General features: G+C 37.4%; 2 protein-coding genes across 11 annotated transcripts; one reads left to right on the forward strand and one right to left on the reverse strand.

The window, feature by feature from the left end:
- Positions 1 to 23,064: 23,064 nt before the first annotated feature.
- On the reverse strand, positions 23,065 to 42,986 carry top2a (DNA topoisomerase II alpha). The gene is made up of 35 exons (XM_052570295.1): positions 42,683 to 42,986; positions 41,474 to 41,620; positions 41,082 to 41,172; positions 40,285 to 40,348; positions 40,057 to 40,202; positions 39,873 to 39,970; positions 39,180 to 39,392; positions 38,905 to 39,078; positions 36,086 to 36,187; positions 35,853 to 35,990; positions 35,478 to 35,616; positions 35,243 to 35,400; positions 32,844 to 32,969; positions 32,658 to 32,768; positions 32,463 to 32,568; positions 32,133 to 32,242; positions 31,924 to 32,016; positions 31,686 to 31,800; positions 31,372 to 31,493; positions 30,991 to 31,139; positions 30,670 to 30,901; positions 30,421 to 30,555; positions 29,857 to 30,057; positions 29,535 to 29,730; positions 26,929 to 27,020; positions 26,686 to 26,829; positions 26,515 to 26,598; positions 26,150 to 26,347; positions 25,832 to 25,958; positions 25,219 to 25,362; positions 24,783 to 24,951; positions 24,589 to 24,656; positions 24,371 to 24,481; positions 23,844 to 24,085; positions 23,065 to 23,527 (listed from the first exon to the last, which is right to left on the reverse strand). Exons 1-35 carry the CDS (start codon positions 42,707 to 42,709, stop codon positions 23,390 to 23,392), a joined length of 4,710 nt encoding a protein of 1,569 aa, XP_052426255.1. The 5' UTR covers positions 42,710 to 42,986; the 3' UTR covers positions 23,065 to 23,389.
- A 783-nt stretch (positions 42,987 to 43,769) lies between these two features.
- LOC127968897 (sterile alpha motif domain-containing protein 14-like) lies at positions 43,770 to 56,798 on the forward strand. 10 transcript variants are annotated; one of them, XM_052570301.1, is made up of 11 exons: positions 43,770 to 43,793; positions 43,885 to 43,988; positions 44,071 to 44,113; positions 46,758 to 46,807; positions 48,682 to 48,839; positions 49,755 to 50,112; positions 51,239 to 51,326; positions 53,229 to 53,297; positions 53,417 to 53,552; positions 55,399 to 55,512; positions 56,514 to 56,798. In XM_052570301.1, the coding sequence occupies exons 4-11, from the start codon at positions 46,765 to 46,767 to the stop codon at positions 56,673 to 56,675; spliced, it is 1,128 nt and encodes a 375-aa protein (XP_052426261.1). In that variant the 5' UTR covers positions 43,770 to 43,793; positions 43,885 to 43,988; positions 44,071 to 44,113; positions 46,758 to 46,764; the 3' UTR covers positions 56,676 to 56,798. The 10 variants fall into 10 exon arrangements, with proteins under 10 accessions (XP_052426261.1, XP_052426269.1, XP_052426270.1 ...); XM_052570307.1 differs by adding an exon at positions 44,630 to 44,689 and having other exon boundaries at positions 43,776 to 43,988; XM_052570303.1 differs by having other exon boundaries at positions 43,776 to 43,988; positions 44,071 to 44,689.
- Positions 56,799 to 57,769: the final 971 nt, after the last annotated feature.

The following is a 57,769-nucleotide window of genomic DNA, read 5'->3' on the forward strand; positions in this document are numbered from 1 at the left end:
TAGTGCAGTTATCAAATCAAAGGATCGAAGAGCAGCACTGTGTTTATTTACACATGTGGTTTACCAAATTTTCAGCATCTCACCACCTCTGTTCACGGAAAATGCTGCTTTTTTCTGTGTATGTGCAGTGGGTTCATTGCGCATTTTAGGAACACAGTGTGCACTAGGTTTGCTTTATTTACAGGTTTGCATAATTTCCAACATTTACGTGGATAAACGTTCTCAGCATTTTATCAGTATTCAAACAAAATAAAAGCTTGAGTATTTGTATATTTCAAAGTGAAGTATTTAAGAATATTAGTATTGTCCTTGTAAAATAAAAGAATTATTATAATTATTAAATATACATTTTAGCCTAGTTTTTTCTAGTTTTTAGTTTCTGGGCTAAAACATCTTTAAATGTTTGCATTTGGTTCAACTAGAGACTGTTTACACAATATGATTCATTATATTTTATTGATGGTTTTCTCCAAAATCATACAGAATGACATTTTTTGAAAAGGTTGTGAGGGGTAGGTATAGTGGAAAGGGTATAGAAAATTATGTCTGTGCAGTATAAAAACCATTACATATATGAAGGGGATACCAACATTCTTTAAAAGATCTTCTGTCATGAACATCTACAGGAAATGCAAGTTTGTAACGATATGAAGATGAGTAAATGATAACAGAATTTTAAAAATTTTTAGTGAACTAACTTGTGTCGATAATAGGGTCAATTAATGCAAACATAAACTAAATCTACCAATGTAAAATCAGTGACTTGAAACAAAACCAGCTGAGAACCACCAATCTAATACATGCCTTCATAGTTCTAATATGTCAATATTTACAGATGACCTCAACTGATAGTCATAAAATCCTGACATCAGCATGATGTCATGGATCCAGCCCTTCCTGAGGTCTCAGGAGCAGAATATGGAATGCTTGGATTGATGTTGGGAGACATGGATCAGAGTGCTGATCTGCCTAAGTGAGTCAGTCAGGATGAAGAGATGTGAGGGTGAAGAGGATGAAACAGATGTGATGAGATGTTAGGAACCAACCAGGACTGCAAGGGACCTGGGGGAAGACCAACTGAGCTTTACCACCCACATTTCAACAATGGTCCAGTGGTCAAGTTTGGTATATTCATCTTTAAAAAGTGCCAGAGCATAAGGTAATCATCAAATGTGATCCAGTATCTCTTGTCTTTAGTAACCTATAACGTGAGTTGTTTTTTTTTTTTTTTTTTACATATCACCATATCACAGACCCACAAATATAAACATTTTAGTAAAGGGACACTGTACTCAAAATTAATAAAAACAGCTATATATTTTTATGCCTAAAGATTCTCAGTTCATACAGTTGGAAAATTATCTTATAAATATATGTAAAACATTATTTAGAAAATATTTCTATTTCTATATTTCTATGTTTCTATTAGGTTGTTACATGATTTTGCTGTGTTTCACTGTACTATGCATCATTTAATTATTTGTTAATTTTACAATATTTTACCGTTTTTAAAAATGTTATTCAAATATTATACTCACATCTTATTAATTTAATCTTATTGTTATCAATTTATTTATTTTTTTAATTTTTTTATTTTAAACAGTGTTTCTGTATTATTTTGCGTAGACCCCATAGCACTCCCTTGCGGTCTCTGGGGGTCCCTGGACCCCAAATTGAACCCCCCCCCCACATCCCCCCCGCCCCCTGCCCTGATCTGCAGTGCACTAATTAATGCAGTAGTTGTGAAATGGTGCATTAATTTGTTGTGCTTGCTGGGATTTCAGTGTGTTTATATATTTTCAATTCAGGATTAGGTAATGGATTAATGTAATCCCTGTTTGATATTCATATGTGGATGCTACAGAAAAAATCTGGAATAATTTTTTGGTAGTCTAAAAACAAGAATACTTTTCATGATGATGCCTACCAAAAATAAGCACAATGCAAGTTGGCTGACAGTATGAATAGTGTGTGTGTGTGTGTGTGTGTGTGTGTGTGTGCGCGCGCGTGCGTGCAGATCATGTTGTCTCTTGGTTTTGTTTTATGATACACTGTTACATCACAGCAGGGGACATTTTAAATTTTAACATCCTGCTCAGAGCAGAGTGTGTGTCACTGCCAAGAGAGACAAGACACTGAGCCGCCCACCCTAATACAGCCTCCCAGCATCCCCCAATCTCTCTTTATCTAACAAATCGTCACCCTATCCCCGCTATCAAGAACTCCCATTATCTCACAATTTATCTCTCACTGTCTTTCTCTCTCTGTTTGCTCCCTGAACAGGTTTTGTGGATTCTGGCTTTCATCAGACGTAGAAGCTGACAGGCAAGGAGAAATTTGAAGACTGACATTTGGGGGCAGAAGAGAAAAACCTGAATAGATCAGACAAGAGTACCTCACGAACCAAACTCCCACAGGAGTAAACGTGGGTCTGTGTTGTCCCATTGACTTGTGCTGTGCTGTTTCTTGATGAACACACTCTATACTAGTCAGGTAGACCAAAAAACAAAGATTTCGCATTCTTGTAGCTAAATGAAACTTAGGCTAGAGATGAGAGTTCCACAGAAGAAAGCAACTATTAATTGTAGTTTGAAAAACCTGTGACGTGGTAAAAGGTATGTGATGCAATATATAGGGTAAACAGTGAAGATCAAAAAGGTGTTTGTAGAGAAAGAGTCCTCAAGATGAACTGGACAAATGATTTCCTCCAGAATGAAGAAGGAATGTCAGACACAGATACCACAATAACGGACAATGATGAACAGTGTAATGAAGACGAGATGCAGCAGCTATGAATAAACGAGGGAGGGGATGACAGATGAGAGTACACTGTCGGAATGATAACACTCTTCTTCATCTGTGAATGGGATTTTGCACTGTTAGAAAAGGTTCAAATCTGATAAAGAGAGAGAGCAAGAGACAGGGGGAGAAGAAAGGACAATCAATTCTGGAACAATTGAAACTTAAACCTCTCGTCTCAGTGGTTCAAGAACAATGCCTGGCATTCTTCTTAAAGACCACAGAAGCAGCAAGGAGTCTCATTTGTCCTGAGCTTAGTTTTTGGACCATATAACAGTAAGATTAAAACTGTATATTCTTTATTCTAATTAATGCCATTTTTGATTGTTTGCAAATATTTATATTCAAACACTGTATAATGTGTCGGAACAACTGGCAATAAACTTGGCAGTGTGAAACAGACAAGAAACATACTACAACTTTTATTTTTATTTTTTATGAATATGCATGGCTATCAATCACTCACCTTTATGCCATTCCAAAACCTTAAAGGGTTAGTTCACCAAAACATTTCAATGAACCCATGTTTTACTCACCCTTGAGGCATCCTAGGCATTTATGGCTTTCTTCTACGAATCCAATCGGAGTTATATTAAAAAATGTCCTTGCTCTTCTAAGCTATATATGGCACTGGGCAGGTATTTTTTAAACAGTCCAAAAATAGTCAAATAATGCTCATCCATCCATAATAAAACGTGCCTCACACGGCTCCAGGGGATGAATAAAGGCCACCTGTAGCGAATTGATGCATTTTGAAAGAAAAATATCAATATTTAAAAAGTTCTAAACACTTTTCTTTCACTTCCGCTAACTGTCTAACTCAGAAGCCATTCCAGGCAGATGGTGTAGGCAAAGCGAATGTGGCGGTAATTAGTGACAAATGTGGAAGTGCAGAGGAGAGAGAGCAAAACAAAACACTGGTCACGAATGAGAAGCACAAAGAAAGGTTTTGCCAAGACTATATGCCAAGAAGAGACTGGTTTTCCTTTGATAAAGTACGGAAACTTTGCTTCCTTTGCTCCTGTAAACAAACTCGCGAGACTAGCATATCTCACAGGCACATGCGTTGCACATGCGTCCTACATCATCTGCCTGGAATGGCTTTCTCGTATGACAGTTAGCAGACGTGAGTGAAAAGTGTTTATAACGTTTTAAATATGGATATTTTTCTAACAAAAATAATACAATCATATTATACAGTCTTAATATACATCATTTGACATAAATCCTTTGATATTGTAAAATAAATCCGCATAAATCAAGCAAAGTCCTGTGAAGAGACCATTTACTGATGCACACTCGCAGAGCACATTAGATAAGGTAAACAGAATCTTCAACATGCTTTCTTCTTCATGTTTTTTCTCGCACATCTAGCAAGTACTGTTGAGTTTCCTTTTACTATATTTCATGTGCTCTGTTCACATGTGATGTGATGATCAGTGTTTCTGTAAGGTATAATTGACGACGGGATGTTGATTTTTTTGACAAATAATGCACACCCGATTTTTATTACAGTTACTGTAACTTTGCGAAGTGATATGAAACTGTAATGCGGTCAAGAAAGCTGCCTGGAACTACGTTCGCCGTAGTATAAATGTTAATAAAACCCTGATCAGTCTGTTCCTTGAGAGTATTGGCAGGGACCCAGGTAATCAGCCATCCTGTAAGAGGGTGAAAATCTCAGGGATTTTCAGGGATTGCTCTTCACTCATCTTTCTGGTCTGAGGCCTGGCCTGGAAAAGGCCTGCTGGCAGAGAGCAGCACATTGTCTCAGGTCAACATAATGTCAGCTCAATCTGTGTGAAAGATTGCACTGGAAGAATGTTTTAACTCTGACAAACAAACCATAGCTCTGCTCCAAAATATGAGCTGCTATGCTATCTAACCAGGAAACTACCTTCTAAGTCAGCATTCTGTCATGGAACAACATTTGATGTACACCTATTGTAAACCTTGTCCAGCAAAAACTCTCATTTAATGCATTCAAGGTATAGGTCATGAGTAGTGTTAGGGTTACTCAGGGATTCAAAATAAACCTAGTATATGAATCTCCATGTGCAACAACCATAAAAAAACTGTAGAAAAAACATGGACGTAGTGTTCATGACGTCACCCATAGATTTCCAAAGAGAGTTTCTGTGCGTCACTCTGGGGTAATCAAAAAAAAAGGCAAAAAGCAGGAAGCTGGTTGCTGAAGCCACGCCCACCGCTGCTGTCACCGCTACCTGACTTCTACCGGTCATTTCCACTTGACAACCCCACCATCTTATCCCTGCCTTCCATACATTTTGGACTGGATGAAGGAACACCGCTTTTAGCGTTCAATGGTGGATTAATAAAATAAAACATAAACAAAGCTACCCAGTAGGGGAAAAACACAAATGGCAACAAGACAGCTTGGCTTGGCAGGACAGGACAGGATATAAAGCGCACACACTCAACATTCAACAACGAACTGGCACAGGACTGCAAACACAATGAGAATAAATAGGGAGCAAACTAGGAGGGTAATGAGAAGCCCCTTTCACACTCCCATTCCGGCAAATACAGGGGTAAAGTGTTCCTGCAACTGATCCCGGGTCGCTAGATTTTGCACTTTCACACTGCCAGTGATGACCCGGGATATGTGCGTGCTTTCACACACATCCCTTGAAGATCCCGTAACGACACGTGACATCAGCGCGTGACATGTAATGTATGAGTCGAAAACGCTAGGCATGTTATACTTTCACTGAAGCAAGCAAATGATCTCGGCATCAGCGCAGAAAGTGAGGAACTAACTGATCTCTGCTTCATTACAGTTTGCTCATATGTTTTCGTCGCGAACGTTGATCTTCCTTTCAAACAGCCGGTAAAAGAGTCGTGCGGTAATGCGTGTCATCACTTCTACACGGAATTAGATCTGGCTTTTGTTCACACAGCGCTCGTCCCGGGTCGAACCCCGCAACTAGGTCCCCGACCCGGGTTCAATTCGGTAATCAATCCCGGGACGTGGTTGCTTTCACACAGGAGGCGACCCGGCTATGTTCCAGAAATATTGCGGGTCCGACGTGCAGTGTGAAAGGGGCTAGAGAAACACAGGTGGGGTAAATTAACCAATGATCAGGTTAATGGCACACAGGAAACAAAAACACAAGCACATTGCCAGCAAAGCAAAATCACCAGCTATGTGCAAAACAAAATTTAAGCTCTGCATTAACCCAATCCAAGTGCATGCACAAAGCAGTGAACACACACCTGGAGCAGTGGGAAGCCAATGCTAATGCCCGGGGAGCAATTGGGGGTTAAGTGCCTTGCTCAAGGATCTCACTTCAGTCGTAGTATTAAAGGGGTAGAAAGCATAAGTTGCAATTCCTGGCCCGACCTTCGGGTTATAAGTACGACCCTCTAACCATTAGGCCACGACTGCCCCAGGAACCACAAGACACAAACACACAGCTAATCAGAATACTCAAGCTACACAGCAGAAGACGTAACATGAATGCACTCAGCCGTTTGAAAACATGAACTCTGTGCAACAACACACAAGACACCACAACAAACGCAGACAGAAGAACACACGGCCTGAGTAAACTCAAGACCGCACACTCCCACGACAAGACAGAACAGGGAGCAGGAGTGTCCAGACCCTGACAGGAAAACGAAACTCAACAAGACATGAGTACCGGATCTGAACACCACGCTCCAACATGAAACAAGAAAACAGGACACACAGACGAGACCGTACAGCTCGAGTACATTCAAAGCCGTCCACTCGCACAAAAACAGGACATGACGGGAGTGTGGGCTCTGTCACAAAACCATGAATTACACCAGACTGAAGCGACAGAACCCTGACATCCTCATAATCAAAGCAAACCCATTAGTCAATTACAACTGTACAGATGGGTTCAACATTGCTAATGCCAGCAAGGTCAGCCAAGACCCTGGGATGTAGTGTCAAATTGCTGAATATATTAACATTGTTATATGAAGAAATTCATGATATTGTGGGGGGGAAAATGCAATATGGAACATGCAGTACAGTAATGCTATAAATGTGTTAATATCAATTAGAAAAATGGAATCGGCAACAACAGGAATGCTTCGATAAGTATAACTCCGAATCTGATTTTAGAATCATCCTCCAAGGTAAGTCAATGCAGTTCTAAGTCTCTGAGCAAAAGTGAAGAAAATATACAAAAAGGCAAATAGCTTAAAAAAAAAAAAAAAAAAAAAAAAAAAACACATGAAATGAGATGAGATGAGATGAGTGCCCAACAACCATCAAAAATACCCCACTACCCAATACTTTCAACTAATCTGAAACTTATTTCTATGAAAAGAAAAGAAAAAAGAAAAGAAAAGAAAAGATAGCATAATATATTAATATGTGATGTCAGTCTGGCATTTAGTGTATGATCAGATCTTGCTGTGAGTAATAAAGTTGACACATGACACAGTAAGACAGCACTGACATTCACCTCTCAAACTGACAAAAGCAGAGCAGTGTGAAACCACAGTCATGCAACTTAAAAATGTGTGATTGACAGAGAAACAGAGAAACAGAGAGAAGACTCCAGAGTACACTCTTTGTTTTGGGATGTTCGATACATAATGTTTGACATGAAACAGTTAACATAGTTATACACAATTACATGTGTTACACTATATCCAGTAATAAGCCTATAATAGTACTTTGACCACTTCCATAAAGCTTCACAGATGATTTGGTCTCCTTATTCCCTCATACTGTTATACTCTGGAATTGATTTTTTTTTTTCAATAAACTTTGAATATCTAATATTTTATGTATATAATCAATAACTTATTGTTATTTGTTTAATATTGTACCATTGTTTATTATGCAATTTACAATGCTTAATGGGATGGTTATTTCATTCTCATTTGTTTATTACAAAAAGTTAGGTACACAACACAATACTTCTTGTCTTGTCTTTTTCTTTGTCTTAATTTGTTTTCAATTAAGTGAGCCAACATACAAGAAAAAACTGTGAAGGGGTCAAGGTCATGTTTTCAAATTTTATAGCTTAAAATGTGCGAAAAGAGCATGTATTTAGCCAAACCAAGGTTGAGACATAAGACATAATTAGACATGAGACATGAGACATAATTTACAAAATCCAAATTACATTTTGCAATGTTTTGATTAATCTAGGAGTTGGTTGTTTTGGTTTAAAGCTTACAGCTTACAGATCTTTGAAAATGCCATGCAGAATATTAATGAGGAAAATGCTTTCAGAGCCACTGCAGTTTGTGGTCACTGTTAAATTACTGAGCATGTTTGAGATGGCAGTAAACTCCAGCATTCACATAAATAGAGACAATATATTATTTCTGCAGAGGTGTTAACAACACAGTTCACTCCAAATTTTCTGACTGCACTAGAATACAGAAACAGCACACATCGATTCTCGACACAACGAGAATGGTTCAGTTTGGCTGACCTTTGACTGACCTCCAGATGCAAGTTCAGCTATATTCAGTAAAACCACACCCTACACCAACCCAGTAACTGGATTTTGTTTTGGTCAGTCATTTGAAAAAAAAAAAAAAAAAAAAAATCTATGGAATACAATGTTGCATTGAAAACAGTGAAATTGGACTTTAATATAATGCAGCCCTGAAAGCTGCATGCTGAAGGATTTCTATGGTTTGTGTTCACTTTCTAAAGTTAAAATTCTGTGGGAATATAGTTAGAATGATATTTACAAGAAGTGTATTGTTTGAGGAAGTTGTAGTGACAGATAAGGTTGTGGTTACTGGTTACCATGAAGAGAGAAGTGAAAGTTTGAAGACGTAGCTGCAAGTCTTCATGCTGATAAAGCTCTATGAAGCTATTAAAGTCATCTAGAAAAGCAAATGGTATATGAAGAGCTCAGATGCAAAAGCCACTAAGAGCCATTTTCTTCTAAAACAAGCATTATTATCAGGCTCCTATGTGTAGGTTCAGTTATTTCACTTTAATGAAAATTAATAGTTTATTTTCTTTCACATTAAAGTTAGATAACTGATCATAAACAGAAAATTTTAGATGGCACTTTGAGGCTTTTGCATCTGAGCTCTTCATATATTCTCATTTACAACAGTCACAAACCAATATTTACCAGTAACACTTAATAATGACAGGTGTATTGGAGCAGGGTAAGAACTGACCTCTGCAGGAAAGTAGCTCTCCAGGCGCAGGATTGGGCACCCCTAGGCTTCCAACCCCACCACAGCCACAAAATCAATTTACAAGACTCTTATAGCTGCTCCTTCTGAGCAGGGGCGGAGCGGGGGGGTGGCTAATGGGGCTTAAGCCCCGAATGTTTTGTCAAAAGCCCCGAATCTTTTAGCTTTTTTAAAATAACTTCAACTTTGTTTCATTTCCTCTCAGTCTCTCAGACTGGAGCGGCAAAAAAAAAGAAACAAAAGCTCTATTACTGTGCGTTGTGGCGGACGGTAAAGCATCACGCATCACTTCGCTTGTTTGCCAACTGCTGATAAAAACTAACGAAGAAGAATATAAATCATCTTCTTCGTCGTTGTCATTAGGGGCTGGTGGGCTTTTTATTTCACCGCCGTCGTAGCGAGCTCACTGACTAACCGCCTGATTCAAAAGCAATATATCCCAATGTATCAAATGCTAAGTTATTTCAGGGCATGTTTTACAACTGTTCTCGGCACATTAGTGGGATAAGAAGATAGATTAATTGAGAAATATAGCTGGAGAACAATTAAATACAAAATAGTTTGTAGGCTCTACTGGGTGAATATTTTTTTTTTCTGAGTAACCATCATTTTCCCAGATAGTGTATAGATTTTTAGGCATTCTGTTATCTCAAACAGCCTGAAAAATAGTGCATTTAGCTGACATAAATGGGGGAAAAAAACACCCCTGCAGCCCCCTAGGTTTGGGCTAAGCCCCGAATGTTTACATCTTCTGGCTCCGCCCCTGCTTCTGAGAAAAGAGAACCCACTGTTGCCAGAAGGGGATATCTTTGGCTGGGGTTGCAGCTAATTGACCTTTGAATCGAAAGCCAGGACAAGAAGCTAAAACATTGCAGTAAGGCCCTAGAGTAGAGATCTCAAACCCTGCTCATGGAGAGTTATTGATATTGTACTTTATGCTGCCAGTCAAAAGTCAGATTAAAATAATATGACTAAAATAAAAAGCTTTATTAATTAAAAGCTCTCGCTTCTTAATGTGAAGACGGTGATAAAAAGCAGAACAGAAAATTTACTTTAAGTTATGGTGAGTGAGATCACTGCTGAGAAATTACAAAAAAAAAATGTTTTAGAGGCTTAAATTTCTGCAGAATGTCCAGAGTATAAAAATATGTGGGAGAGAAAAGAAGCGGGGGGGGGGGGGGGGATACCAGAAATAATGCTAAAACATAAGGAGAAATTGATAAATGGAGAGAAGAGGGCAGTTGGCAAATTGTGAACAGCCGATGTTGAAACTTCTAAAAACCCCCACGGATCCTTCGCTTTCTGCAGTTATATTACACATCTTCAAACCATAGAGATGTGTGGTGATAGATATAAAATAGGAGTTAAAAAAAAAAAGATAGTCTGAAATTAAATACAAATTTGTGGGAAATGATTATATCATAAAAGTAAAAAAAAAAGAACAGTGCATGCAGCATTTTGCATTTCGCAGTGATACAGTCTGTACTGCCTCCAGCTCCACTGTTCTACTTTCCTCCATACCTGCATATGAATACTCTTTCTCTCTCTGTCTCTAGAGGGCTGTCTGGCTTTCTAGGAGGTTCTGTCAGACACTAATATACTTTTTTTCCCCCATTGTCTGATCTAAACCAGAGTTATAACATTGTTGCTTCTTTCCAGTGGCAACAAAAGCAAATCTGAGCTGATGTTTGATGCCTGTTATAAAGGTCAGTAATGCACAGTCCACCTGTCAGTCAAATATATGACTACTGTTGCACTACATAAATGTTGCTATTACTTCAGCCATACTTGTGTATGTGTGTTTTTTTCCTGGGGAATAAGAATAGGCTCAGGCCATACCTTGAGACCAGGATATCACAAAGACCTGAAGGTGGGCTATTTTGGCTCTGGGGAGTAAGCAAGTGCCTTATAACCACTCAGAACACTCTAGAAAAGGTAAATATCTTCTCACAAACGCATGCACTTGAAGCTTGAGTTTATTTATGTAACCAGTCTGCCTCCCTAGAGCGCCATCAAATAATGTCATTCCCTCGTTCACCTGTTTTTGTCTTTTTCTCTCTTTTTTTTTGTCTTCCTTCTCTCTTTCCTCCATGTCACATCACATTTGGCGGTGCTCTCGGGGAAAAGGGCATCGTGGTTGTGGATGAGTTAAAGCTCCAGGCTGACAGGCAGACCTGTGGTAAAGGTTACCAAAGAAGGGGGGCCTGTGGCTGGGCCATCACACAGCGCTCAGCAGTCGTCCCCCCAAGAACCTGTCGTCAGTCCAGCATTCATCACTAACTCACCTGCTCATGGACCTAGAAACTCAACCTGGAATGTCTAGGAGCACAAAAACATACTTTCATATATAGGAAAATCTTGAATATGTTGTTCCAAACTTTCCTGCTGTTATATTTTTGTAGGAGATTCAAAGAGTTTTCATCTAGTACAGTATTTAGTTTGTGTGTTGACATTATTTCCTGAAATGATTTTCTTTTGCTGCAGCAGCTCTCAGATGTTATTCTTAATTCTGATAGTGGCTCATTTTTTATTATAAACACAAGAACCAATGGGATTTTGCCATTCAAAACTCAATTTCATCACTGAATCTTCATAGCTGTCACTTGGAAATCTCAGATTAGTCATAATGACTAACTTGATGGTACTTGAATGATACTGTCATGGAACTTCATTGAAAAAGAACAGACAAATATTCTGGTAGCACTTTATTTTACAGTCCTGTTCCCCATGTACATACTATTTACTTATTATAGTAATTACAATAACTATGTAATAACTAGGTACTTACCCTAAACCTACCCCTAAACCTAACCCTACCCCATGTAGTTACCTTGTATTACCAGAACTTTCTTAGATAAATACACTGTAAGTACACTATAAGTACATGTTAGTACACGTACTGTAAAATAAAATGCAACCAATATTCTTTATATAGAATATTTGGGGGGTGTATGACAGACAAGTCATACATTCTGCAACTTTGTAAATGTTTACAGGGGAGAAACTGGTCATCATACACAAAATGAATAAGGATCACAGACTAGCAGACTTTGAAGTTGTTCTGAAAACAGACTCATTATTAGGAGACAGATGACAAAGGCAAACAAAATGAAGCCTCTCCCCATCTCGGTCAACTCTGACTGCTCAAAATCTGCTGATTAGCTTTGAATTTCAGTAGCGTCGACTCGTCCAGACTGCAAATTAGAGCAAAATCTGGGCAAAAGTGTTTTCCAGCCTTAAACGGTGAGCTAAGTGTTGTTTTAATGCTCACAGAATCAATGAACAATTCCTGGTTCATGTTCACAGATCTCTCATACACACACTTGTGCATTTAATGGGTCAGTAGGCCTACTTTCCTTTGACCCACCAACAGCCAACAACTCCATCTAGAGGCCAGGATGGCTCTAGTGGCAAACACACATCAAAAACATGTATAAACATGTGTCTTTCATGAAGATCGGAGCCTAATACCACTTTATCTCTACTAGCCATGAAATAACTTTTATTGCTCAGAGGTTGCTCTTTCACCTCTCAGGAGATTTAATGGATTTCTCGGTCTTGTTTCATTTAAGTAGAGATACAGAGGTACAGAACTATCCAATTCATGTGGAGAGTGAAACCTGAAGATCATATTGAGATGTCTTTAATGGTGATTTTGGTATCTTGGGAAGTTAAAGAACATTTTGAAATCTCTTCTGAAATTCTAGAGTAGACATGAGATTACTGTGATTTTTTTTCCCCCTTTCTCATAAGTAGGATGGTGTAGGGAAATAAAATAAATAATGAGACCTCTTTTTTTCTAACAGGAAAAACATGCACAAACACAAATAAAATCAAAATATTCTTAACTTTATTTTACATAGCACACAACATGAGTTGCCATTACCACCTATAAACAACATTTCACCATATGTCCATGTTCATTAGAACACAACTGTGATGACATATCAAAGTTGGATTACTATGGAAGACCACTTCCACTACTGAAAAATTATAATTAGTATTGTTATTATTATTATTGTAGCTGCTACTTTTTTCTTGCCATTGTGAGTGTAAATCTCACAATTCTGACATGTTTTCTCAGAATTGCATGATTAAAAAAAACTGTAAGTTGCAAAGTTAGAATTGCATAATATAGAGTTGGAATTGTCTTATACACTCAGAACTGGGAAATCTTGTGACTATTTTTATGGGCTTCCATATACTGTATGTAATATCAGTATATGGCTGTGGTCATATTTTATGCCACAGTCACAATATCTTGAAACTGTGTTAAGAACAGACCTTATTTCAGCCATTTAACCTAAAGCATTGACCTAGAGGTGCTAATATGCTAACTCGATAGATAGATAGATAGATAGATAGATAGATAGATAGATAGATAGATAGATAGATAGATAGATAGATAGATAGATAGATAGATAGATAGATAGATAGATAGATAGAGATGCTTTTTGTACAGCAGTTTTTGGTTTGTCACATCAAGTTAGAGTAACATACTACCAACAGTGCAGGACAGGACACAGCACCCACACATTTTCTTTCTCCCACACAACAGATAGACAGATGGCAATGAAGCTCGACTAAATGGATAAACACACTGACCCTAAAAGAGGAAGGAAATGAACCAGAGACAGGATGCTTGAGCTCCATGTCAGAGAATTTCTCCAATCATAATATTTCTGCTGTCACCAAACCTCCCCCCCGCTGTAACTATGTCAATTTACCCTGTTTACATCACACAAAACCATTCCCAGGCCTGTGAGCAACACGAGAGGGCCACGGAGTTCATGTGCCTGCTGGAGATGTACTGTATACTCTTCCCTACATGAAATATGATGTCATCTTTGAGAAAAGAGAGACGCATGTCCTTGGGGAGTAAGAGGAAGATTACAGCGGGAGGATAAAGGAGGGAAAATTTGGTGGGAAAACCAGACAAAGACAATTCTTCTTTCCAGTGCTTGAAATGGTCTGATGCATATTCTTACATATCAGCAACTCTCAACACTCACTACTGACTTCTGTACTTCTTAAAAAGGTGGTCCTCTATTAAACCATATGTGTTTTTATTCAGGCAGTTAGCAACTAGCTAAAAACATAAAGATAATTCAATGCATGTCCACACCAAGATGAATATTCAGTATGAATATTCGGCACAATAAACATGTGAATTTTAATGAATAGTTATTAATATATATATATATATGTGTGTGTGTGTGTGTGTGTGTGTGTGTGTGTGTGTGTGTGTGTGTGTGTGTGTGTGTGTGTGTGTGTGTGTGTGTGTGTATATACGCATGCGCTTTATTAATATGAGATTTCAACTTAAGAAGTTATGAGAGCTCTGACTTGTACCACCTGACCTCTGCAGAATCATTTTGCCGGTGATAGTGTTGCCAAAGGACTGCGTAATTCTGAATCAGAGGATGTGAACAGCTCAGAGTGGAACATCACAGTCTTTCATCTTGTAAGCACCGTAAATACAACATGCTGCAGTATAATATCTTTTCCGTCACACTGTGAAGAAGACTGGCCAACCAGATTTACACTTTTGGTCACATATTCACAGCTGCTGCTGTTACATAAAAAGAATTACAGCTGCGTTCCGACTGATAGGATTCCGACACAGTGTTTGCGGTTCCCTACTCCCTGAGCATGGAGTACAGTATCTGTTGAAGTTCATTTCACTTGACAATGCGCTAATTTAGAACACCCTGCAATGTCAGCCAACATAGTCAACACTTGAGGCCAGCATATTATAGGATTTTAAACTATGATGACATGAAATACTTATGTAAATAAAGATGACATAAATTATAACAACGGAGACTAATTAAATACTGTGATTTACAATAGTGGACAAAATGCAAAATGAATTATTGATCAAGTGGAAACACACTGTACATCAGACTATTTTGCTAAGCAACAGTGAAAAGCAGAGAAAGCATCTGTAACAGACTTTCTCGTTTCTGTAATGTCTGAAAACATGTAAATGTTTTGACTTCTGCATAACAAGCAAGTGCAAAAGTGAAAACCTGTTAAGCATTTTGTGGAACATGATATCTGGGGTATTTATGCTTTTAATCTTATTCTACAAGTACCCTGTACTTTTAGAGTGTGAACTTGCATTTGTTTTTGAATTTGTACATTTGAGTTGAGTTGCAAGCAATGAACCATATCAACCAGGGGCCTGTACCATGATGGTGGCTGAACAAACTCGGGGTTAAAGGATTAGTTTTGAGTTGACAAAACCAAACCAGTTCAATCTGGCTTTTTTGGTACCACTTCTTGTGAGAGAGTCTACTACAGATAAAAAGGTTGAACAATAAAAAGAATTCAAACACATTTACAAGATGGAACGATCTATCCATGAAAGAGGAAAACTTAAAGAAAACATCTTGCCATATAAGTGTAAGTAAAAGTTGTTTGTTTATAGAGTTGATAATATTTATAGGTATAAAAACACTTAAAATCTAAGTTTATACTGTATGTAGTCATGTTTAAAGCTACTGATTCTAAAACTTATTTATATTGCATATTATCTCTATGTTTATATTAATTTATAATAGGGATGCACCAATACCACTTTTTCCAGTACTCGCCCGATACGATACTTTTATTTTTGGTACTTGTTGATACTGAGTACCGATACTGATATTTTTATTGCATTTGTAAATGTTTTAAATTTTGCGTACAGAAACCAAAAGAGTATGTATAATGTTAGCTGGTTAACTTCATTTATTAAATAGATAGTCAAACCTAAATTTACTCAGAAACCTTCAACCTTTCTCACATTATCACAGTTTATGCTTCTAGTTTAGAAGATGGTACTAAAATATGACAAGAACTAAGAGTTAAACTGTGTCAGAGCAAATTTAGCTTGATAATGTTAGATAACTCTGATAGAAAGGTATGTAATGGATTTCAATCAACCAAAAAAAATTCAGACAGCATAAAATGTTTTTACACATCTATCAATACTTACCTGGGCAACCCTTAGCCTTAAAGGTGGGGGGGGGGGGGTGAAATGCTCGTTTTCACTCAATATCCTGTTAATCTTGAGTACCTATAGAGTAGTACTGCATCCTTCATAAATCCAAAAAGTCTTTAGTTTTATTATATTCATAAGAGAAAGATAGTCTGTACCGATTTTTCCCGGAAAAACATGAATGGCTGGAGGCGTGACGTGTGGGCGGAGCTAAAGAATCACGAGCACCTGTAGGCTTTTGCGTTGAGAGCGTTTGGAAGCTGTGACACCGTGAGGACAAAACCAACCAAAACAAACCATGGCTAACAGTCAGATTCAGCGTATATTTATGATCCAGAATCAGATCCAGAGGCTGAAATTGAACAAGAGCAGCATCAGCAACAAAGTCTCTATGTGGTATGTACTGAAACTGTATATATTTGCTTAGGGGTTTTGGAAAATGACTAAGTTCCACTTTGTCGTCTTTTTTTTTTTTTAAGCTGTAGATGTGGAAAGTGCAGTTTGATGACAACATCGCATGTTGTTTACTTGATGTGCTTACGCGCCGATAGCTAAGTTAACAAAACAGAGATATTTGAAGCAGTTTTACTCCCCGCATGCGGTTCCAACACATGATCGTGACCCTTTTTCGTTGGTATTGCATTATCCTTAAGAAATAAACGATGTGCAAATCCGGCGTCAAACTGGGCCTTGGTTGTAAAAATAGCATCTTCGAAATGCAGGGAACAAACACTTGCACAACTCCGTGGATGCTCTGTAAAAATAAACTCCATCCACTGGTCCCTTAATGCTGTTTCTCTTTTGGTAATCTGTGCAGGGTTGTCTTGCCCTGGCAACCAAAAACACACTCCTTTTGTGACATTTCGCGACGCTCTCGCTCTGATCAGTGAAGTCTGTTGTGCTCTGAGTGCTCTGCTATACGGGAGCGCGCGCTCTTCCGGCAGACGTGCCCTCAGGACCCATATAAGGAAATTCCGCTCCATCTAACGTCACACAGAGCCATACTCGAAAAAAACTTTCCAAAACTTGTGACAAACCGGAAGTAGTATTTTTGGAACAGAAATACTCCTTCAAACGTACAACTTAATTTTTGAAACTTTGTCCATGTTTAGCATGGGAATCCAACTCTTTAACAGTGTAAAAAACTCAGTATGCATGAAATAGCATTTCACCCCCCTTTAATGACTGCCTGTAGTCTCTTGGGCATGCTGTCATCCAGCTTCATGTAAACCTGAACTTCATTTTTTTTTTTTTTTGTTCTAGATTTGGTCTGAATACTCTTTGGTTTTACTGTATAAAGAATTTTGGAGTATAATGTGTCACAGTGTACTTTATTTTGCTATCCTCACTTACATAAATTTACTGTAGTGTCCTTCACCCACTGGTAAAAGAAAATATCTGAAATTATATCTGGTCTCTGAATAATGTTTGGTTTGACTTTACATACTTTATTTTCACATTGTGAATACTTTGAAATCCATCTAACAATTGTAAAAAAACAACAACTAACAAATAAATAACAATCTATTACTTTTTAGTCAGCATTTGTCATTTCATAACTAATTGCCTCTGATAATTATGGTTACACACATTAATTCTATGAATTCATTATATTTACTTTAAAAAATATCTAAAAGTGGCAAAAAAAAAAAAAACACATTTACGAAATGATCTTAGTATTTTAATGAAGAAATAAAAAGAGCTGTGTCCTATTCATAGCTATGAATGATCAGACATTTATATTTATCAGCAAAATGAACATTCCGACTGCAGATATGGATGATCTGAAAACATTAGCATAGCTTCCCTATGTTTACCATAAAGTGACAAATCAACCATTTAGTCGGGCACGTATTTTACAAAAATTATTAAAATTATACTAAAGTTATTTTCATGGCACCAAGTAATATCATTTTGTAAAGTTAAGGCTCTTTACTCACAGTAGTCTTTCTTATTATAAGAAAAGAGACTGTTGAAAAGTAAATAAAAACAATGCCAGCAAGAATGCAAGCTGTTCTCAAGGCCAAAGGGGGGGTCAGTTTATTTGATTAAATACTTTTTTTTTTTAGCTTTAAACAAGATTCCTAATATATTTTGTTTTTATTATGACAGGTGGTGTAATAAATTTAAGCACTGTGCATCAGCATTGTCAGTAAATAACAAATATTCCCATTTATTCTACAGCTTTCTTCTGTCTCTACCCACATATATATGCAAAGAAGGGGAGTACTGACACCTATATTTCCCACAGCTCCTCTCTGTTCCTTTTCTTCATGCAGGGAATCACTCGTTGAGTGAGATGACCTAAATACAGACACAGCTCCACACCGCACACAAGCCTGCCAGGCTTCAGAAAGGGAGGGAGGAAAACACTGAGAGTAAAGCAGAATAAAGTTTGAGACGTTAATCTTTTTTTCCTCTTTGGGCAGGAGAACAGTTACGTAAAATCCATCTATAATTCCCTTCATGCAGATCAAAGGAATACAAGAACTCAATCTGCATGCGTGCGGCTACACACCCGCGGGCACAGACACACGTGTGTGTGTGTGTGTGTGTGTGTGTGTGAGAGAGAGAGGGGGAAGACAGTTTCTTCCTTTTTTTTAAAGCAATCTATAAACTGACATTAAACAATGTTATTGCTGCTACTAGTCCTACTAAACTGGTTGATATATTCAATGATGAACAACTTATGGAACAAGATGACTACAGGGCTACACTGGGTTATCTTAATTCTAGACCCTGCTTTTGTAGGGGAATATTTCACATTTGTAACTTGGAAGGGAGGTTATCATTGCTTTTGACACAGAGTTACGAAATCCTACTCTACTGATTTTGCAGGGATAACCCTGCATTTGCTGTGAAAGAAATGTACATAGGAAAACAATGCTGTATTAGGGACCATTCACACAGAAATCATTTTTTTTTTTTGCATTTAAAAATGATAGACACATACTGAATGTAATAAAATACAAATCTTAGACACATTTTTGTAGGTGCAATAGTCTAAGGGGCTGTTCATAAAGAATGTGTTTTGTGCTGAAAAAGGCGAGACTCGGCCTCGGCCTCTAGACAAGGTCTAGAGATGCATTTTTTATAAGTTGAACTAGAGTGATGGATTTTTAGAACAACGCAAGACTCTTCAAATGATGCAAGACATTAGTACAACAGTCTAAGAGAGCATTCACAGAATGAAGCATGAATAATAATAAAAATGGTGGTCTGTCTTGCAAATGTTTACATAGTAAAAACGTGTTCTGTATGAACGGCCCCAAACATAGTACATGTCTAGTGCACAGAAAAACAATGGGAAAGCAGCACACTGGAGCGCACAAACACGTGATGTATAACTATTGTGAAATGTTACAGCTAGAAGCTTCGATGAGGCACCTGATCAGAAATTGAACAGTGTGTGCCTCAAATTAAAGATTTTAGATATACCAAGACAATGCACTGAAATTGCTAAAAATGGGAGAAAGTGCAGTGTGAATTTCTAAATAAAAGAGCCAGTCTTCATGTGGTAAGTCCTTCGGTTTAGAACTCTCATTGCTTCTGCAACTGCTTTACTAAGGGTTAAAAAAGATGATGAATACCCATTATTGTTATCTTGTTCAAAATATGAGCGATGTCAAATCACCAGATAAGATTCACCTGGGGTTTAGAACAGTGGTATGATGAGGAGAGGGTTTTGGGGGCATAAAACGAAAACTGTAATCATCTTTTCTTCTCTTTTGTGACACATAGCCAAGTAAAATGGACAAGAAAAAAATATTGGATGGGACTTGGTTTCGTCCACTGGGAATTTTAGATTGGATCATTGTTGTTTGCTAATTGAGTGACAGTTTGCTAAAGGGGAGGGATAATAGTCACTTCATACCAGATCTCATGTCATCAGGAGAACCGAGGTTCAGTCCACAGTTAAATTATATGGTTTATAGTTTTCTATTTACTTTTACGAAGTATACGTTTGAACATATCCATGATATAAATAATCTATTGTGACCCGTTTTAAATAATGTAAAAGAGATTTTACTCATTGAAGAAGCAGTGAAGAGCAAAGACAATTAGGAGAAAGACAGGTTGAAACAGTGATGTGAGGAAATGAGACAATTCCACCATCTCCTGGCTGTAATGAAGTGTTGCAAATAAACATGCTGATCCACTCAGAATGTTTGTTTTGAAGGAGAGTATTTAATGATATAATGTCCTATTTATTAGACAATTTGGTAACACTTTAGATTAGGGAACACTATTATTCACTGAGAGAGAGCTCTTGTTAGGATTACTTTATCTCAGATTATTTTCTAAAGACAACTAGCAAATATTTTCAAGTTTATTTATATAGTGCTTTTTACAATACAAATCATTACAAAGCAACTTTACAGAAAATTACGTTTCTACAATATTTAGTAGTAGCTTATAAGTGGTGACTGTCAGTTTGTGCGCGTATAACAGGATTTTTCAGAAAAGTTAATACAAGACGTAGTCAACCAGACGATGAACATTATTAACAGCAATTATTATATGATGCAGTCACACTTGTAGCAATATTTGTTAGTTCTGTTTGTTGTTTCAGGGTTAGCATCATCTGGGGTCCCCTGAGGGTCAGCATCATCAGGTGTTCTGGATCCAGACTGGAGCTTGTGGAAAAACATAGAAACAAATAGAGACATCATTAGCATAGCTGCTGTTCCAACAAAGTAAAATTAATTAGTTTAACCCAAGCTAAAGAATAAGAATGCGCATTTGATCAGATGCAACTGCAGTAACAATTTAAGAGATACATTATTTGAATGCTTGGCGAAATAGATGTGTCTTTAATCTAGATTTAAACAGAGAGTGTGTGTGAACCCCGAACATTATCAGGAAGGCTATTCCAGAGTTTGGGAGCCAAATGTGAAAAAGCTTAATAGGTAGCCATTGCAGAGACTGTAAAATTGAGGTAATGATCATATTTTTTTGACCTGGAAAGGACTCTAGCTAATGCATTTTGGACTACCTGTAGCTTGTTTATTGAAGATGCTGGACAACCACCAAGAAGTGCATTACTATAGTCCAGTCTAGAGGTCATGAACGCATGAACTTGCTTTTCTGCATCAGAAACGGATAACGTTTCGTAGCTTGGCAATGTTTCTAAGATGGAAGAATGCAGTTTTCGTAACATGGGAAATATGATTTTCAAAAGACAAGTTGCTGTCTAATATAACACCCAGATTTTTTTACTGTTGAGGAAGTAAAAGTACATCCGTCTAGTTGCAAATTGTAATCCAAGAGATTCTGTGTACTGTTTTTTGGTCCAATAATTAATATCTCTAATTAATATCTCGGATAATGTCTTATCCGAATTTAATGAGAGAAAATTATTGGTCATCCAATCTTTTATATTTTTAACACACTCTGTTAGCTTAGATCATTTAGAAGTTGAATCTGGTCTCGTTGAGATATAAAGCTGAGTATCATCAGCATAACAGTGGAAACTAATCCTGTATTTTCTAATAATATTACAAAGGGGCAACATGTATATTGAAAATAGAAGGGGACCTTGGAAGGATCCTTGTGGCACTCCATATTTTACTGGTTATAAATGAGATGACTCCCCATTTAAATAAACAAAATGGTAGCGATTGGACAGGTAGGACCTAAACCATCTTAGAGCCTGCCCTTGAATACCTGTATAGTTTTGTAATCTACCGATGAGTATGTCGTGATCTATGGTGTCAAACGCAGCACTAAGATCAAGTAAAACTAGCAATGAGATGCAGCCTTGATCTGACGCAAGAAGCAGGTAATGTGTAATTTTAACAAGTGCAGTTTCTGTGCTATGGTGGGGCCTGAAATTCTTCATACAGATCTTTTTTTTTTTTTTTTGCAGCAAGGAGCTCAATTGAGCAGACACAACTTTTTTTTTAATTTTAAGACATAAATGGAAGATTTGAAATAGACCTATAATTTGCCAGTTCACTGTGATCTAGTTTTGGTTTCTTAATAAGAGGCTTAATAACCACCAGCTTAAATGGTTTTGGGATGTGAGCTAAAGATAATGACGAGTTAATAATATTGAGAAGCGGTTCCTCGGCTACAAGTAACAACTCTTTCAGTAATTTAGTGGGTACAGGATCTAATAAATATCATGGCAATTATATTATTCTTATTTCTTTTACAACATACATATAATATACACAAGTATCAACAGCATACAAATGTCCTGTCAGTTGCATATATAAGATGCAACGATAATGACTTGGTTTGTAAATGTAAATCCATGCATTTATGAACTAAAGGTTAGATTATTGTAATGCTTTATTGGGTGGTTGTTCCAGAAAGTATGACCATATTAGCTCGGTTCTGTCAACACAGCAGTGGCTCCCTATCAAACACTGTATAGATTTAAAAATCTTGCTCATTACTTATAAAATCCTGAATGGTTTAGCACTTCAGTATTTGAACAAGCTCTTGTTACACTATAGTCCTCCATGTCTGCAGCATTCTCAAAAAACTGGCAATTTTATAATACCTAGAATATGAAAATCAACTGTGGGCAGCAGATCCTTTTCCTATTTAGCGCCAATTGTTTCAAACCTGTATTAGTTATTCTTCTGTTGAACATGAAAGATATTTTGAAGAACACTGACAAACAAAACAATTGCTAGTAGCGACTCACTTCTAACTGGAATGATAATACTATGGAAGTCAATGGCTGCCAGCAACATACTTTAAAATATCTTGTGTTCAACAGAATACATTCATACAGGTTAAGAACAAGATGGTGTACAATGCGTTTTCATTTTGGTTCATCTCTCCCTTTAAAATCAATAGCCATTATGGATAACGTCAATTTCAACAATTCAAATTTTAACATGGCTCCTTTCATCTGTTGCCAGTACAAATGTCAAATTTAAATTGAAATAAGTGCAGCTTCTTGCTTCTGTGCATAATCCCACTTTGGTATTAAGAGACGAGTTCAAAGTAAAGATCAGAATGAAAGCATGCAGATTAAGTAATCAATACTATGTATGCCACCGTACACGCTTTTCAGTCATTTACAGAATTCATTAGAAATGTGTATTCCCCTAATATCATAAAAGTAGACCATAAAACCAATCAGTCAATCAATTCTCACTGAAAATTTATTACAAGCTTTGAACAAGAGAACATATGAAATATTTACAAGACAATACAACATGTATAAAAAGAAACAATGAACAATGCAATAAAAAGATACTTTGTCACACATGTGAGACTAGTTTGTCATTGATCACTTAAAAACAACAACAACAGAAAACAGCCACATAAAACATACTTTCCACAAGTATAAACATTTCCTTAAGGTTTATATTCTTTTTATTTATTTTTTATTTATGAAAAAAAATCAAGTTAAAAAAACCTAACAACTCTGTAACCTTTTAGTATCATACACAGGATACTTCAGGACACTTAATAGTCATCAGAATCGGAATCCAGAGCGTAGGTCACAGGTTTGGTGGTACGTGCAGCTCGGCTCCTGGGAGCTCCAGACATCACAACCTTCTGTTCCAGCTGAAAGCTGTCATCATCCTCCGTGCTCTTCGCTTTCTGGAACAGAAAATTAAATTCGGGTTTTAACTCGCAAGCTTTTCAATAAAAGCTACTATAGCAAATATATACTATAAAAGTACATATATTTGTTTTATTGCTTGTAGCTTTTTTGTACTAGGAAAGTATATCAAATTTTTCAGTTTTTTTTTTTATTGTACTGAACAATTATTTCTACAGCAGTTTAATATTGAATGCTACATGCAACTTAATTTGAAAGTAGTTTTTTTTATATATTTAAACGTATAGAGTAAATCATAAAAATACTGGTTATCAAATACTGATACCATTAAATAATACTAAAGTGTCATAATACCTTTACAGCAGTGCTTTTGCCCTTGAGGCGATCTATCAGATTGCCACGTTCAGAGTCTGAACTGTCTGACTGGTCACTGCTCAGAGCGGGCTTCCTCTTCTTGGCCGGTTTCTTCTCAACCACAACAGGGGCTGCGCCGTCCGAGTCAGAAGACTGTTTGACAGCAACAGGCTTCTTGGTGGCTTTGGATTTTTTAGGACTTGTTTTAGAGAGCACATCAAGGATTGAGGGCTGTTTTGCATCTAGAAAGTTAAAATCATTTATAAATTTAATAAGCTGCTATACTGATATTCAATACAAGAATTTGCACTCTTATAAAAAGGTTATTTATCAGCATTTAGAGCTCCATGAAGAACTTTAAACATCCATGAAACCTTTCCATTTCCCTTTTTTTATAACTGTTCACTTTAAGTTCTTTGGGGAACTAAAAATACTTTTATGGCATCACCGCAATTTTAAAAACTAAGAGCATAAACTGCACTGAAACTGCACTGAAATTCCACAATTAAGTAACAACATTCAAACACCTGTAGCTTTCTTCTTTGGAGCAGCACTTGTCTTCTTTGCGGCCGGTTTCTTGGTGGCTCCTACAGCTGATTTTTTCACAGGTTTAGGGGCCGGCTCTTGGCTGGTCTCAGCTAGTTTAACAAGCACAGTGAACAAGTAAACCAGCTGACAAGCAATCACGTTACTGACAAAGCTCAAGACATGATCTGTGATTGGCAGACAGCTGTGTGGTACTTACAGCCAGACTTGCTACTGGCTTCGAGTTTATCTACTTTTGGTTTGCTGGTTTTTGCTGGTGCTTTTTTCCTGAAACAAATAAAAAAACAATATTATAGAAAAATACAGATAGAATTTTGGAAAAATACTATAGATAGTCATAACAGAAAACGATCAAAATCTGTGTAGCAAAAGTAGAAGTGGTGTCAGTCTTACACAACAGGTGCAGGAGGAGGGGAGTCAATGTCACTATCAGGTGCACCGCTGGCTTCTGGGAGGAAAGACTCATCATCCTCAATGACAGCACGCCTCTGTTTAGAGCTCTTTCCCCAGTCATCAAACTCATCTTCACTGCTTGACAGACTGTACTTCTTTTCCACCGCAGCTGCAAAGACAAAATTATTCCAAATATTTCCCCAATTTCCCAAAACTGGATATTTTCCGATTTACTTTCAGTGATCCCACACTTATTAAATGGATTAACATGATCTGCAAAATCTTTGCACGTAAAAATAAATAAATGACCACACGTTGTGTCAAACACGTTTACAGACAGTCTCCGAAATTTTTGTCTGTCATAATATTTGGATCAGATTTAATTTTATACGTGTTCACATTTGTTCTAAAGGAGTAAACGTGCATGAATATTCACCTTTGCGCGCTTTCTTTTCTCTTGGAGCCACTTCCTCAGGGATAAGCTCCATGTCAGATTCAGATTCTCCCTCATCAGAAGACCAGGGGTTCTTCTTCTGGATCGGTTTAAAGGAGAGGGTGGTCTGCTTGCCTGACTTTGTGCCTGATACAAAGACAAGATGAAACCTTAAGATCAGAATTTGATGACACTGTATGAATGCATCTGATAAGTCCCATCCAAATGGCACACCCCAGAACTACAAAAGGACTCGGAAATTGTTAATCAGCAGCTGATTCTTCTGTAAATACAAATTTGACATAAAATGGTGGCATTTGAAGTTCTGTACCAACTGTGTGATTGTGCATTTGTGTGTGCTACACAGTGAGGGCCATGTTCTTTCCAATGGTCTCATGGCAAGTCATAACCACTTAACGTTTCCGTTTTGATGAGATAGTGGAAAGTTAATAAGAATTTGCAGGATTCACTTGCACTCCACTGAGGTTTAGGATCTAGGGGTGTAACTTGCAATAGTCACCTTTATTTAATAGTTATATACTAATTTCAAATAGATGAAAAGCAGTCCACAGACATCCAACTTGCTCTATTTTCATATTGTACATGCTGGTCTTACTTTTGTCTTTGGCTGGCTCTTTCTTGATCTTCTTGGTGAGTCTTGCAGTCAGTCCCATTTCAGAGCCATCGGCTGCTGCGTCTGCATCGTCATCGAACTCCATCTTCATCACCACACCAGCCTCTTTCTAAAAATACACACAAGTATTCCCTCAGGATTCGCTAAATTTATGAAATGTCTGGCTATGAAAACTGATTGAATTTGCTGCTGTAAAGCAAATAATCTGAATGAACCGTAATCTGAAGTACAGTGACCCTTCAGAGATTTGCATACATTCAGTTTATGCACGCATGCAAATCTCATTCAGCGCACACATACCTTCCCAGCTTTGCCTCGTTTGACTCCCTCCTTCTTAACGGCTTGGACCTTCATGGTGCTGGTGATGCGGGGGATGACGCGCCGGCCCTGTGGAGTGGGCATGGTCTCGTTCTTTACCTTCACCACCTTTGATTTTCCCACTTTACCTTTCACCACAGGCACTGAATTTTGGGACTCTTTCTCCTTCTGTTCCACACGCTACATGCAAACACACAGATGTTGACTTTACAAATCACTAATGACACTGAAATGTTAGATTTGAAAACAGGCACAAATTTCAGTAAAATGACAAACATATTTCTTTATATGAAGCAACTCCAGAACAATGTTTGGTACATAAGCTTCCACCAAATAATTAAAAATACCTCCAGTTCCTCAGTAAAGGCTGCCAGATCCTCTTTCCACAGATCAGCAGGTGCTTTCATCTTGAGCGTGTTCAACTCCGTCATCTGCACAACAGAAGCATGAGAACTTTTGTAAACTCCACTGCTATACTAAATCACCAGCTGTGCTTCCATCATCACAGACTTCGTCACCTTAGCATCTCTCTGTTTGCATAGCTCATCTTTCTTTTCTTTTGTCAGGTACCACATGGGCATGCTGAGTAGATAGTTATAATCAGGGCCAGATGTGTCCTCCTCTTTTTCCTTCTCCTCCTCATCCTCATCCTCCTCTGCATCCTGCCAAACACAAAATGAAAATTATAATAATGCAGGTAACGAGTCAAAAAGAAGAAACCAAAATAACTATTTATTGAACAAGGTTGTTGTGGAGCGTACCTTTGCCTGAGCATCTTTCCATGCCTTAACAGGGTCCGAGTCATAGCCCATCTGCTGGAGCATGCGGATCAGCTCCTTCTTCGGTTTATTTTCTAAAAATAAAATAAGAAGCTTTATACCAAACACTTAAAAGACCTTTACCTTGGAATCTGTATTTACTTAACACCTAGAGATACACTATATAAAGTACCATATTGGAGTTTCCCACCAAGACGTTGGTGACCAGCCAGAGTTTTAAAATTACCCAAACATACATTTAGATCTGACATAAAACTCCAAATATACTAAAATTAAATCAAATCGTAATGGGTTGCAATTAAATAAACTACATAGACTGTTGAAATGCATGGTTTAAAAAGGAAGCATGGAATGCACACAGCTTGAGATACGTCTCAGAGCAGGTTAACAGTGAAGTGAACGGGAGAGGGAGGGTTGAGCCCCTGAAATTAGGATTGTAATTACACTACTGTAAAATAAATTAACATTTGTTTAAATCATTTAGCAGATGCTTTTACAGGCTTTCTACAGATATTAACAAGTTAAATATAGGGCTGTCACACTAACTAATTTTACTGGACGATAAATTGTCCAAGAAATTAAAAAAAAAAAAAATCGCAATAAACGGTAATATTGCCATTCTAAGACCAGTTTCAACTAATATAATGACAATGGCATAACGCAGTACACCTTTTCAAAGGTCAATAAACTTATGGCAGATTCAGAGCAAAAAATACCAACATGTTGACTGTGTGGCTTAAAATTAATACATTTTGTATGTTATGTTTATATGCCAGTTAGGGATGTTCATATTGACTGTTTAACAGTTAACCGATAGTAAACATTTTGACCAATGAAGGGGCCGTTCACATTCAAATGCGGTATGTGCGCTCATAACGAAAGCGACACGCTCGCAACGTGCTCGTTTTTTTCCAGGCCCGTCCGCAATGCATCTAGTTAAAAACATCTCCGCTTTTCAGAATGGCGCAAAATTCCCATTGTTTTTTTTTTTGTTTTTTTTTAAATGGGGTGTACCCAAACACTGCAGAGTTTGTTTGTTTTTTTTGTTTTTTTTTACTTTTCTTCAAAAATAAATCTTGTAGCAGAGTTACAGCAAGGGTTTTTCGGTGGTGGAAATCCATTACTGAAATGTCCTTCTTGTAACGGAGATCGCAGCTGATGAATGCTTGGCAATGACAGACGCCTCAGGAGCGCAACTGCCCTGCGCGTGTACGTGTCTGTGTTAACTCACTGGACGCGTTGACACACGCAACCACACGTCTACAGACATATAGCGGAGCAAGGTAAATGAAGCGAGTAGTAGCAATAGTGCAAGTACAATGCTGTATCACTTGAGACGCAAATATCCACAAGCAAATGTAAGGTGCTTTCCAAAGCTAGCCACTCTAGCCAGACTGACATCCACGCCATCAGAGAGGGGGTTTTCTACAGCGGGCTGTCCACAGGCTGCGCTCCAGACTAACCCCACATCCTGACATGTTACTTTTTTTTTTTATATATAAAAACGTAAAGAAATTATCAAGGCCGAAAAAATTACCTTTTCAATACCACCTTTTATGAAATGTAAAACCTAAACCAGTGATGGAAATACATCATAAATGTCATTTATTAATACACTATACAGTGAAAATTTTATATGAGCAGACAAACGCAGAAGCGCACAGGAGAAACGGCAAAACAAAATGCAGGTCACAAATTAGAAGCATAAAACGAGGATTTGTCAAGAAAAAATTTTGGAAGATTTTGATATAAGCCAAGAGGAGACTGGTTTTCCATTGCTAAAGTAAGGACACTTTGCTACGTTTGCTCCAGTTAACAAACTCGAAAGACAAGGTTCTCACACAGGTGCGGGCACTGCGTATACATCCTTCGTCATCTGCCTGGAATGGCTTGCATGTATGCGTTTATAATGTGAGAAAAGTGTTTGCTTTAAATATGGATATTTTTTTACAACAACAACGATTAGGTACAGTGGGCCTTTATTCAATTCTTGATGGAAGAGATGTGTATTTAGCGGTTTCTTGAAAATGGAAGTCTCAGAAGCTCTTAAGTCTCAGATCCTTGTATAGAGTTGGGCAGCAGGTAGTAGTTAAGGTAAATGTGATTTTGGGTCTCTTTGAGATGGCACTGTGATGAGCTACTGGAGGCCTCACAAGTCTGAAGTGTAAATGTAATGTGATGAGGACTTAGACATTACCATAGCTAAAACCCATAGTCTGTAATGTTTTCTCTTGGTTCATGTCAAATTCATTTTGATAAATAAGTCGCACCTGACTACAAGTAGCAGGACCAGCCAAACTATGAAAAAAAAGTGCAACTTATAGTCCGGAAAATACGGTAAATACTAAAATGATTATCCACTTTCACCATGTGCATTCCAAGGATTTCATTGTTATCAGTTGATCTGTATTGGCCAAATAGCACTCATAAAATAAGATCGTCATTAAATAATTTAGTAGCTCAATCTAATGTGTTGATAGACAAATAGGTTAAAAACGCACTTGTAATGTGTTGAGGTCAGTGTATGGCACAAGGCAAAACTAGAATATGTTCTGCTTCTGCATGTGATATGAAACCAAATGTCTCACCAATGACCAGAGTGCCCTGGATCTTCTCCAGAATGAATCGGGCCTGGTTGGAAAGTCTGGCACTTTCAGCCCCCAGCATACCTAGCAGCCAGTCTTTCCTTAGGACGTAATACTTCATTCTGAGCTCAAAGAAATCCTTCAGGATGTCCTGAACAGACTCGTACTTCTTCAGACTGCCCACATGATCAAACAACACCTGCATGAGAATGATATAGACAACAGAAGTCAACAAATGTTTTTAGGATTGGGTTAAAAAAAAAATGAATGCATTTTTTAAAGGATGAATTTAGTGATTTTAAATATATGGTGTGTGCTTGTTCACCATAGAGTGACAGGTGAGCAGATTCTGTAGTTTGAAGACTTTGTGTAGTCCAGCTGCCTCAGCCTCTCTCAGGCGCTCCTCTGTCATCTTAATGACGAAACGCACTGTGGTGTCTGTATGATACTCCTTATAGTCTGTGATTAAAGCAGGAACCTTCTCCGTGCCGTTCAGCATCGCCTCCAAAACATTCTCCTTATAGGTCTGAGAGACGTCATTTTATTCATCATTTATTCCACAGAAAATGTTTCGTTATTTTTATCTGCTGAACTGACTGGCATAATTTTCTGCTTGTGCTCAATTTCCATATTACCCAGATATTTTCCAAACGTCACAGGTTAAACGCATTGCTAATTTTATATACAGCATGAAACCTGAATTTACAGTGAAGGAAACTTTGGTAATAAATATTTTAAACTCTAGCAGATATTACTGAATGTCTTTATGATTTAGTTGAACTAATTTTACCAGTTTATCATGCCAACTGAATATTTACATAAAAAAGCTGGGTCCTACAAGGAATCATAAATAAACTTCCTAAAAGTAGTATAAAAATACTTCACATACCTGTGTCCAGGTTTTGATTGGCAGTTCAGTGATCTCAATGGTGGTAGAGTCAATGATGGCCACCTCTCCGTTATTCACATACTGATTCTTCGCCAATTCATCAATGGTGCCTTTGAACCCCTTATAGCTTGGAAGCTAGACATAAATTGGCGAAATGAGTACATCAACCACTTCTGGTTTAGAATAATATGCATTATGAAAACAAATGCGTTTATGGTAATTCAATTTAAAACATGAATTCATTTTTACCATGGGAAGTGGATCTTCTCCACTGAGCATGCGGTGAATATTGTTGATGATCTCTCTGACATCATAGTTGGGGATGCGGCTGGCCCATCCTGTGCCGATGCCCTCACCTCCATTAGCCAGCACCAGAGGGATGATGGGTATGTACCACTCGGGCTCCACTCGCAAATTATCATCGTAGTTATACTTCAACAGGTTATCATCCACAGCAGGGAACAGCAGACGAGCAAGTGGACTGAGAATAATTAAAAACGATTGTTTTATTTACTAGTTATGACATTTTTATTTGTTAGCCATAATCATTAGCCGTGTGCATCTGTGTACCTGAGCATAGTAAAGATGTATCTGGGGCTGGCAGAGTCTTTGCCTCCATGCAAACGTGTGCCGAACTGACCCAGAGGCTGAAGCATGTTCAAATTATTACTGCCCACAAAGTTCTGAGCAAGACCCACAATGGTCATCATAAGAGAGACCTGAGGAATAGAAAAGTATTTAAATAGTTTTAACATGTGAAAGCTACCAGGTTCACTAGTTTCATATTATAATCATGACAGTAGTTTAATAGAGACATCTTAGCTCAATTTTACTTTTTAATGTTTTTATAACTTATTGCTTTTGTTAAGCAAGATACTGCCCTGCTATGTGACAAGATTTTCCATATACAGACTAAAGAATGAATGAGGTGAGTTGTACAAAAGTCCTCACCTCTCCATGGTGATATGCTGACATCTCAGCCACTGATCCAGCCAATTGAGCCACTTTCACCTCTCTCTTATCATTCCTCTTAAAACAGCAGAAAAGCACTTTTCTTTGGCCTGGTTTCAGACCTGAAACATAAATCCATAACTTCTGTGCATCTCTGTTCAGTAGTTCTTTTCTTGTATTCTATGATTGCCTTGACTATGACTATCTTAGACAAGCAGCACAACTGCATCATTTTACCCTTTGTATGCCTATAAAACTATACAGAACTATTCAAAAATGACTATTGTAATGCTGCAGAAATTCAGGTTTCTCACCATCCACCAAGCAGGGGATTGATCTCTCGTTGTCAGAGTTGGAGAACTGCACAAGCTCTTTATTGATAAAGTCATGGTAGGTGAGGGATGTGGTTTCCTGTCCGTACAGGTACTCCTGCACAAAGCAGAAACAAGATTGTGCTTTCTAGTGGCACACAAGTCTATAAACTATATTTCCTATTTTAAAAATAAATAAAAATTAATATATATATATATTTTTTTTTTAGGGTTATGGTACCTCAGGAAGGTTGTGTTCTCTGCGCTGACGTCTGTTGATCATGAAGCTGGTCAGCCATTCCTTCCTCTCATCTACCATCTTCTTACTAAAGGCCTGCAGACAGAAAGACAAAAAAAAAAAAAACATAAATATCATCTTTATGAAAATTAACTTTATATTCAAAGTTGCTTGATTGTGTCCACTAGAAATTCAAACAAAGACATGGTTACCAGGGTGATAGCTTCATCATCAGCCGGCCCGGAGTACTTAAAAGGGATACGGTGTCTCATCATATCCGAAAAATACTCTTTGGCCTCCTTAGATGTGCTGGTACCCAAACCTGGAGAGAGGCGGATAGAAAACTACATGAGATATTTGCAAATCATCATGTATTCATGCACGTTTTAGAACCGCTTTCAAAAGTTATTGCAAACACCCGGTGTGCTGGTGACCCAATCTGTGCCCCCTTCACTTTCTACATCACTTGAACACATAAGGAGGACAGAGTAAAAACACTGCTTACGTTTGCCAGTGGACTACCACAGGTGTTTGAGACAAACCTTTGTAGTATTTGATCTTCCAGGATTTGGTGTTACTTTGTTTCTCCTTCCACTCGTTGAACTCTGGGATACTGTAGAAAGAAAGCTCCTGCTTCTTATTGGATGCCTAGAGAGCAACAATAAAGGCAGTCAATGAAATGTTTCCACACCAAACATTTTTGTATATTACTGATGACAAGTGTAGCTGGAATCTACCTTGATGATCGGTGTGATAAACTCTTCCAGGAAGTTGTGGCGCAACAGTGACGGCCAGTTATGATGGATAAAGTTGATGAGAAGACCTTTAATGTGAGATCCATCTTGATCCTGCAGAAATAATCCATTATTATATGTACAAACTACACAAATATTCTGTAACAGGCACACTGTGTACAGTCTGACCTGATCTGTCATGATCATGAGCTTGCCGTAGCGCAGGCTCTTGAGTGACTCAGGGTCACTGTAGTTCTTCTTGTACTGCAGACCCAGGATCTTTATGATGTTGTTGATCTCCGCATTCTCCATGATCTGGGGAAGAACAAATTAATTGATACAACCCCATGAAGTGGGACTGGGCTATATGACCTAAAATCTATACTATTTATTTTTTGTGTTACATTTGTTTGTGTGTGTTTTAACACCTTTATTGTGAAAGGACAGTAAAGAGCTCACAGGAGAGAACTGGGAGGAGAAAGGGGAGTAATATCAGCAAAAGACCTCAAGGCAGGATTGGAACTCGGGTCGCCGTGAGCGCTTTGTGCTATATGTGGATGCTCTAGTCACAAATATTGATAGATTTTTCTTGCCCTCATTGATCATTAAAAGGTTTTAAAATGTAAAAAGCTAATTTCCTAAAATATTTTGCAGGAAAAATACAAATTTCCCTGCGAAAAGTAGAATATAACTTGCATCTCTTTTAAATTAGTATTATTTTTAAGGGACATGAAACCCCAGACTACTTTCATTTTTATTTAATTTCAGATTTTAGCAGAGGTGTTTGTGTTGCACACCACAGAGCATAATCGTTTTTACAGTTCCGAGGAAAAACCCATCAAAAGGCTTACCGTATTTTCCAGACTATAAGTAGCACGTTTTTTCATAGTTTAGCTGGTCCTGCGACTTATAGTCAGGTGCGACTTATTTATCAAAATTAATTTGACATGAACCGAGAAAAATGAACCAATAGAAAACATTACCATATACAGCCGCGAGAGGGCGCTCTATGCTGCTCAGTGCTCCTGTAGCCTACATTGAAAACAGAGTGTACCCTCTCGCGGCTGGAGACGGTAATGTTTTCTCTTGGTTCTTAATGAATGCGACTTATAGTCCAGTGCGACTTATAGTCTGAAAAATACGGTATATAAACACCACAGAATAAGCCTAAAATCTTCTCAGAGGTGCAACAGGGAGTTCATAAGCGTTTTTCGATGCAGTGCGCAAATGGCTGTGCATTTGTGTTTTTAACTCCATGGAAGCTAAATTAAACTGTCTGAACACAAAGCTGTGTTTTGTGTTCGTCTCCCCTCTTCCGCACCATAGCCACTCTTTTTTTGTTGTTTTTTTTCTAAACTGTGGCGAGAACTCACCAGTGCTGAAATGGGGGATTTTAAGACCCTTTAAATAATGCATTGTGAAAAGTAGACAGAAAAGTGAAATAATATCCGGCATCTACTATAAACAAAGGTTTAAAATAATGAATGTAAATACAACAACGCTGATTAAGAGAATGAGCAGGGGCCCATTTCAGAAAGGAGCTTAAGTGAAAACGAAGTACCGTATTTTCCGCACTATAAAGGTGCACCTTCAATGAATGGCCTATTTTAGAACTGTTTTCATATATAGGATGCACCGAATTATAAGGTGCATAGAATAGAAGATACTGCAGTCAAACGTTTGACTGGGTTTGCGTTATGCATCCACTAGAAGGAGCTGTGCTAAAGGGAATGTCGACATTATGACAGAGCGCCTTGGTCCATATATAAGGCGCTCCGATTTGTAAGGCGGACTGTCATTTTTTGAGAAAATTAAAGGCTTTCAAGTGCACCTTATAGTGCGGAAAATACGGTATGTTAACACTGAAACTCTAGGTTTTCGGTTTCAGAATGGGATTTTTGTCAAACTTGAGACAGCAGGGTAAGGCCCAATCCCAATTCTATTTTATACCCTGCTTTTTTACATTTTGAAATATATTCAAACATAAAACAGCTATTTTAAGTAGGCTAGTTAAAATATTCCAGTTTTGCTGTACTTTGGATCATATAAATGCAGGCTTGGTGAACAATAGACAAAAAAAACATTAACAAACTTACGGTTCAAAGACTTCTGACTGGTAGTATAGGCAAGTTAAGGCAACTTTCATTTTTCTCTAATTTCTAGCTTTTAACTGGCTTAGAAATCTATAACTACTGGACAATAACAAATATAATGATATGTTTTCTATACTACAAACAGTTTATCACATAAGGCAGCATAGTTTATATACTGTAATAAATGCTATGTCAATTAGCACTGCATTGTTCATATACTTAAAGAGTCCTGATCGGGAATTAACATTCGATTTCGAAACCACGTGATCGGATCTAGACATCCCTAGCAGAATGTTTTCTGATTGGTTCATGGTTTTGAAACGGACATTGATGAGTGGCACTGCATGTAAAAGTTCTTTTAATGTGCCTCATGGATTTTTTGTAAAAAAAAACAACATGGGAAAATTTCATCGGTTAGAAGTTCTGAATTTCGGTTTCGATTCGAGTAATTGTCCAGCCCTACCATGAAGCACTCAAAATGCTTTTAGTACTGACCTGTTTGTGCGAAGCCTCTCGAACATTGAGCATTTTACCACGCAGAGGGAACACACCATAGCGGTCACGTCCCACCACACCCAGACCTGACACGGCCAGAGTTTTGGCCGAGTCTCCTTCTGTCAGGATCAGAGTGCAGCTAGTGGAGTTCTTCCCACCTGAAACAAACCAGCAATCCTGAAATTAACCTCTGAAAGGGTTTTAATATTTAAACAGCAGAACAAAACCTCGTTACCTGCATCGTTGGCGTCATCCAGCTTGGGTACTCCTTTAATCTTAGTGTGTTTGACAGCAGAGCATTTCTTATTGAGCTGAGCCTGGGCTTTAAACTTCACCCAGTTCATAATGCTCTCCACAATTCCGCAGTTATTAGCCTTCAAACAAGACACAGAGGGGTGAATTAGCGCAGGAGTTTACATGGCTGTAAGGCATCTGCATTCACAAACTACCTGCTTGTGACCAATTAATATCAAAATTTCAGTAAATAGTACCAATAAGAGTAAAATTAAACAGACCTTGATAACAATTTTACCAAATGGATACCAATCACCTATTTGGAATTATTTGACTAACAGGCAATTCAAGATGGTTTAAGGCTCTCATTTCTCACCTGTTTAACAAACTTTTCACTCAGATGGCAGGTGGAACCGAAATTCTTCTGCTGTAATGTCATGTTCTCTTTGGTCTGAGAGTCAAAGCTGGGGTTCTCAATCAGACAGTTCACAAACAACCACATGTGGTTCTTCACCTGCACAGAGTCCAACCAGCACTTTACATCTGACCACAAAATGACATTGCCATAATCATTGAGATGTATACGTTTTAATAATCATCAGGATGTACCTGGAAAGGTTTGACAGTCACTCCAGCCTTGTTCTTCTTTTTCACCACTTCAATCAGTTTGGACACAATCTGGTCTGCAACATAGTCGCTGTGTCTGCCACCCTGAGACACAAAACATCATATTTAAATCACTTTCCACTGTCAAGAAAGATGTCAATCCATGTTTACAGGTCAACAACTTTTAATGGAGTTTCAGATAGCCACCCGGTAAAGCCCCTACAAGAACACTCCAGCATCCACACAAATGTGTGTTAATATTCTTATGCACAGTTAAAGTCCGATGCGTCCTGTTGCTGAAAGGCACAAAACAGTGCTGTGGCTATGTTTGGAACGATTTTTGTTGGAAAAAGAGCAAAAAAGATAATATGGTGTCTAAAATGTAAGTCTCTTAATATTAACTTATTTATTGAACTTATTTAACAACCATTTTTTCTGAACTGTATAAAATCAATATCAATGTCTTTTGGAGAGAAAAACAGCACTCTTTGTGTGATATTAACTGTATGAAATGATATAAATATATACATTTTCTACCCCATATATTGAAGTATGTGAGAATTCTGAATGCATTTTAATAAACTAATTCTTGCAATGAAAGAACGCACTATAAATGCGCACACGTGCACTAGTCTAACCTGCTAGACTTATTGTATACAATTATGGTCTTTCTGTACCCAAATTTAAGATCTCTTGAAATAATTAAGACTTTCCTGTACAATTTAAGACTTTTTATGACCCCCAGAAACCCTGTTTTTAGCAAAATGGCTAATTTGTCATGATATGTTACACAACTATATCACGTTACGAGTAAACAAAACATTTAGAATTTTTACCCAAGTGTGTGTGTGTGTGTGGGGGGGGGGGGGGTACAATGGTGTTTTGTGTATTCAGAGTTGTTCACAGTGTTAAAGAGATGGATTCTCATGCTAAACATGGCTGAAGTTGTAAAAAATAATTTGGAAGAATGACAGAACTTCTGTGCTGAAAATCTTACTTCGGAGGTCGTATAAGTTTCGGCCGTTTTTTTTTCCGATCATGCCTCTAGTGACAGACCAGTGGTTCCCAACCTTTTTCAACTCGCGGCCCACACAACCAAACACATATGTTTGCGCGGCCCACTTCAAAGAAATTAACTGACCCCGCTATTGTTGGGTTAATAACTTAGTACTCCGAAGCTAGATTTTAAACTGTATTTATTGAATAAACTAGGGCTGTGCGATATGGACAAAAAAAAAAAAAAAAAAAAAAAACTATCGCGATTTTTTTTTATCAATTTTGCAATTGTGACACACATCGATATGCTTTTACAGTCATAAATGCATTCAGGATTAATTTGAAACATATTTCCAAAAGAAAACCAATCAGAGCTTTATCAAAAAGTCATCTCTAGAACAGACAGAAGTCAAAATTATCACTATAGTGAAGATGTAAAAAAATTTATAGACTTGTGGCAAAAAAAAAAAAAAATCCTGTATACAGGGACTTTTTTTTTCTTTTTTGCCATGCATTGTTCATAGAGCTCATTAATTGTAGCGGTGCCTCAGGTGTTTGCAGTGTATGCGGTCAGCAGTGAGAGCGCATAAATATAACGCGAAAGCACATTAAAATAATGCACGAGTGCGAATCTATCTGTTCGCAGCAGATTTCCTTTGCTTTGTCACAAAACCAGTCGTGCTTGCTCAGATACACACTGCTTTGCGAGGAGAGAGTGTGCACACTTAAAACGTGTCTCCTCTCACTTAAACTGCATCCTGTTCACTAACAAATTCACTCTATGCTCATGTGTTAGTCATGAATTATCGCACGTTTTTATTTCTAGCCTTTTACGATCGGATACGGGAGGTCAGGGCCACGGAAAATTGTGGTATAAAGCGATTTAGAAATCGCGCACGCTCAAATCGTGATTTTAGGACATTTTCTTTTAATCGCACAGCCCTAGAATGGACTGGAAATGAACAGAAAATAATTGGCGGCCCACCTGCAATACCTGCAATACCCACCTGCAGAGTGTATCAAGTGCGTTTGTGTGTTCTGGTCATTTAAGTGACAAATGTTTTAGAAACAAGGCCCAGGTTGACGCTGGATTTGCACATCGTTTGCTATTAAAACATGGAGCCGTCCCTGTGATAAAAGACCGCCTCCAGGAGCTTGGCTTTTCCCGAAAGAATCTGAAAACTGTATTTTTCTTTTATAAATATGATAAAACTAAAGACTTTATGGATATATGAAGGATGCAGTACTACTCTATAGGTACTCAAGATTAACATGAGATTAGGTGAAACGGTGCATGTTATGTACCCTTTAACAATTGATACCAGAAATACACCATCCATTATCGATCGCTTTTTACACTGAATGATGGATATTAAAATTATTTAATAAAAGCATCACAATTACACATTTAGATGCTTTGCTGGTTATTTTTTTGTCACTGATGTTTTAATCAGGCTAATTCACTGGTTGGGCAAGTAAAAAAAAAAAAATTATAATTTAAACATGCTAGAAGGCTGTCCAGCTGTAGCTAAACTTTTATTATATTAATGGGAACATTAAGAAGGTAGTTTGACCTGTATTATGCTATTGCGATTCTCTTTGATGCAGTCAAAAAAAAAGAAAGAAAAAAAAAATCTTTGGTCTGTCCAATGATTGTAAAAAGTCATTAGGTCCTTCAGATTAAAAGATATTTTAGAAGTAATGCGACTAAAAATATTTAAGACCAATCAACTTTGAATTTTGGACATTTTAAGGACACCCTGCATTGTAAACAGTCCTTTCGAAAACTGAATATAATACCAAATTGCAAAGCTTAAGAGGTTTACCTTAGTCGTGGCAATGCTGTTAACAAAGCTGACTTGCTGGAACCCTTTATCACTAAGGGTAAGACACACCTCCCAGCGCTCATTCACAACCTCATGGACTATTGTCAGGGGAGAACCGGTCTCATCCACCTTATCCTTTACATACAGGTCCACATAGCTACGGAAACCATTAATCTAAAAAGATAAAGGAAATTAAACTTAGTTGGAAGATACAGTGATGCAAACAAACAGTACAATTCTGTGGGGTCAAGAGCAAAAACCAGTCATGTACTCACAGGCAGCTTCTTCCCATTGAGAAAGACACGGACACCCTTAGTGGATCCAGCAATGTCATACGCTCGTCGAGTCAGCAGTGCGACAGTGTCTTTATCTAACGCCTGCATCTTAAACTTTGCCAGGTCCGGCTGGAATGTGATGCAGGTGTATTCTTCACCATCAAAGGGCTTGATCTTATACTCCCCTGCTCGGCCCATGTTATCAAACCATGTCTTTGGGGAAAAGGTTAAAGAAGCATTAACATGTTGGTCCAAGATAAGGCACATCAGTTCTAATCAATATTGCCACTATTAAAATCATACTGACTTCATGATAACTGAAGCACCACAATCTAACTAGATGGCAGACAGAATTCTAAACTACAGAAGTATTCAATGATACTGCTTTTGTCATTAACTGACAGCCAATACTTCACCTTAAAATGACCTGGTGTGCAATTGCAGAGGATTTCAGTTTTTAGGATATAGGCATGTAAATCGTACAAGCAGATGAATATAATGTTAACTGTATTTTTTTAAAAGTTCAAAGTTGCCCTAAGACAAGAAAGCATTTTGGTTTTAGGAAAACTTTGAAAGGTTTTGATCCACTTCAAATGTTGACTACTGTATATTAGTTTTAAATTTAAAAACATTTTTATAATACTTGCTATATAACTCATCAACATGCATGAAGCAATCCGTTTTCAAGTTTACCTGTTTGAAACAGCGTTTTGACTCTCGGCACGCAGTCTCCACCGTGAACTTGGTGCTGAAGATGTTACACAACTTCGCACCGTATCCATTACGGCCACCTGTTAACAACACACACACACGATTAAACATTACAGTCAAGTCAATTCCATTCATACGAATCCATGCATTTCCAGCTAGACCTCACCTGTGACCTTCTTCTCATCATCATCATAGTTACTGGAGGTCAAGAGTTGGCCAAAGATCAGAGCAGGAACATACACTTTTTCCACCTTGTGCTCAACCACAGGAATACCCTTTCCGTTGTTCCACACACTGATGCTGTTATTCTCCCTGCACACACATACACGCATGCATCACTTAGATGTCTTTCTGATCCACAACGTCGAACAATCTGAGCATGGGAAGTACTTACGAGTCAATGTTAACCTTGATGCAGTTCATAGCTTTGTCCCTCTGTTTGTTATCAGCGGCATTCACTATGAATCAAAGAATGAGTATTATACTTAAGCAGCAGCCATTAGAGCATCCCTACATAAGGTCAAAACTGAGTGGTCTTAAATTGTTGACCTGCATTTAAGAATATTTCATGACCTCCATGTATGTGCATTGATTGAGGTTTATGTGAATAGCCTCCATTAAAGCTCTTAGTCATATAAAGCAATAGTGTCTCAATTGATTTGAATTAACGTTGCAATATTTGTGATTTATGAAAGTTTTGAATTCATTGACTTTCAATGGAAGGACAGAAGCTTCTCAAGTTTCATTAAAAATATCTTAATTTGTGTTATGAAGAACGACGAGTGTCTTATGAGTTTGGAGTAACATTCAAAACTGTAATGATAAATGACGTTTTTTAATAAAAAAAAAAAAAAAAGCAATGGAGCATAAGCAATAAAAATGCATACTAAAAATACTGTTGTGTATGCATTATTTTTGAATTTGTTTTAATGAACAGAAAAAAATGCACTTTAAAGAATAAAGAGCAGAATAAAGAGCAGGCCTATTTTTATAAAAAAAAAAAAAATTAAACTGACTTTTCTTTAAGCGAAGGTAATTCAAGATAATTTTCATAATACAGTAAAAGGTAAACCGTTTAATTAGAGCTGTCTGTTAATCATAGCAATGACTGATTAATCATTTTTATAATCCATTAGTAAAAACTGCTACCAGCAGACTATTTTATCACCAAAAAAATATATAATAACTCACCCAAAATCTCGTCAAAGATCTTGTAGAGTCCTGGGACATATGTGATGTCTCTGCAGTTCATTCCCATATCCTCATCAAACACCCACATTTGCTAAACAGGAAAGAGTAAGCAAAGAAACATCGGGTTATTCTACAGTTGTAATGCACTAAAATCTGAAAAAAATGTAAATTATTTTCAAGAAATGAGTTGGCCAGGTTCTTGACAGAATGAAAGGGTTTTTTTTTTTTTTACACATAATCGAGCATGAATTCTTGCCTTAAAACCTGTGACCACTTTTGAATAACCATTGACTCTACTGCTGTATAAATGAAACATGTTATGGGCAGACTGCATTATTAATAAACAGTGGGTGGCAGTGGCCCTGATAAACAGCAACATAGAAGATCTCTACCTGAGTAACAGGCTCCACAGAGCCTATGTAGGTGTCAGGACGGAGCAGAATATGCTCCAGCTGGGTCTTCTTCTGATAGATCCTTTCCACAGACAGACGCTTATCATCTTTCTTGGGCTTACTGAGAGCCTTATTCTCAAACAAACTCTAAAGAAAAAGACACAAAAACAATGTTACAGCAAATAAGAAGCAAGTTAAGATTGCTAAAATAAAGCAAAAACTTTTTTAGAAGTCTAGACAAAAGGACAGAACGTTCCAATACTACCAGTCCAATTATTTTCTGCTTTATATTATGTTGTGTATGGTTTACACTTTTTTTTTATTTTATTTTTATACCCATTTGATAAAGTTTGACGTTAAAGTTTTTTTTTCTTCGTAGTGTGATTTTTGGATTTCATCCAATTACGGTCAAATAATGATAAATAAAATGACCCAGAGATTTTGAAAAAAGAAAGACCGTGTTATTATGGTGAAGGACAGTCTTAATCTACAAAGCATTTTGGACAAGATTTGCATGGCGTCATCAATACGGCGGACAATTTACTTAAAACAGATAACAGGAATCTCCAAAATGTTACCGGTCAACTTTCAGAAACACACCGCTCACCTCAATGCTAACAGACATAACAGCACAGTTTGCAAATCTAAGTTAAAAAAAAGCGTCCTTTTCTTGTTCTGCTTTAGGAAACACGTGCGACCAACACCACGTTACCAGTATATTGTAACAACAGTATGCAACTGTAGCGGAAATGACTGTAACCATGGTAACTTTCTCGCAAGGGCGAGGAAAGTTTTAATGAACTCTTAACTAATATCTAATATACTAAGTAATACAAAATGTGGCCCAAGTTACCCTAAAAACAAAGCATTATGTTACACAACGCGGTAACACATTACATATTATGTGTAAACATATTTCAGCTAAATTCAGGCAAGATATGAACAATATATAATGATAGCCATGTAACGTTAGTACATTAGAATAAAACGCGTAACATTTCAACCCTAAACTAACTAAAGTTGTTTCTATTTAAGTAATGTTACATGAACAATAAAAACAAATAACGTTAGTCAACATGACACTGTATCCCAAAGAAATATCATGTATTCTTATCAATTAATGTTTTTCATAAATAATACATGAACACGGGTTATAGATTATTAATGGTCACGTTCTTTTGACAAGGATGTTGTATAAATTAACGTTACCTTCAGAGGTCCTTCTGTTTCAGCCATTTTTAACCGTTTACGTTACTCTTTCACGAAGCGAAGAAAAATAAACTTAAATACAAACAGATCTGTCTTCAACTGTAACAAATCACTAGCCCTCCTAAATTACAAAAGATGTCTCGAACTATCTGAATTCAACCTACGAATGTATGAACTAACTCACTGACACTCGCGCGCCTACAAACCAGAGCAACAGTAACCGATTTTCAAATTTGAAATCACACATATGTCCTCCCGCCAAGAACGCTGGCCAATCACAGTCAGGAGTGGGTTGGGTTGTGGTGTTCTTAACCAATGGCGTTACAGATTTTGAGCAGCGACTCGCCTATCTATCTCGTCCAATAACATAGGCGATAACACTCGTTAAACCAATGAGATTTTTGTTCCGGTCTCTCTCACGGTTTAACGGTCAAGAGATTATTATCAACAAATAACAATAACAAATGTTTGCGTTGATGTCTTTATATTTCTGTGAATAGCATAAAACACACATAAGAAAAGGATCCGAAGAATGAGAGTTTGAGGATGGAATGTACTAAATCACATTTAAATGTCTATAACGTTTATTCTTCATTTCTTCTTAAAAGTATTATTTAAAAACAAGTTAGTGATAAAACGATAGTAAGGTATTAAGTAAAAAAAAAATAAACGTTTACTTGTGGCCATATATCTAATAACCGTAAAAAATGATTTAACCTATAAACTCATTAAGAGAACAAATTCTATTATTAACAGTATCCATATTAAAATGATCATGTATATGCATTTAAGGTAGTGTTATTGCATTTTAAAAGATGATAATCCACTTTTGTTCAAATGTAGTCCGACTGACCATTCGTAGCCTACACTTTTTTTAATTTAAACGTAGCCTATTTGTAAGTCGAATGGAAGCAGACACACAGTTTCCTCTGTGATGGGGCATTAAAGCTGATTGGCTGTTGGAGTGGTAATAACATTGATTCATGATGCACATGTGCCTCTACCTCCCTCCTCTTTCTGTCTCTCCCTTCCTCTCTCAGCCTCCTTCATTTCATCACTGTCCTTGGGTGTGTATAGCAGTGTCTGACATTCTGTTGCTGAGGGGGACTGTGTGAGTGTGTGTGCGTGTGTGTGCGTGTGTGTGTGTGTGTCTGTGTACACGCAGAATAGCCCAATGACGTTGTAAATTTGTGCTCATCCAGGAACAGAAGTCCTCCAGCAGCATCCCGTGAGCGAGACAGAGGAGCAGAATGTCAGCCCATCCCAGCAGCTGAGCTTTGCTGTAGGATACGCAACTACACAAGAGGTGAGTCTGTTTATCCATCTTTCCTTTTCCATCCTGTCCTCCTTCCATCCATTTGTCTTAATGAAATATTCATGATTTACAGCCTCTGTTTGTCCTGATTGTCATCTGCAGCTCTCATAGCAGAGGTGAGCTAGGTTAATGCTTTCTATAAAGAATGTAAGTACTTCTTTTCACACGGTTTTCTTGATCAGGAATTGTGTGTATTGAATACAAGGTTATGTATCTCTGCGTAGCCAAGGAAATGTTGATGAGCATGAACCATTTCTGTTGTTTTAGCCCTGCAGTGAAAGTAAGCTTTTATTTGCTGATATGTGCACACAGGTCAGATTCGTCCCCTCCCATCTCTATGTTGATTTGTTTGCTATTGCCATTCCCTGCCTGTCAGCTACTTAGCAGCCCTGCCTCCCCCTAATTCTTATAGATGGGATAATGTGTGTGTGTGTGTGTGTGTGTGTGTGTGCGGGGGGGGGGGGTAGTTTTATTGCTATTAGCATCATATCTCCATCACAGACTTCTGAAAGTGAGGCCCTTATGTTCATATAGACAGTGTCAGTGGACTAGACAGTCAGATTACAATGATTTCTTAAGACAGATGTTTGCTATAAAGTTTTAGTCCTGTCTTGTGTTTATTCTGTATTTAGTGACTGTTTAGTCCCCAAAAAGGAGCAAAAGCTGTCACTGGGGCGGTATCTTTTCACAAGGTAACTTTACAGTACTAATAGGTACCTTTTAGGGATAAATAAGGCATGAAAATGTCCTCTTTTTTTCTGAGCGTGTAAAGAGGCTTGGTTAATGGATCAGAGGTTTAAACTTAACCACAGGGGAGATGAACCTTTTTCAACCATCTCTCCTAATCGCAATTCCTCTCAGCAAACTATTCCATCAGTGTAAAAATACAGCGGTAAAAACCTGTTAATTGGTAAGTTATTTGGTTAAGAACTATAATAGATGGAATTGGGCATTTTGTGTAATTTTACAGCAAAATACTACATATAAAATACAGTTGTTCGAAGACAAAGAAGAACTCATCTCAAAATTTCATTGAAAACTGTTTCTACTGATTTCCTTATCAATTGTGTGAATTAGGGGTTTTATATTACATTTCATTTTTTTTTAAATAAGGATTATTGGTTTATTTTAGTGTTTAATACGATGATGGTGTTTTGTATTTGTGTGCATGACACTTTGTGCACCTTCTAAATATTATTTACCTCAGCTTGTGGAGGACTTTATTTTTATATCCTGTGCTTTTTAAAGGTGGTTGTCAGTATATTGTGAAGGTAAATCATATTTTAGTAATATCTTATAACATTATTTTAGTTTATGTAATATACATTATTTTTACTGTAAATTTAATTTCAATCTGTAAAGCTCTAAATGTTCTAACCACAGCTGCCTTTTTAATGCCATAAAATTGAGTTTTTTTCTTTAACAGTGAAAATGTGCAGATCAGATAGATAGATAGATAGATAGATAGATAGATAGATAGATAGATAGATAGATAGATAGATAGATAGATAGATAGATAGATAGATATGAATATCATGGTAAGGGCACTGACCGTTCTAAGGTGCTGGGCAGCAGATGGCACAGTGGCCTGTTGCCTGGACACTGTGTATGTGGCAGCCAAAACAAACCTGGCCAACTGGTCAGTGCCGTTTGTGTGTTCGTATGTCTGTGCACCTACTAAAAGAGTTTGTGTTTATATGCTTTTACCAGTTTACTACACATAAAATAGCGCTTGGTTTCCCTATAATTCAACTACAATTATTCAGAAATTGTATAGTACATTACGTGTACATTATGTGTACATGGTTCCCCAATCCCCACCTTGTTCTTCGAGGCCCCCCAACACTGCATGTTTTCCATATCACCTTAAACAAACACACCTGATTCAGATCATCAGCTCATTATTACAGACACCACGGCTGCATCCGAAAACTAAGGCAGCTGACTTGCTGCCTCGCTGCCATATCAGACTTTGGAGGCAGCGTTTTTGCTCGAAGGCACCTCATGAAACTGATTTTGGACAGGCTTCTGAGGCAGAGTAAGGATTTAATGATCTACAGCAAAATATAAAGAGCTTTCATGATAAGGTGATAAGTGGATATTTCATTACTGCAATGTTCATTTCTCGCTAGAAATGACATCAAAGTGGAAAACGTTGATCAAAAACATACATTTACACACAAACTGCACCACCGACTGCAACTTTCAAGCTTTCATTTTTGGCTTGACTGTCACAGAATTGAATGCACAGGATTGTGGGATATCAAAGGCAGCGAAGGATACATCTAAGCTGCCTTCAAAAACCGGCCAGATAAAGGCATCTCAGCAGACAGGAACTGAAGCTATCATTGAATTCGGACGTGCCTTGATGCCTTCCTATCTTGGAATGCGTCCTCCGAAGGCAGCATTTTTCAGTTTTCGGATGCAGCCCAAGACCTGAGATTCAAAATGTGCAGTGGTGTGGTGGCGAGGGGGCTTCAGGAACGTGATTGGGAACCACTGCTTTACATAACAGTACATTAAAAAAAAGTTTTGAGATTGGTCAATTATTTTTTGTTCATTTCTTTTAGTGGTAGTTTGAGGAGCAGATTTTAGAATCAGCATTGCACGCACAAAAATAACAAATCTGAGCACTTTTCAATTGATCAGTGACATCTGAGCTTCCCCACTTGAAAAGCACAGACTGCCACTGTTCTGTTTGTGGCCAAGAAATGGTTTCTTGTCCACATGCATTTAAATTGTAAAGTTTCACTCTTCCAGATTGAAGATGTCCTCCACTCCGCTGGCTGAGGCAGAAGAGGATGTGTTTGGTGAGTGACCTCTCCCGCCTGCCCATCCCCTCCCCTCCCCCCTCCATTAATGTCCAGATCTTCATTTCCACACTCCCAATGCACTGAGCGCATTACAGGAGAGAGCAGCTACAGTCTGGCCACTAAAAGCACCAGGGGCTACGATTCTCTCTGAGCATGTGCACTGGTTGGTTTTAGAGTCGTAAATATTTGATGAAACATTTTTTGTGAATTTTTTGATGCCATCTATCATGGTTGAGGAATAATGGTAGATGTAATGGGCACATTCAAGAGTTTGGCTTCACAGGATTTTTTGTACAGGCTTTGAAGGTGCAGCTTGCTGAGTCAGTGTCTACGTCACCACAGGAATTAGTGCTGAGATCTGAAAACAAGTTGGGAGAAGAAAGGTTGCTATGGAATAGAGTAGAACCGTGTGACAGGGTTTAAAATACACACGCATATATACTGTACGCATGTTTCCACTCCCCATAAGCATCCGACAACAGAGAATGCATTAGTGCCCACACACTTTTTCTGGGCCATTGACTCCAGAAGTTTTTTTTTTTTCATTTATTTTTTCTATAGGAATTTTGAGTTTTTTTTTAATATATATATATATATATATATATATATATATATATATATATATATATATATATATATATATATATATATATATGGTTAAAGGCCATTGTAAGGACTCTAAGTCTGTCCCTCATAGCCTGCTTTTCATCTGTCTTAAATTCAACATGGTGTCTAAACCGACTAATGTCTGTAGTATGTGTGCTATGCTTAAGCAATTTTTTTTTTTTGGCATGGAATACTATGTTTCTCAAAATATGCACTGTACAACACAGCATATGTATAAAAAAAAACTGCTATTACTAGGAAGGTACCTTTCCAAAATGTACCTCAATTACCCTTAAAAGGGTAGAAGTACCTTAAAGGTACATATTATTACCTAAAGTGTACAAATTAGTATGTTGTAAATGGTGTATATTAGTACCTTTTGAAAGTGCACCACCCCAGTGACAGCTTTTTTAAAGTTTTCTCATACTGTGGTATCGCTCAGTCCAGTGCTCTCAGATGACCTTGACCATGTCACATGACTGCTTTTGATGCCTTTACTTGCCACTTGCAATTAAAAATCCACTGTGATGAGGTCATGTGACAAACAGTGATGTCATGTGCCAACAAAGTTGTACTGAGTTAATAGTAACCAAATAAATAATCTGTGACATGCACATATTATTTTAAAAAAGGAAAAATTCTGCTACATTATACAATGCTACTTTTTTACGTAATACAGTATAAAGAATCCAAATGTCATAATTTATCAAAATTAGTCAGCTTAATTATTTAATTTATTTATTTGATTCAAGGAGCCATTTAAATCACAGCAAATGTTATACTTATGAATATAAACGTGGATTTTTTTGCAGTTTTTTTTTCACTAACACAAAATATTGTTATATTTATACTTATATGAAGATCTTGTTGATGTAGCTGCACATTTACACACTGCCCAATGCCATTCTCTGACTTTAGTGTATTTGTTAGTCTGTGTTTGTGTACTTCCTGTTTCATTGACCGTCATACACACCCCCAGGGTGGACATGGGGCATGGTGGCACATCATTCATATAAGTAATCTAGCCTGTTGACAGCTTAATAGAGCTGCAGGCCTGCTTTACGGTGTCACTGCATTTTATGGATTGTAACGAGAACACTAATGTGTGCATGAGTGTGTGTTGAGAGCAGCCCAGCAGTCTTTTATCAGGATTTGCATCATATTTGTGGTGTTAGTTTGTGCGTCATGGGCTTTTGTCTCAAAATGCTCAATTTCAATCGAACTCAGGGAGTAAACGTACGTCTGTGTGTTTTACACCACATTAGATCTGACGGAGGCAGTTCCAGAGACCGAACGACTTGACAGCAGTCTACAGAAAGCCAAGGCACAACTGTCAATCAAAACCAGGAGGCATCGGCCCTCCCGAACCCGCCTGAGAGACAGCATGAGCTCCATAGATGGAGATGACAGCACTGATAGATTGGTGTGTGTATGTTATAGATTTCATGCATCTGACTAAATGAGTAGTTCCCCCAAAAATTACTATTTTGTCATGTGTCATGTTATTTACTCACCCGCCTTGTCCTTTCAAACTCATATGCTGTTATAAGAGCCATCACCATAAACATATTTATTTTATTGATGGAGTGACAATCCTGACTCACTTAGTGCCCTATAGGAGAGAAAAGAATTGAGGTAGTCATAATAAGCCATATAAATAAGCATTTATTCGATTAAAAACACAATATAAATAAATAAATGTTATTTATTACTAACGAACCTTCATTTTAGCAGCTATTACTTCAGTGTCACTTTTGATCTATTTAATGCATTCTTCTTAATAAAATTATTTTACTCTTTATTGGAATTATTTATGCTGCTTTTTGGTGCTAATTTGTGGAGGTTAACAGTCATGGTCAATAAAAAAGATTAGCATTTTTTTTTTTTTTTTTTGAACGATATTGATACTTGTGTGTTTGTGTGCGTTCAACAGAAAAAAATAAAAAATACCAGCATATGTGTTAAATACAGGATTTTTAGGTAAACAATTCTTAAATGCAGCCTTGAGATATACGTAAACACCAGTGTTATAGCAGTATAACTGAGAAACTATTATAGTTTTTATTATCATTTTTTATATTTTATGTTAAGTTTTAGTAATTTTGTAGTCATTTTTGTTATTTGTGAAAGTTTTCTTTAACATGTCTACATTGTTTTTATTATTTTAAATTTCAATTTTAGTTTGGGTTATTGTAGTAATTTTATTTATTTATTTAATTTCATTTAATGTTTATTTCAATTCATTTATTTAGTTAGTATAAGTTTCAGCTGACGCTAAAAAACACGCATTCATGTGAGTCTCATGGGATATATGTCATTGTGTTTTTCTGCGGTCTAGAGTTATGGCGGCTCTGTGCAGACCTCCTCTTCTCCAATCCACCCTTCCTATCGCTGCTCCTCCCCCTCCTCTGACCTGCTCCTTTCCTCCCCTTCCTCACGGAGAGACCGAACATTCACCTTTGACCCCTACACTGTGGTTGGAGAAAGGGAGGCACAAGATGAAAGACGGAGCTACAGGCACCTCCTGAACACTTCCTCTCAAGAGGCTTTGCCCCTCACCTCATCTAAGTCTCCCTCCAGGCCCTGCGTCCATTCAGAGACATCTTCACCTGCCCATCTTTGTCAGGCGGACCACCTCAAGTCACGTGAGGGCAGCCAACCCCTTCTACATTATGGAGAATTCTCACAGAGCGAAGGTTTGAACTGCATACGAACATCTCATCTACTGGAATATCATTAACTAGAACAATAAATGTGAATTCTGATTCTGAAATTAATTTTATTCTAAATTGATTCTGATCCTGATTTTGACTCTGATCTGGATTACTGTTGATTCTAATTTTGATCTTCTGTTTTGATTCTGATCTGGACTAAATTCTGGGCCCAGTTTTTCAAAACTTTTAATCTGGATCAGAATGATTCATATTTGGAAATCCCCTGTTTTGCTATCCTGAATCAGGTAAACATTTTTACTTTTGTGCTTTTTTTTATTTTCTCAAAGCAACATTAGATTAGATCACCATGATCCAGAGACAAACTTTTCCAGATCATTGAATCCAGACTACCAGTGCTCTAAATGGGCTTGCATATCACAATGTAAAATATTTTTTTTAATGTTTCTGAAATTCACCAATATAATCCAGATTGTTTTTGGATCAGAAGTATCCTAATCCAACTAAAAAGTTTTGAACAACAAACACACTAATGGTCTAAAGATCTAATCCAATAATTTTTTGTTCTCTTTTGAACATATGAAGATATGAACCCATCTTATAGCAAAAATCTGTTTTCTGAAATCTGTTTTTCCATTTACAGCTCTGGAAATCCAGATTTGTTCATCTGGAAATTGGTATTACGGATGATCTACCATATTTTTCAGACTACAAATCGCACCTAAGTATAAATCGCATCAGTCCAAAAATACGTCATGATAAGGAAAAAAACATATATATAAATCAAATAGATATACAAATAGAAAACATTACCGTCTACAGCCGCGAGAGGGCGCTCTATGTTTTCAGTGTAGACTACAGGAGCACTGAGCAGCATAGAGCGCCCTCTCGCGCCTGGAGACGGTAATGTTTTCACTTGGTTCATGTCTCTTAGTTCATTTCTCTTGGTTCATGTAAAATTAATTTTGATAAATATGTCGCACCTGACTCGCAAGTCACAGGACCAGCCAAACTATGAAAAAAAGTGTGACTTATAGTCCGGAAAATACAGTAATCCTGGATAGCAAAACATGGGATTTTCAAATCTGGATTATTCTGATCCATATTAAATGTTGGGATTCTGATGCTCATTTTGATTATCTGTTTTCAGACGACAGTCATGACACAGGCCCTGATGAACCTGAAAGTCCAACAGTGCTGCTGGACAAGAAAACCAGGAGACGCTTTCTTGATCTGGGGTTAGTAAAAAATCAGCATTTAAATATTTTAGATAAAGGTTGGACTATTTATCCTGTTACAGAGTCTTTAACCACAAACTTTGACTCACCTTCAGTTTGCTAACTATGTCTATAAATATTTTGGAAGATTTTAAATGTTAAACATGCAGGGCAACAATAATTAAGCAATTTGTAGATATACCCCACTAAATATATATATATATATATATATATATATATATATATATTAGGGGTGTAACGATACGCGTATTCGTATTGAACCGTTCGGTACGACGCTTTCGGTTCGGTACGCGGTACGCATTATGTATACCGAACGGTTCGTTGGAGTAATTAATTATATTTGAAAAAAAAAAAAAAAGAGAGAGAAAGAAATATAATGATATGCGTTCAACAAGGTAGCCCAATAACCCAAACAACGTAACAGGCAACGCCCCTGACACTCCCGAAGAAGAAAAAAACACCATCTTATATGTTTATGTTAGGCTACTCAGCAGGCGCTCGCTCACTCAGTACACGCTGAAGGCTCGTTGCAAAATAGCCAATGCGTTTAACAGACTAGAAATGAGAAGATCCTCCAATAACCAACAGGTCTGGTGTTTGGGTGCACTTTGGATTCCCTTTAAGCTATAATGGTGATGGCAAGAGAGTGGTGGATAAATAAACAACGGTATGTCGCATCTGCAACATGACAGGGTACACCAGCGGGATTACAAAAAAAAACAAAAAAAAACAGCGGGAATATCTGGGATATATGCGTCAGTACTATCTGGGAAAAGACGAAAAAAAGGAGAAACATGCACGCAGCAAACTATCCCTGCAGCATTTAGACACTATAGCTTACAGGGAATCCAACCCAAACACCAGACCTGTTGGTTATTTTAGGATCTTATATTTCTGGTCTGTTAAATGCATTAGACATTTTGCAATGAGCCTTCAGCGCGTGCTGAGTGAGCGAGCGCCTTAGGGGCCGTTCACATATCGTGCCTAAAAACGCATGGAAAACGCTAAGCGCGTCTTTCTCCTGAGGCGTCTGTCTTTGCTAAGCAACAATGACGTGCTCTCTCCATGAGACGCGGAAATTTCAGCGAAGGATAAATGGATTTGCAGCTCTAAAAATCGCTTGCAGTAGCTCTGCTACTGAATTTATTTCAAAATTGCAATCCATATACAACTATGATCAGCTGTTCCTTCATCTTGGCTGAGCTCTCAACGTTGTTACGGGAAAGGATGAAGCTGATTGGTTGGTTCTTGTCACATGACCCGCGGTGCGCTTGCGGCATTCTGAAAAGTTGAGATGTTTTTACATTTTGCTGTATCTAAAACGTATCGAACCGAACCGAACCGAACCGTGACATCAGTGTATCGTATCGAACCGAACCGTGAATTTTGTGAACCGTTACACCCCTAATATATATATATATATATATATAAAATAGATTGATTTCACACTAAGTATAGTTCACTATTGATGAGGATTGTTTAGTCTTCGAATAATATTGGTCTTTAAATGCAAATAATATAAAGTGTACATGAAATGTATTTACAATAGTTCAACTTTGGCACAATCAAATATATTTCAGTATGTCTTTAGTTGGACCTCAGCATTACTTCTGCACAATTAAAGTGCATTAAGTATGAAATTAGTTGTACCAATTAAGCATACCAGTTTAGTATACTAAAAGTACAATTTCAGGGTATTTTTAATAAGTACATAAACATGGAATTGTATAGTATACTTAACATTACATAAATGTATTTCAAATCAATTTTTGTATATTTATTTTCCACTAGGGTACTTTTTGACGTCTGTAAACACTGTCCTGGACGTGAGAGCAATCATACAGCTGTAGTAGTGGCCAGAGTTGGGCTTTAAAGGTTATCTGCTTGTTTTTATGTGGGCAGGGTCACTTTACGCCGCACATATGGAAAGGTCAGGAAAGACAGATCCAACAGACTATCAGCAGGAAATCGGTATGTGTGTGAGTCTGTCCTGCATTTATTCAGCTAATGTCGGTAATCTAAGCACCAGTGTTTTTTTGGATGCCTGTACAGATGTAAACGTGTGAGGGTTTTTTTGTGTCTGTATCCAGGGATTCAGAGAAAACAGAGAGCCGGTCTTCGCGTTCCTCTGGTCCACCGTTTGTGCCTTTCTCCTGGTTCAGTGAAAGATTAAGAGGTTCTGGCTCCCCCAAGAACATCCAGTCCCCATCCAAACCTTTCAACCAGGTAACCTAACCTAAACTAAGCCCTTTTCACACTGCCATTCCGGCAAATACAGGGGTAAAGTGTTCCTGCAATTGTTCCCTGGTCACAAGATTTTGCACTTTCACACTGCCAGTGATGACCCGGCATATATGCATGCTTTCACACACAACCCCTTGAAGATCCCGTAACGACACGTGACATCAGCGCGTGACGTGTAATGTACGAGTCGACAACGCTAGGCACGTTATACTTTCACTGAAGCAAGCAAACGATCTCGGCATCAGCGCGGAAAAGTGAGGAACTAACTGATCTCTGCTTCATTACAGTTTGCACATGTGTTTTCGTCGCGAACGTTGATCTTCCTTCAAAACAGCCGGTAAAAGAGTCGCGCGATAACGCGCGTCATCACTTCGACATGGAATTAGATCTGGCTTTTGTTCACACAGCGCTCGTCCCGGGTCGAACCCCGCAATGTTACTAGGTCCCCGACCTGGGTTCAATTCGGTAATCAATCCCGGGACGTGGTTGCTTTCACACAGAATGCGACCCGGCAATGTTCCGGAAATATTGCGGGTCCGACGTGCAGTGTAAAAGGGGATCTAGAGTCCACAAATTCTGTTATTGATGTTTGAGGAAAAATAAAGTGCTGCAGTGATGATGATTTTTATAGGCGAACCCAAAAGTAGAAAAATAGCTCTGTTACCAACGAAAGCTGAATATTTGTATGATAACATTCACAATTTAACAAAGTATTTATGAATTTTGAAGCATAAACACAATTGCCAGAAGTAGAAAAGCTGAAACATTTGCTATAAATGAACTCAACCATGATTTCATGACTCATCACCATTAAAGGAACACTCCACTTTTTTTTTTAAAATCTCATTTTCCAACTCCCCTTGAGTTAAACAGTTGAGTTTTACCATTTTCTAATCCATTCAGCCGATCTCCGAGTCTGGCGGTAGCACTTTCAGCTTAGTTTAGCATAGATCACTGAATCTGATTAGACTGTTAGCATCTCACTCAAAAATGACCAGAGTTTCTAAAAAATGTTTGACTCTTCTGTAGTTACATCATTTAAATAGGAAAAATATAGAAATTCTTTGGTCATTTTTGAAGCGGATGCTAACGGTCTAATCAGATTCAATGATCTATGCTAAGCTAAGCTAAAAGTGCTAACTCCAGACCTGGAGATCAGCTGAATGGATTCAAAAACACTAAAACTCAACTGTTTAACTCTAGGAGAGTTGGAAAATAAGCTTCTTCTTTTTTTTAAGTGGAGTGTTCCTTTTAGCTTCTGACAATTATTCGGTCTTTAAGAACATTTTCCCTGAAAGTTTCCCTAATAATTATAATAGTTTGCAAAAGCATGGTTCTAAACACAATGAGGCTATACAAGTTGACTAGTGAGTATGAGTTCACTTGTTCTCAAAAAACCTCCCATTTAGCCACTTGTTAGCAACCACCCTTTTCGAATCAAGTGGAAAAAAATAAATCATAAAGGGGTACTACTGATGTATTGTATGTCATATAAAAAAGCTTGTGTTAACCAGACCTTATATGAAGAATTTAACCAAAGACCCATTCAAAGCTTAAAAAATAACTGATATTAGGATGGTTGGAACCAAAAGTGCTAAAATGCTACCTCATTTCCAGGTTTTATGTCATCCCTTAAAATATTAGAAAGAATGGCGCAAGTTACAGTATGCCAAATAATGGAAAGAAAATAATAATGCACAATGCAATTTATATATGAATTCTCTCACAGATTAAATGAATAGTCTCTATGACATTAATTAGTTATTTATTTTAAACAGCCAATAATGGACTATTACAGCACTGTAACACTCATTCCTCTATCTTCAAGGGCTCCAGTACTGATGAGGAATTTGATTCTTCAGTCGGTTTACTGGAAGACTCCAGACCCTGCAAGACTGAGTCATCACAACCCTATCAGACCCTCCCTGAGCATTCAGATGGGGTGAGATAACAGAACTTATACTCTAAACTCTATTGTAGAAATTACTCCATCAAGGAGTTAATTTTTAATTTTTAGCAGCCATTAGCCATTCTCTGTCATTATCAATGTTGAAAACCATGATAGCATTTAAAAGTTTGGGCTCAGGTTTAACAATTATAAATGTATTAACATTCATAATGTTACAAATGATTTCTAATTCAAATTAAGATCGTTCTATTGATCAAAGAATCCAGATTTTTTTTTTGCTACGTTTCCACCAAAAAGGCAGCAAAAACCGCATTCAACATTGATAATTATAAGAACCATTATTAATAATTGAGAACCACCAGTAATAATTAATAATATCTAAGTCCCAAATCAACATATTAGAATGATTTCTGAAGGATATTATACTTAAGTAAAATATATTTACTTAAGTATAAGTAAATATATGTTTAATCAAATAAATGCAGCCTTTATGAGCATAAAAAAAAATCTTAATTTTTCCAAACCTTTGACTTTTAGTGTATATAGAGTAAATAAACCTAAGAGTGGCACTATTTAATGCTAAATCCTAAAAGGGACAGAAAGGTCGCAGAACTACTTGTAAGAATATCTTAATATACAGGTTGAACATTAATATAGATTTTTCATGAAGTGCAATTTCAGTCCTCTCAGATGCAAAGAGGAACATTTTGGAGATCGATGGCACTGGCACACTGCTAATGATTCTCACAAATGAGAAGGACAGTCATATTATATTGAAGTGAACAGATTCACACTAGCTTAATCATATTAAAGGTGTTTTGTGCTGCATATTCAGTTTGTGCATCAATTGCTGTGCTTTTTCAATGTGCTAAATTAAAAAATTTGGTACATTTGCCTGTTGGTTTGCTTTAGCGGTCATTCTTCAAACATTTGTCCTGTAAACAACAAATATATTTTGTTCCTTGTGAAAAAAAACAAACAAGAAAACTCTCTATAAACCAATCTGTGTCTTTTTTTTCTTTCTTTTTTTTCAGAATGACTGTGACAGCAGCCGTGGCTCCGATTTCAGTTTTAAAAAGAAAATGCTTTCTGCTGCTGGTAAAGATAGGACAGAGCGACAGAACGGAGTTCACGGAAAACGGGACAGCGGGAAAAATGGACACAGTGAAGATGGACAAAAACTACTGAACACTTGATGGCATTTCTGAAAGACTAAATACAATACGCAGCAGGTGCCATTATTAATGTCAAACATTGCATTGGCTTTCACAATGTATTATTGATGGATATAGTAATAAAGAGAACTTGCAAAATTTGTACATTTACATGTTTTATTCAAAAAGTGATTCAGGAACGTGTGCAAGTTGTCTGAAGAGTTCAAGATATGCTTGAACTGGACCAACTCGTTTCAATGACACACTTACACTCGACAAAATATATTACAATTTAGCATAACTCATATTTATCAGAATATGGGGACGTTTCATATGCCACCTTTATCATTAGATCTGTCATTACAGATTAGTTGGGTGTTCTGGGATAAAGCCTATGGCACAAAGATGACATTTAACAGTGTGTGGAGTGTTTTGTCGGACTGAAGGAATAAAAACAATGTCATGAATGTGATTTTACAGCTTTGGGCAGAGCCTGGATGAGCAACAGGAACTTATTCTGGGATGCTGCTTCTGAATCTGCGGGCTGACATACTGTAGTCCGAACAAATGAGCCAAAATGAATCAGAAACATTTAGTGTGACAACTGTTCCCTAAAAATTATAACCTGTACCTGAGACATTTTGCAGTGGACATCAAGACTCGATATCAATATCAGAATTCCTCCAAGCCGATTCAGTTGGACCGGGGCCGGTTGCATGCTTAGACTATTCTTAAAGTTAGCCATTTGATTTGTTTTCTTCTTTTTCTTCTTTCTTCTTGGTCATAACTGTTTAACGTTATTTACAAAAATGTAGATTTGCCCGATTTTAATCAGAAAAGTTCTTAAGACATAGTCAAGTGTCTTAAATGGCCCCAGAATGATGCATTTTTGGATTTGAATGATCCGACTACAGTAAATAACAACTCACTGATTCAAAGCTATGGTAAAAGAAATATTTCAATAATTACATATTTAGACTGTGCTAACACACAGTAATTCATGATGACAGATATAGCTCTATCTTTTCCGTAAAACTGAGTAAGCCTGTTAAAAATGTCTATTTTTTATCAAATAGCCAAAAGTAACTACTTTTATACTTTTACTCAAGAAGAAATGTAAAATTAACATTTGAATC

This window comes from Carassius gibelio, chromosome B12 (genome assembly GCF_023724105.1).
Source record: "Carassius gibelio isolate Cgi1373 ecotype wild population from Czech Republic chromosome B12, carGib1.2-hapl.c, whole genome shotgun sequence".
In the NCBI taxonomy this organism is placed as follows: domain Eukaryota; kingdom Metazoa; phylum Chordata; class Actinopteri; order Cypriniformes; family Cyprinidae; genus Carassius; species Carassius gibelio.

Excerpts from the sequence above, each read along its gene's own strand:
- top2a (XM_052570295.1), bottom strand. The coding sequence starts at position 42,709 with ATGGCTGAAACAGAAGGACCTCTGAAG. Across the intron at positions 39,079-39,179 it reads TCAATGGGAAGAAGCTGCCT|ATTAATGGTTTCCGTAGCTA; the intron begins GTGAGTACATGA and ends TTATCTTTTTAG. Across the intron at positions 35,991-36,085 it reads TGACTGTCAAACCTTTCCAG|GTGAAGAACCACATGTGGTT; the intron begins GTACATCCTGAT and ends GACTCTGTGCAG.
- LOC127968897 (XM_052570301.1), top strand. The coding sequence starts at position 46,765 with ATGTCCTCCACTCCGCTGGCTGAGGCAGAAGAGGATGTGTTTG. Across the intron at positions 46,808-48,681 it reads GGCAGAAGAGGATGTGTTTG|ATCTGACGGAGGCAGTTCCA; the intron begins GTGAGTGACCTC and ends ACACCACATTAG. Across the intron at positions 55,513-56,513 it reads TCCCTGAGCATTCAGATGGG|AATGACTGTGACAGCAGCCG; the intron begins GTGAGATAACAG and ends CTTTTTTTTCAG.